Here is a 60,948-nt window from a genome sequence, read left to right on the forward strand (position 1 = left end):
AGTAGTCCATAATCACGAAGCGTTTTCATTTCAGAACATTTTTATCTATGATTTGTTATTCCCAACGACTCGCTTTAGCAGGACTTTTACTTGCTAACCAAAGTGTCCATATTAACGAGGTATGAGTGTACAAGGCAGTGTGTAATATTCCTTTATTCAAACAGGTACCAGAAGGCCCGCATGAAGACACGCAACAGTATCGAAAGGTCTTTTGGAGTGTGGAAGCGCCGCTTCCCTTGCCTGGACATGGGGCTGCAGCACAAGCCAGAAAAAGCGGTCTGCATCATAACAGCCTGCGCAGCACTCCACAACTTTGGCTGCTTGATAAAGGAGCCGCAACCTCCTAATGGCAGAGCTGCAGTGAACCCCACCACAACTACAGCGGCAAGGCGACCGCTCACATGCCACCTGTTAATGACCTTTTTGACAGCACAACAGGGATGCAAGCATGGCAGCTTCTCATCCAGAAGAGCTTCACTTAGGTAAGAAACACAGAATTCTCCACACTGTTCCATGCATTTGGAGTCAAGCATGCTTGCAAATTGCAGGTACATGTACTGCCCACACCCTGCATTTAATTTTGCAAGGAGAAAGCCTTCAGATTTCTTCTCAGCTTGTACCACTTTACAAAGCTCTTTTCCTTGTTAGTGCTACTGAATTTGTTGAGAAAGCGTCTGTTTTTCTCATGCCATTCTTCAAGACTGCTGCATTGCCCTTGCAGGAGGAGAATACAATCAAGCTGCTTCTACAGAAGGGCAACTTCTCCAAATGGGCGACCCGTTCTATGGGAGCTCCATCATTAATGGCCACTGCTGGAATGACTTCCGCCCCATTTCTGCATCTTTCTGCAGCAGGATTGAGGACACTGTTGGCGCTCACACTGCAGAAATATGTGCTGCTATAATTATCTGCTTGTGTGGCTGTCATGGCTGATCTTCTGTGGCTGCCATTTTAAAGGACTATAGACACAAAAGTTTTCCTTTCATGTTTTCTTCTTTCAAATGATGCGTTACGTATATACATGGATCACCTCATGGTATTCACATAATACTGCTAATTTATTTATAATAGAATTTCTTGAGGCTGCTTCAGCTTATCAACCAAAAGATGGCCTTAGCCTATTGTTGACCTTTAGGTCACGAGAGACAGGAAAAAAATTGGCATTACAACTGCCGATATGTCTTTTGTTGTCACTCCAGTTCTTGAAGCAGGCTGGCGAGTATTGTAGAGACTTTTAAAACTACGCATCAGTGTTTATATTGCAGGTTTTTTTGTGCCTCACGTGGCCTAAGGCCAACTATACGTCACAGCCATCGTTCGTTTGATGAAACCAAAAGAGCATGAAAGAACAAATTCAATTCTAAATTATTTCACAGTTGTAGGCAAATGCCACACGCTGTTCAATGTATTTTTTAATGTCTAACACATCATTTAAAGAAGGAAACGTGCAACTTAAACTAAGTTTGTTTATTTTCTGCGCGGGTTTTCACATCCCAAAGCGGTTAGAGCTGGGGGGATGCCGTAGCAGAGGGCTCCATAATATCGGCCATCTAAGGTTCTTTAACGTGCACTGACATCGCACACTACACAGGACTCTAACATTTCACTTCCACTGAAATTTGACCTTCGCAGCTGGGATTTAACCGGCGCCTTTTGGGTCAGTAGCTGAGCACTGTAACCACTGAGCCACCGCGGCGGCAAACTCAAATTGCGTGTCTATAACCTTTAATGTTCTCACTATCGTTATGCTTGGGCACTTTGTGGGAAAGACTCAAGGTGCGGACCCGTTCATTCTTGAACAGGAAAGTAACTGTGTACTTCGAGTTAGGCTGTAGATTTTGTTACATAGCCGGTGCTATCTTCAGTGCTCCAGCGTACGTAAGGCGGTGGAGTTGTTCTGTTTTATGCCGAGTTGTCTCTCTTTGCATCTATTCGAACCCAGGCTCTATTTGGTAGCATGTCTCGAGTCTACAGGCTGAGGAAGGACTGAAGCTTAGAACTTTCGAAAACAAAAACAAACAGGTTGAATGGAATTTTTACGAAAACTTATTTACATACTGAAAAGGTTTCACGAGCAAAGGGCCAGGAATGAAAGTTCATAGTGACGAGTGACTGGAGCATCCTTTTTGCCAAGGCTCGGAGCATCTTGGCTCACACAACATTACTGTTTGATCCCCTGAGGTCCAGCCCATCCCTCAGGCTGTAGGCAGTGAAACGCAGGGCACATCCCTCTCAGGATGGAAGCAAAACAAAACAGCACAACGCTACAGCAGAAGAAACGAAGCAGGGTCTTCTGTCAAAGACGCAATAGCCTGAAATATCTGTTGGCAGTGCAGTTTATTACATCAAGGTAGATGTTATCATGTTGATCACGGTCAGACTGGTGAAAATTGGCACACTGATAGGGCTGACAGATGCCACTTTGATGCGATTCACAGATTTTAACCAATGCTTCAATTAGTGAAATGTATTATATCCTGTGTAATGTGGGGACTCGCACAGGTAGTGTGGAGGGCCACAGTCCTTGTTCCAGCAGTGCTTCTCAGCAGGCCGGCGTTCGCAAGCGCTCACCAGAGCTTGTTGGAGCTTCGTCAACTTTGTCTTCTGTCTTCTTCCTCTCCTTCATCGGCGCTAGCCGCTGGGGCAGCACACCCAACTCTCTTTCTTACAAAACCCCCGGGATGAAAAGGCGCCATATTGGCGGCCTAAGGGCACGAGACGATGGCTGGGTCGTAGTACGGCTTCAGGCGGTCTAAGTGCACAATTTCACGGCCGCGGTGGCGACGATCAGACGAAGGCGTGATGGGCTCCACGAGATAGTTAACTGGCGATGTCTGCTGCGCAACGCGATAGGGGCCCTGTTATTTGCTCAGCAGTTTTGTAGACTGTCCTGGGCTGGAGGAGGGCACCCAAAGCCAAACCAAGGATTCAGGAATATAGGGCGGCGGCAGACCATGAGAAGCGGCGCGGGAGCTTTTCTGACGGTGCTGGTCGTGAGAAGTAAAAGAATGGGTGAGTTGACGGCATTCTTCGGCATGCGCAGCGGCCTGAGAAACGGTTGTAAATTCGGACGAATCGGGGCAGTAAGGAAGTACGGTGTCCATGATGGAGGAAGGCTCGCGTCCGTACAGAAAAAAATACGGGGAAAAACCAGTAGTGGCTTGCGTTGCAGAGTTAGGCATATGTAACGAAAGGTAGAACACGGTCCTAGTCTGAGTGATCGGCAGAAATGTACTTGGCCATCATGTCGCCGAGGGTCCGGTTAAACCGCTCGGTCATGCCGTTTGTCTGCGGATGGCACGAAGACGTCGTGCGGTGAACGATATGACACTCCCGGACAAGAAGACGCGACACCGGTCGCTGAGCAATTCCTGAGGTGCACCGTGACGAAGAATAATGTGCTGAAGTATGAAACCGGCTACGTCAGAGGCCGTCGCAGCTGGCAACGGGGCAGTTTCGGCATAGCGCGTGAGGTGATCAATGGCGACGATGATCCAGCGGTGCCCTGGGGCAGTGCTGGGAAGAGGGCCATAAAGGTCCATTCCAACGCGGTCGAATGGCCGGGCCGGACACGGTAACGGTTGCAGAGGAGCAGGTGAGTGCGGTGGTGGGTTCTTGCGCCGCTGACATTCCAGACAAGAGCGTATGTACTGGCGGACAAAACGGTACATACCCCGCCAATAATACCGAAGGCGCAGGCGGGTAAAAGTTTTCAGCACACCGGCATGAGCACATTGCGGGTCGTCGTGATAACTGGCACAAATGGCGGAGCGGAGATGCCTGGGGATCACGAACAGCCATTTGCGACATCGGGGAGGTAGTTCCGACGGTACAGCAGCTGGTCACGCACGACAAAGTGATGAGCTTGACGACGGAGCGCTGGAGAAGGGAGGCGGGCTGATCGGTTGTCTAAGAAATCCAGAAGAGAAGTAATCCAAGGATCTTTGCGCTGCTCAGAAGCCATATCAATAGTGTCAAGAGAAGGTGTGAGGCCGGAAATAGATGGCGAGTCAGGCTCAGAGGTCACAGGGGAGCGCGAGAGAGCGTCGGCGTTGGAGTGTTTACGACCGGAACGATAAATGACTCGAATGTCGTAATCTTGTAAACGCAGAGCCCAACGAGCGAGGCGGCCAGATGGTTCTCTGAGTGACGACAGCCAACAAAGGGCATGGTGATCTGTAATTACATTGAACGGGCGCCCATATAAATAAGGACGAAATTTTGTGATCGCCCAAATAATCGCCAAACATAATCGCCAAGAGAGTTGGGGTTTGCTGCCCCAGAGGCTAGCGCCGATGAAGGAGAGGAAGAAGACGAAGAAGACGGCACCGCGGGCAGGATGGCCGAGCTGGAGTCGCTGATGAAGAAAGCCCAGGAAGAGGTTCTCCGGGCGGTGCGTGCCGAAGTGGTCGAAGGCAACCTCAGCAAGGCGGTCACTCTCTACGCGCTGGCTGGCGGGATCTACCTGGAAGCACTGCGAGAGGTACGGGTCCGCTGCACCAGCTGCATGAGTCGGCTGCGGGAGCTGAAGGACTACGCGACGCCTTGTCGCCCCGCTCCTGCCATCGAGGAGGGCGCTGAAGGTGCAACTGCTGCCAAGCCGGACGAGTCCGATTCGGGATCAGAGGAGGACGAGGAAGAGGCGGCCCTGTTCAAGCGCCCAGATTATGAGATGATCTGTCCCTTGGAAGGAGTGCTCGTCCTCGGAAAGTCCTCTTACAGCCCTTGCAGCGATATTGGCCTTGTGGGGCTGGTGCCTAAGGTCCTCCGTCAGGCGGGCCTGGCTCCCTGCCGGACGCGCCGAAGATCACGCTCGCCCAAGCGCCGGCCCGTGCGAAAGGTGCTGCTGTACGGCCCGTCGGCAACAGGCAAGACGTGCCTGGTGAGCGCGATCGTGGCGCGCAGCTCCGGGGCCACGGTCTACTACGTGTCCACGCCCATGCTGCTCAGCAGGTGTCGCCTGCGTGGCGACGTCGTGCTGGTGCACTTGCTGTTCGACGACGCCCTGCGCCGGGCCCCGTGCGTGCTCTTCTTCGACGACCTGGACGCCCTCTGCGGCCTCTCGAAGTCCCCGAGGGACCAGGAGGGGCTTCGCGCGCTCAAGTGTGCCTGGCTGGAGCGCGTGACTCTGCTGCCGCCGGCCAAGGGGGTCTCGGGCCCCGCTGTGCTCGTGATGGGCGTGGTCAACAACCCGTGGCTTTTGGACGACGACGTGCGCACCCAGTTCGAACTCGTCCTGTACTCGCCTCTGCCGCACGAGGCCGACCGGCTGCGCCTGCTCAGGCAGCTAGTGTGAAACCCCAACTCTCTTTCTTAAAGCTGTTATGATTATTATTATTGTTCTCTTTGTTGTTTACCTTTTGTACCCTTCTTGATTGTATTCCTTTGTCGGTTGAATGCCGTGCTAATTTTATTCACCGGTTTTTTCTCAATAATGAAGGGTTTCGTGACTTCTGTGCTTTCTCATTGCATCTCATTTATTGTTTTTCATTCACTTTATTCTTATGTTTTGCACTCACTGATGGCCCTAATTAGTTGTCACACGCTGTATGCTATGTCTTGTAGAGATCTCTTAGACCTAGACAGCTGAGCTAGCAGGTTTTATCCAGGAAGTCGCATTGCGTGCAAGTTCACACTATTCTTGCTGTAGCCAGTATCTAGCTTGAAATTGATGCTTTCACCATGCATTTCAAGGTGCGATTGATGTCGAGGTGGTTGCATACCAGGAAAAATATTTCAGCTCATCCTGCTGTCAAGAATTTTCAAGGAACACAATTAACTTTTCTAGGACCTCCTACCTCATTGGCTTTGCTTTAACATGCATTAAATACTGCTGGGATTTGCTGCAGGTGTAACAGTCATGATCGTAGGGCACGGCAGGTGTGCAATTTGTGCGTTTTTTAACAGTGCGAAATATTGTTGCTTTGGCTGCGAGAACTGTGCTGCATCTTTAATACTATAACATTATGGTCCCAAATCAAGGTGCATTTTTCTCATTTTTGGTCGGTGACGACACAAAAGGGTCTGCCATACAGGTATGGGCGGAACTTACCGGCGGCCCTGACTACTGCCAAACATTCTTTTTCAGTTCAACTCAGCGCGTGACAGTGCGCGGCTGGCGTGGGAAATTACTTCATCGACACCGTCTTGCCGCTGGTCTACAACGGCGGCAAGACCGATGTTACTCGCATCCGTATGTATCTCCGTGTCGGCATCTTCATCAAAATGCGCCAGGATTTGCGGAGAATGGAGTTGGCGTCGTAACTCGTCGAATTCGTTGTCCCAGGAAATTGATGCGTCAGCCCGGGCTAGGAGCGTCAGAGGGTTGGAGATGTGGGCGAAGTTTTGAAAGAAGCGACGGTAGTAGGAGTACAGGCCCAGGAAACGTCTGACTTGTTTTTTGTGGGCGGGTGCCGGAAAGGCAGCAACGGCAGCAAGCTTCTCTGGGTCAGCTCGGATTCCGTCAGCAGTAATGACGTGCCCGAGAAACTTCCATTCGGTGAAATCAAAGTGACATTTTTGTGGTTTGAGGGAGAGATTGGCGGATCGAACGGTTTCAAGGACAGTTCTGAGGCGGTGAAGATGTTCCGCGAACGTTGCGGAAAAAATGATGACATCATCAATATAAGCAAAACATGTCTGCCACTTCAGACCTATGAGGACGGTGCCCATCATTCTTTTGATCCTGGCAGGAGCTCAGCAGAGCCCAAATGGCAGCACGCGAAATTCGTAGAGCCCGTCCGGTGTTATGAAGGAGATTTTCTCACGGTCCTTCTCGCCCACTTCTACCTGGCAATAACCACTCCTGAGGCAGACCAAAGAGAAGTACTTGGCTTGGCGAAGTCGGACGAGGAAGTCGTCGATACGCGGCAGCGGATACACGTCATTCTTGGTCACACTCGCCGCATTTGTTTTTTCAGTCCCGAACTACTTGCTGACAGCTCTCGGCTTCCGCTCTGACAGGAAACAGCCTCATGTTCACATGACCTACTTGCCATAGGCTGCTTTCGAACTCGGCGCCAGTGCCGGGCTCTCTCTTGGTTACCGTACAAGGACGCTGTCATCTGCTAGCAGACGACGCAAGCCACGGCCACCACGACGCCGATGCAACGCCGTGCGCTCGATCATGATACTGAGTCGATTTAAAAAAATTATGGCTGAGGCTTAGCTAAGGTTAAGCCTAGTCAGATGCGAAGCATATTGGTGGCTAGGCTTGATAATACATGGCTTTCCTTGGTTGCATACTTGGTCATTTTAATACAACCACTAGAAGCCTTCGTCGTGGGGGAAGACAACGGCATGGCTACAGCGGAACGCCGACTAACCCCGAGACGCGCGTTGGGTGAGTGCCTGGATTGCCACGGAAGCCGCGTCTGCCTGCCCGGTGGAGCGAGCGTTTCACCTACACCGAGTGTGAACGCGCGTTCGAAATGCGCGGGAATGCCGCTTGAGGACATTCCGGCGTCTGTGCGATGGCATCGTCACGACGACGTCACGGTGTCACGTGGCGTGACGGCTAGGGGTTCCACGGCGACGGCGCGAGGTGGAAGCCGCCTCTCTAAAATGATGTCACGTGGTGTGACGTCACGGCGTCACGTGGTGTGACGTCACGGTGTCACGTGGTGTTACGTGGTGTGACGTCACGGTGTCACGTGGTGTGACGTCACGGTGTTACGTGGTGTGACGTCTAGGGGTCCCACGCCGACGGCGTGAGTGGTAGCTCTAGAAATATGCTTCGCATAAAACTGTACTGTCAGCTTAGCGTAGGTACATTACAGAACTCAGCTTCGGAGGTATGCTCGCCGCTACTTCTTGCGGCGAAGTTCGCACAAAGTAGTCCAACTCGTTGCGGATAGGCAGATAGACGAAAGCCTTCGCAAAAATGTTGACGACAAGCTCTATAGCTAGTCCAGTATACGAGTGGTTCACCTGCGATGCTTTCAGGTAAGCGTACAGAGAGCATGTCGCAAAACAAGCGAACAAGAACCTCTTGACGACACGAGCAAACAGTACGTGCTCTCAGCTCCGAACGCGCGTCCGTGTGCGGTGGATTTCAAGAAAATAAACGAAGATCCAAGAACAAAAACTCTTAGGATGACTCAAAGAGCAGCTACGGAGTCATGTGAAGGTTTAACGCATGATATCGTCCTCCAGGAACACGAGAAGTACGCAAAATGCACACGGAGTCTAACACAATATGGCTGCCAGCGCAGCGCGCAGCTGTCGTCTGCTGCCTTTCCCGCAGCCGCAAGTAGCCCACGGACTCCCATTGGTGAAAAACGAACGCGTTACTATGGCGATGCAGGCAGGTGGGCGGAGCTTTGGGGCTTCCCGAGCAAAACAAATCCCGGACTTGAGTCCGCAAGTAGTCCCGGACAGTGCGGGACTGAAAAACAAATGCAGCCACTGTTAACACGTTCGCTCTTAGCCCCTTATCAAAGTTTTGATCTCTGTGCGTCGTGGCCCACCGGTGGGTCACCTGACGCTACCCTCGGGTGCGGCGTGACGCACCGGTGGGGCACACTACTGAACATATTCTTCCACCTGCTGAAAGATGGCTCTACTGGCATTTTCGGTGGTCATAGCTTGTGCGGGCTACTTGAAACATGTATGCTAGCTCAGAAAGTCATCGCGTGGTTCACTTGGCCCGTGCATTTCCAGTAAGTTGCTTTACCTGGGGCCGTATTTTAAAATATCCGTTGTACACTTTCCGCTCCGTTTCGCGTGACATAAGGGTGAAGGAATCAATCATCAGAAGAAAGCAGCAGTCGACCAATCACAGAAATGAAAGGAAGGCGCACACACGCGTTGACGATAGCCTTCGCCATTCGTTGCGTGCTCCGGTTCAATATTGGCTGCAAGGTGCATCCAATAGTGAGGTCCCGTTCCCAATGAGCCAATAGTCAAGTCGCTTCGCACGGACGTTTGAACGGCATGGCTAAGCAATCGAGCAATAATGCCCTGACGTAGAGGACCAAATGGATCATAAAAACAAAATGGATAATGGATCCTTGTAGCGTACGGCAACTGGAAAATTTATCGACTCATTTATTACCGCTACACTGCTCGCTTCATCCCCAGTGAACGCTACTGAAACACGTTCTCAAGGATGTCCTTGAAAAACGGCGCCTTTTCTATCTACAAAATTTCTGCTTTATGTATCTAGAGCGCGGTCAAGAGTTTCGGTCGTTGTGGTACGAACGAGTGCCTCTGGCTCTCGCGCCTTCGATTCTTCCTTCTTTTCCTGGGCATGCACAAGTTTCCACAATAAAGAGTTTGCGTTTTGAAGCCGTTGACTGCTACGTTTACTAACCCACCGGCCAGCTCCCCTTTGTGAGGCAACGCCTCGTAACCCTGCGTTTCAGCAGTCACTAAGCACCAAGACTCAAGAACAAGACCTCAAACTCGACATTTTATTGAAGTACTTCCAGAATAATTTTCCGAAAAAAAAACAGTTCAAATCACAGGATCTGCAACTGAACGTCTTACGTGCCACCAGCTCACGATGTCTAAAGCGTAGCCTATGTTCAGGAGTTCTGCTCGTATTTTGGGCTGCCGTGTGTCCCGGCGGATCCGCTTCCAACGCACTTTGGTTCCAACGATCCGCTTTGGTTTTCTGTACCTCCGTCGAATTTTTGACAGTCCATCACAATTTTGGAATGTTCGTAAAGAATGGAAAGCACAAGGATGAGGACCACGAGGCTTGGCACTGAGAGTGAGCCAAGTTATTGCGAATAGGACAGGCTAATTCTTCAGCTGACCTCTTGCACACATTGTTAGCGCTTTTCAAATGTACGTTGCGCATGTGGAAAGCGGCCGAACAAAAGGCTGGAGCTGGTAGCTGGTAGCTGGAACATTTTCTGCGCCCTTTCCTGATAGCCGTCAGCTTTATCATCAGAAGCATTGCAAGCGCCAATGACAATAAATACAGGCGCGCTTTATATCTCTACCGCCATCTGTGATATGATAGCAGAAACGCATTTTCATGCACTTGTGGAAGCATATCGTCGCCGCAATGCAAGAAACGCCTCGTTGTTTCCTCCAGCACGGCTGGACTGCGTTGCGTGACCCACCGGTGGTCCACGACGCAGTGAACGCGTTAAGCTCCCCGTAGTCGACGCAGAATCGCACTCTTCCGTCTTTCTTCTTCACGATGACGACAGGAGACGACCGCGGACTGCTTGACGGTTGGATGACGCCGTCTGGGCGCACTTCTGTGACCTGTGTTTGGATAGCGTCTTGCTCACGAGGTGACATATGATAGAGCTGCTGATTGATCGGCCGAGCTCCTTCATGCGTGATTATACGGTGTTTAACTATCGCCGTTTGTCGCACTTTAGACGACGTCGTGACACACGCACCGAACTCCAGCAAGAGGTCCTGGAGTTGCCTTTTTTGAGCGGGTGGAAGGCCTGGATTTATGGCGACGTCGTTTACCGCTACTTCGTCAGCTCCAGCTGTGCCCTCTTCGCAAGCAAAGCATTTGGCCACTTCCTGAACATGGCCGGCATAAGCGATGGCTGTGCCCGGAACAGATGTCGATGCTCATTGCAGAAGTTGGTTACAAGGACCTCTCTTCAACTGTTATGAATGCAGCCAAGGCATCGTGTAACCGCAATCCCCTTAGTGAGTACGAGGGAGACATTCCCAAGCAGCACAACACTATTGGTCGAACGTCGGGCAATTGTTGGCGAAAATTGGCAAGAACATCTGTCCTACACTGACATTTGGGCCGAGCGCTACCACTTTGACACATTGGCCCTACTTTCATGCCAGTTTAGGGCCAACGTACGTGCGACCGGTCGGCAAACGCAGGCCCCTAATATTGGCCCGCTGTCTTGTGCTATCTGTGTTAGGCTCCACAACCCGGAGTCCCCGATGTCGCTCGTCACAGTTAAATGTAGCGAGAATGCTGGCACGTGGTGGCAACGTAACGTTATCGTCGGCGATTCGCAGGGCGGACCGAGAACCCTGGTGCCATGCTTTTCTGCAGCCATTGTGGTAAAAAACGACGCCAAGCGATTCGGGAGGTCTATTATAGCATCGTGCTTGCGAAGAAACTCGATGCCAATGATGACATTGCGAGAGCATTCGCGCAGAACGAGAAAAGTGGTGACGATTGTGCAGCCTCGAACCGTAACCCGGGCCGCACACATACCGAGTGCTGCGACAACGTGTCCGCCGGCCGTACGTATATCGGGGCCTTCCCACGGTGTCGTCACTTTTTTCAGGGCCGTCGCAAGCCGTCCGCTAAGGATGGAGTAATCTGCGCCCGTAGCGACCAACGCGCTGACCAACTTCGTGTCGAAGAGAACAGGGATGTCCAAGGAGATCGTGCCTACAGCGCGGCCTGTCGATGGCTGTTGGGAGTGACTCAATCGGTGCGGGGCGGCGAAAGCATGCAGGCGACTGGGATTTCGGCGCCGGGGCGATCCAAGCGGCGCGTTGGGGAAAACTGTTCGGCGATGCGGCGTTTGACGTCGAGAGGATTGGGTCGGTGCGGCGGCGGAAGGTGGTTGGCGTTTGGGGTTGCGGCATCGCGGAGTTTCGAGGGGCGCGTCGGGACAAACTGTTTGGCGATGCGGCGTTTGACATCGAGACGATTCGGATGGTGCGGCGGTGGAAGCTTTGTGGCGGATCGGCATTCGGCTTTCGGCGGCCTCGCCTCCAAAGGTCGCCGGAGCTAGTTTTCCCGACGACGGCTCGAGGAACCACGTTGTGCTGAGGCAGAACGGGACCAGAAGGCGAAGAAGAGCGTGGAGAAGGCGATCGCGACTCGCGGCGGGAAGGAGACGGTGAACTACGCTGGCGGGTGACATACTCTGGGATGTCCTCAGGGAGCTATCCAGGTCGTGGACAGGGGCTGTCGTGAGCAAATCCGCGCAGTCCCATTTCACGATACAGGCTCCGCCGGTAGGGATGGCCGGCCTCACCACAGTGGTAGCAGAGCGGTCGTTGATCCGGTGCGCGCCAGAGATCAGTCTTCCGCGGTGTGTCACGACCTGAGGAGCCGCGCAGATAGGCGTCGGGAGAACCCAAGACTAAGAACCTTTTAATTAGTTGTTGTTGTTGTTGATAAACCTTTATTTTCCATCAGAATGGAGGCCCCCTACTCCCTACCTCCGGCCCGCAGGCCGAGGGGCAGGGGCCGGGACCTCCGCGACTAGAGACAGGCAAGGAGCTTCTGGCTCCTCGCGGCAGCTATCTCCAGATGGACCGCTTTCTTCTACACGACGGGGTCCTTGCTTTTTAGAAGGGTTTCCCAGGCCTCTCTATTGTCTATTTTCTCTCGGAACCCTGGAGAATCCGCACATTCCGAAATCACATGGTCGAGGGTCCCCCTCTCCCCGCACTTCCTACACTTATCAAAATCCTCATCTTTTAAGACATGCGATGCCCACACTGGGTGTACGAAATTTTTAGCCTGTAGTCTCCTCCAAGCCGTAGCCTCTGTGTTAGCGAGCTCTTTGTCCGGGGGAGGAAAGAGTCTCCTGTTTAGTTTGTAATTTTCCACTATTTCTGTGTAATTTATCAGTCTCTCGTCCAGTTCCTTGTTATTGGGCGGTCCTGCCGCGGCTCGGAAGTAGAGATCTCAAGCCAGGGCGTTTGCCGCCTCGTGCTTTACATAGGACTGCATATTCAGAGCGACGGATACAACGGGGAAACCATGAAGAAGCTCGAGGGATATCCGGCGCAAGCCATAGGGATATTTAGAAGAATAGCACTCAAAGGACGAGGGCTAAGAGAAAAAAGCTTGATCAAGTTGGTGCAAGCATACGTTATCAGCCGGATAAGCTATGCTACACCCTACTTGAAGATCCGCGCCTCAGAACGGGATAAACTAGACACGATCATACGGGGATGCTACAAACGGGCTCTAGGCCTGCCCATAAGCACCTCCACTGAGAGACTCCTAGACATGGGTATTCACAATACATGGAGAGAGATTGCTGAAGCCACGAGAACGGCGCAGCGAGACAGATTAAGCCAATCAAACACAGGAAGGGCGATTCTAAGCATGGTAGGACTCCAGACGGAAAAGGGTATTCTAGTAAAGCGGGACATCCCAAGGGACATCAGAGAAAAGATCAGGGTAGATCCTTTACCCAGAAACATGCACCCTACATTTCACAAAGAAAGGAGGGGAAAGAGAGCTGAGGCGCTCACCAAACGCTTCGGCGAAATGAATGAGAAAGCAGTGGCCTACACGGAGGCGGCTAGCGGGAAACTGGGAGCAGCGGTGGCAACGGTCGCTAGTGGCCGGGGTACAGCTGTCTCTTCCGCAACCATAAGCAGTCGAAATCCAGAGTAGGCTGAAGAAGTTGCAATAGCGCTCGCTTGCGTGGGAACGGAGGCACAATACATAATTAGAGACAGCAAGACTGCTATCCAAAATTATGACCGAGGCAGAATAACACAGGAAGCACTGCGAATCCCAGAGGGACGCAGAATAAATAGAAATATCAGTCTAGTTTGGACACCAGCTCACGAGGCAGTTCCTTTTAATTAGACAGCCAGGTCCCACGTCAAAGAGCCAGCGTGCTTCGTGAGCCAAACGTCACTTCGTCGTCGTTCTCGCCGTGCTGAGGCCGCGCGGCACTTTGGGCGCGGGGAAATATGCACTAAATGCAAGCAAATGCTGAACATTGCGCTGTTTATCACATATGCATCCGAAGACCTGATAACTTCAGCCTCGTGGCGACATCTGATGTTTAGAACGAGAACCATTTTTCTCAACAAACCGATGTTCATTTTTAGGTATAGGGCGGCAGAAATAAAAAAAGGTGAAGCAAATTAATTGCTCATTGAGTTTTGCGCCAGTTAACATGAGAAAAAACGAAAGCCCGTCACCCCATTTATTACCAGCGAACTTATAAAAAAACCAAGTGACAACGATGAATTCACCTCCAAGCAAGGGGTCCTGCTTCGAAACGCGCCGCGATTTCGGAAAAGCTGTTTTAGCGTACACATGAGTCGCGCACGCTAAACTCAGGAAACTGCGTGCATAAAGCCGGCGTACATTATGACCCGATTTGGAATCGCGCTTGGCACATGCGCACTTTAAAGCACGCTATCAATTATGACGATATGCCCATTTTATGAAGGTGCTACACTACACAGCGTCAGAACGTCGCCTCTGCACTCATCACAGTCTTGGTAGGGCTGTAAGGAATAATTGAGGTGGAATATAGACCTAGGATGCAAGTGAAGGAGGCAGCTATAAATAATCCTCAAATGAGGTCCTTTAGCCAATGGCGACGGCCAATTGTCATGCCGTCGCTGTTAATCCTATTTCCAGGAGCCACTCCCCAGTCGTCTGCGATTTCATGCTGTACTCGCGGAGAAATTTAGACTAGGCAAAAAAGGAAGGAGGCGGTCCTTTGTGGTCTCGTGAGGAGTAGGCTCCTCAGCAACAGCGACCCTGCACCCTCTATCCAACTGCCCCTTCACCCCGAGCCCTAACTGTGAATAAAACCTACTCCCTACGTCACGGGGACAAAGGACCTTCTCCACCCTTTTTAACCTAGCCTCTACTGCATTGCAACCGCGATGTCATGAGAACCGGTCGATTTATCGACGCCGACTGGCTGGAGGGCCACCTTTGAAGTGAATTTGCTGCTGCTACGTTCTAGACTGTTGCTAAGACTCATCGACAAAACAGATGGAATCGCGGATTCTGGGCACGAACGGATCGCCATGTGGCCCGGTGTCACTCGCTCCGCCTCGTCAGCAGGTAGCAGCCTGCATGTAAACGGCGGACTGCGAAGGAAAAATCCGGACGCGATGGACTGGAACGTTCTCAAAACCACTGTCCTCCTCGTCCTCCTTGTGCTGTCGTCCCAGAAGCAAGGCAGGTACCGCCACTGAGAACTGCACCGGCAGAAAGGAAATGGGCAGGCAACGACACCGCACCAACCCCCCCCCCCCCCCCTGCCCCTAGTAAAAATATGAACAAAATTACCTACCCATGGAGACGAAATTCTAGAGGCCCGTATACTGTGTGGTGTCAGTGCACGTTAAAGAACCCCAGGTGGTCGACATTTCCGGAGCTATTCACTACGGCGCCTCTCATTGCCTGAGTCGCTTTGGGACGTTAAACCCCATAAACTAAACCAAAGCGAACAAAATTCTCAATAATTGGTATTATTAGTGGCAGCGAGACCGCTCCGGGTTAGGGGTGCACAATAGAAAGTAGAGGAAAAAACCATGCGCTTTTTTATGGCTTGCGGAGCCTGCGCCATCCGCAGATGAGGCGGAGCGAGTGACGCCGTGTCACGCGTCGCTCCGTCCACTCCTTGAATCTGCGATTCCGCGCGTCGTGCGGGTTGCATCTTCACGCGCAGACTGCGCTGGTAGTCCCTCCAGCTAGCGCCCTCTTATGGAGTGGTCCAATTTATTCTGCGGCCAACAATACATTCGGGCAAATATTTAATTGGCATAGTTTCTGCATCCCGAATTGCACCCTTTAAAAGGTTCTGTCAGCTAAACCACTGCCATATTAATGCTACAATTTGACGCGTGCGGTGACATTTCGTGGTCCACTTTTTTACACATTATGCGTGAGGGGAGTAGTTGCCTGTATCGATCAAAAATATTATAATTCCGCATTTTCTGCACCTAGGAGGAGCCGAACCTAGCGGCACATAAAGCAATGGTTATCGCTCATCTAGATTCCTCCTCTGGGCAAACTACCTCTCCTCCCATCTTGACAAGTAGTTTACTCAGAGTAAGTGCAATTGCGCCACCAGAAGCATTGCTACGTACCGCCCTTGTTTTGGTTTCTCGTAGCCGCAGGCGATGGAAACTAATCATTTTGTTTTAAACAGGCCATTACTTTATTCAAGCATAATATGAAAAAAAAATGGACCACCAGCAGCATGAATGTGCCAGTCGTTTAGCCGAAAGGAGCATTTTACAAGGTGCAGTTCGGGATGGAAAAATTACGCCAGGTGAAGATTTGGCCGGGTGTACAGCACCCAGTGACTTGGTGCACGTGCTCTTTTGACGCACGGATTTGGTTCAACAAACCTGGAGGGCCGAATTTGTTTCCGCCGCAGTGACGACAGGTATCGTTTCTGAAAACCTATAAAGTGATGTAGCTACTAACGCCTATAGAAAAAACATGTGGCGTCCTGTAGTAGTATCCAAGATGTGCAGAGTTAAATTTCAACTTATCAGCCTCCTTATAAAAGATTTCACTTTTTTGCCACCTGCGATTTCTCACACCCATGAAGACACAATTAATTAAATTAAAAAATAGTACCTACAGAATTGGCGGACAGTTTTCGCTGAAACACACAGCACAGCTTGTATATACAGCGTACTGTCCCCAGTCCAAAAATAAATCGACTAGTCAGCGAGAACAAAAGACCACCTCTTCAGGCCTTAATCTCCGCAAATGTTTGGGGCTTTCTGATGGCGTGCTTGTGCTGCAGAAATCATCATATGCTGTGATTTCTTTATTTGCTTTCGAAAACACACACGGTTTCGAAAAGCGTGCCTCTTTGGCGAGCGCAAAACAACGCCTCAGTGCATGCCACTTCTGGCGCACATATAACACCACCTCCTCTCTCTCTTGCGTGGGCTGGATTAGTGCGCAGCAGCGAGCACCGCAGCTCGGGCGGGACAGAAGTCACGTGTCAGCTGCGCCGAGTGATGTGAGCCGGAGGTGATGTTTTTCGCTGGCCACAAAGGTGCGCTTTAAGAAAGGGCACGCCTTTTAAGGCGAGAGTCTTTAATGCCTCACCATTGTCGACAAAAGGTTGTCAGCAGAGGTGCCACGCTTTTTCTAGTCAGACGAGGAAAGAAATGTTTGTGCAGGATGGGATTTGAACCACCATCCTTCCGTTCCGCCACCGAGCGTCCCACTGGCTGCGCCACTTCCTGCCAACGCATATGTAGTTCTCCTTGTCTAGGACGCTGGAGAGTGTTTGCAGAATGACGTCGAATCAGACGGATGCCTCCCTAACGCCCTCCAGTGTCTCCAGCATTTAAGAATTATAAACAGTTCAATCAATCACTTTATTTCAGCTTTTTTTTACAAAAACTGAGGGCGGCAAGAAAAAAGCAGTCATTACGACCGCTTGACAAGCCTCGCCACCCCTACTAAGAGGCAGTTTGGTAGCGACTATGATGGTTACTTCATACACTGGTAACAACGCAAGGTACAGGGAAAGACAAGGCATGTAAATATATGCATAAAAGGAAACATTTTTTTTTAAATACGTGCATAGAAAGAAACTTTTTGTTTTTAAATACATGCATGAAAGGAAGCTTTGTTTTTATTTTGCATGGAGAAGTAGTATTTCCGCACAACAGAATAAAGGTTTTACACAACATTTACGGTTCAATGCAATAGAATTCTATACATGGGTACGCATACTGTGGGACCTAGCTTGCAAACACATTTCGAATAGCCGAGACAGACATGCTGAGCAACGTTTCGTAAAAGGGCATGTTTAAGTATTTGGGAAGAATGTATTTTAGTGTGGAAAAGCCATAGTTTGTTCTGCATTGTGGTAATGAATAGATGATATGCTTTGTGAATCCATACTGACAGTTGGCTATTACACAGTGCTTCTGTAGGAAATTGTAGTAACGTCGATGCATTATTCGCTCTAGCCCCTTGGAGAAAAAAGGTAGTACAGATATTGGCCTGTAATTTCCTAGAACGTTTTTATCCCCTTTTTTATAAATAACCACAACTTTGGCCACCTGCATGGCAACGGGAAAACGTCCTGTGCGACGCGCGGTATTGTAAATATGTGTAAGGCATGGCACGATCAAAGGTAGTACGTATTTTACAGGTAAACTTTGAATATTACTTGGGTCAAGACTTGTCGAGTTCTTTAAACTTTTGCACACCGAGTAAACCTCAGCTTCGTCGGTTGGTTCAAGAAACATCGATTCGTTTAGCCTGTTGCCCAAAAATCTAGACATACCTGGATTGTACTGACTGCTTCCAACTTCAGTGAAATATTGGTTGAAGGCATTTGCACGGGACGGCCCAGCGATTTCCTTGCCATGCATAACTAGGCTCGCGAGGTCCTGATGTTGGTTATTTCGATTTAGCAGAATATTTAGGCGTCTCCACTTTTCTTTCGGGCGGTCTGAGGGATGCGCATTAAACAAGTTATTATAGTAGGCAGTCCTGGATGATTTAATTTCGCTATTTAAGCGGTTCCTTAGCGACTTATAAGTGGCTAACACATCGGGGGCTCTACTTTTTATGAAAGTCGCGAAGAGCTTGTGTTTCTTTTTTACCAGTCGTACCAAGCGAGCAGTCATCCATGGCTTTCGTGCTTTTTTTGAAGGTTTTATCTGAACGATGGGGAAACACTCAATATAAATTGGGAGAAAGAGCTGAAGGAGCTCACTGTATGATTCATCGGGTGTTGTGTGCTGGAAAACAGGATTCCAGTTCACAAGTGAAATACTGTTCCTGAAATGGTCAAGGCGGCTTTGGGAAAGTAGCTGTCGACGGACTTTCAAGGCTGTCTTTGCGGAAGGTTCTTTTTGAAGACGGACGAAGATAGGAAGATGGTCGCTAATGTCTATCGCAATACGACCGGCAAATGACGCATCCTCGCGATTGGTGGTTAGTAAATCCAAAGAAGAAGAAGAATGTGAGGTAACACGTGTAGGTCCGCGGATTTCATTTTGGAAGCCAGCTGTTTGTATGGTGACTAACATGCGCTCTTGCACTGAACTGCCTGTGCTCATATCTATGTTGAAATCGCCCCCGATGCACGCCAAGAAGTTTTCAGAAAGAAAAGATAACTCGTGTTCGAAGCTGCCAAAAAAATTGCTATATTACCATGTGGGGGACGATAAACAACGCAAAAAGCTTGACCGCCACACCTAACTGTCAGCATTTCTATGTCATCGTTACTTAAGCAGTGATCAGATAAAATGTCACAGGGATAGTTTTCTTTGATCAACATTGCTACGCCTCCGCCCCGCTTCGTAGTACGATTAAGAAAAAATGATCTGTACCCGGGAAGATGGATGACGTCAACGTCTGAGCGATACCATGTTTCCGTCAATTGAATGACATCGAAGGGACAGGTTAAGCTGCATAAAAAGTATGTTAGTTGGTCAGCTTTATTTACGGCCGATTGCATATTCAAATGTATGATTTGGCAGCATTTGTCTTTGTTTTGGGAAAAATATGCGTTGAGCTGTGAAGGTGTGAAAAGTGGCGATTCCTCCATTGGCAATGTTAGAAGAGCCATTTCCACGTGTGCTGCTTTACGGCGTCCCTAATTCATCTTCGATAAGTCTGCTTGTGAGTAAATGTGAACTACCGAAGAATCGTCAGTTTGGCGGGCTAGAATAGTGCCGTTCCTCGTCCACACATGTTTCCACGAGACCTCCTTCTTTCTCGCAATCGCAGCGCCTAGAAGCCTTTTGTTGTCTGGTGTAAGGTGTTCATTTACATAAATCGGTGGTGAAGTTGGCAAAGAACAATCTACACTGATGTCCTCATTTGTCAGACGTACTTTTTTCACCTTTTCCAGCACTGCGTCCCTTTTTACATGGGATTTAAACTGAACAACAATGTTTGAATTATTAGGGTCACGAGTGGGCACTCGGTGGCAACACGCTACGTCCGACTCAGTGATAGGTTCATGAATAGCATCTCCAAGGTTTGTAACAAGATTAAGAACATTTTCCTCGTCTTGCTTCAGGACACCTTTAATTTCAATGTTCGACCTTCGTGAATATTGTTCTGCATGATTAAGCTTCCTTTCAAGCTCCTTTGTCTGCTTTTCTAGAGCAGCACACGCCACGCTCAATTCGTTGGTTACTTGCTCCAACTTCGCGTTCTTTTCCTTTTCATTTTTTAGTTCCTTTTTTAGGTCCTCAATTTCAGCATGCGCGTGGTCAATGCTCTTAATCATCTCAGTTTGCTCATTGCGAACTATTAGGATTCATTGCGCAGGTTTCGTTCGACAGATTCTCGTGAAGCTTTCAGTTCCTGCTTTTTATCTCTTCTTTCAACTTTGACAGGTCGGCTCGCATTTCGTCCTTTACTTTTGCCGCATCTTTTGACATTTTCAGAACAACAGGGCACACACCAGTTGGCAGCAGCGGCGACGGACAAGAAATGCAAAATTTCGATGTCTAAATGCCAAGCACTAACCTGCGGAACCGGGCAAACGGAGCGTTAGGCGTTGTTTTCCGTGCGTCGTCGCTACTGCCAAGTGATGAGGGTAGCCAGCGATAGCGGTTTTATAGCCGGGTCGCGGTACGTCACTGCTTCTGGTGATAGCAGACGCCCCTCGTCGGTGACGATTACGTCCCCTGGTGCCGGTTGTCCGGTAAAGGGCAGCGCGTCCAAGCGGAGGGAATGCTCGGTCGGCTAGAAACTGTCGATGCAAAGGGGCGGGAACGACCTGCGGAACCGGGCAAACGGAGCGTTAGGCGTTGTTTTCCGTGCGTCGTCACACGGAAAACAACTAACATCTCAACCACACATCAGTGACACAAGCAGCAACATCGCGCTAAAGCCTTTCGGCTCACCGCCCTTTAGGTCAACAAAGTGTCCCCCTGAATTTTTGGATCGAGATTGCCAAAATTTGTTGAGTCACAGCGCCGAGGGTAATCGCGCTTACGAAATCATAAACCCTGATACGGCTGTTGCAAGCCGCCCACTCCAATTGTCCAATTTCAACCAAGCGCCTAACTGTAACATAAAAATTTAACAATCAGAATTTATTTAACCATTTCACTGATTAACGTATGTCTCGTGTTTTCGGATGTCCGCCAACACTGGTATTACTTTGTCACTTAAAGCCATCTTTTTACATTAAAATGTCATTCTTAAAAATAGCAGTGGGCTTCTCTGAAACATCGGGTATAAGGTGTTAATATCTGCTTTTTTGCAATAGTTGATTAGTGCCCATGTTGACGGTACATTTAATCGACAATCAAATTTATACGAAACGCAGTTTCTACTGAAAATCGGGAATAATGAAAACACTTTTTGAAGTCTTACAAGCAATTTGCCAGAAAGACTTCGGCTGCTGTCACGTGTCGTGCATGTCTCCAAGTGATAGAGGCTGATGTCTAGAGTGAAGCCAAGAATTGTTGCAATTCACTTGCTGGTGAAGAACTCAATACCGATTGCAGAGACCAAATGACATGACACGGGTGAAGCGGCATCGTAAAACCACCGTGACCGTTTCTGGAAATTTGTTGGCAATGTTTGTTAGTGGATGCTACACGAAGGCAGTTCCAGTCACACATTGGTGGTCGACAGCAGACTGTGCACCGGTTTCTTAAAGCCACCACTGAGCCATGTATAGATTACCTCGGCCAAATGGGCATGAAAGATGTACGAAGATGACAGAAAAATTTGAATGGCAGACAGACGTTTTTATTTAGGTTATTCCAACGCACGTTGTAGCTGAACTTTGATGAGGACGTCCCGAAGTTTTCGGGTTCTTCTTTGCGCTACGATTTTTTAATCCGAAAACGTCATCGGAACAAAATAGTTAATGAAAGTGTGAACACGGTCGCACATTTTCTTCATACGAGAGCAAATGTTCTCTTTCTTAAACTAAAGGGAAATATATTTGCCAAATATGAGTGTTGCCATGAACGTACATAACGATTTCTCAGCGTTATGCCCGATAGTTCTCTATCACAGCTTTCTTCATGCTCTGTGTTAGGGGCATTTATGCTTTCAGAAACGTGCACACATGTCTTATGACAAGAGTCCAGATTTGTCGGTTAAAAAAAAGACTCATTTGTTTTTTTTTAAGTAACAGTCTGAAGAAAAATGTCAGTAATTACCTTTCTCGGTAATACGAATAGAGAATGACGCTCGGTGGGGACATAAGACCATAAGTTAGATGTGGAAGCTTGGGACTTCCATGTATGCTAAAATAGCCACACTAAACACCTTGTAAGCAAACCCATTGGGCTAATTACTTTTGGCAAATGTTTTATTTTTTCTTCGGTGCGGAGAACGGACTAGACCACGCTATGAGACAAGCAATGCAGGACGAGTCTGCTAATAACATGTCCTATTTCTTTGAGTTTTTGCCGTGCAACTTTACGTAGGCTTCTTTTAGCGAGCTTCGGAGATCTTTGCCGGTGGCTGAGCGAGGGATGTTTTCCATGAACTCCACACCAGCGTACAAGTGCTTGTGGGCAGCGAGACGGCCTGAAATGAGAAAAACGTTGGGTTATTTTACGCTCGGTACTCGTCCGCAGTTCACCACCACAGAAGCCGTCAGCACTAGACAGCAAGTCATAGCCTTCTCTTTTAGAGCAAAGTGGTAGCAGTATTCTTGAAAGGCATGTTATTGGAGAGGTGTTTTTTTAGTAGCTTCTGCGAGTCAAGCGTCATCGTAGGGATAAATTTCAACTTCCTGGGTGTCCTTAGCATGCAGCTTACGGCTGTTATAATATTTTGCTGTGATTAATTCCGCAACTTGTTTTGCAGTTCAATTATTCGTTTTTATTTTTACAGAGTGCTACTTGTTTTTACAAGTTATAGCATTTTTTTCACGCATGCGCACAACTCGACCACGAACACCTTGTTTACAAACAAGCTGCCCTTCGGTCACATGTAGAGATGCTAATAAATAGCAATGAGAATAACAGTGCCACAATGCGAGGAGCGGAGGGCGAGTCAGGAATCAATGCATCGTGTGTTTTTAAACAAGGGCCTGGAAATTAGGCTGTCATAAATTTTTTCGAAAGAACTTCGGAATTCCGAATCAGTTATACTCTGGTGCACAACACATCTAAGAAAGGCAGATAGTTGAGCGGTTATAAAGCTGGATTTCCATTCCTGGTATGTCTTTAATTTACAGCGAGTGTTCATAGAGAAGGTGGTCTACAACAGTATAGCTAAGCGCGCCAGTTGGTGATACATTATGCAAAAAACAGTGCGAACAAACAGGGACGGAAGGAAGAAAACACAGTAACAAGCGCTGACTCTCAACTAAAGTTTAATCATAGGAAGCACGCTTATAAAAGGAAACAGAAAACGAAAAACAACAAAACCAGAACGCACGTGCTACCAAGTGATGCACAGATATGCAACCTCACAGTCACGCAGGAGCAGGAATGGTTTGCCGAAACACAATCTTGCTTTCTTTGCCATATTATACGCCTCGATGATTTCCCTGGTCAACTTGTCGGGGTGTTTGTACAAAATGTCAGTAGAATGCAAGGACGGAAAACAGGATTGACACTCCCGGCAATGACCAACTAGATTAGTGGAGCGATTAGAATGTAATGAATTGAGATGTTCTCCGAGTCGTGTGTTAATACAACGTCCCGTTTGCCCAATGTATATCTGACCACAGGTCATTTTGTTTTATTTCACACAATTCTTCAAAATAGCTCGAGTTTAAAGAGAGAAAAAATATCACTTATCGGCAATATTTTCGCCACAATCACAACACTTCACCTGCTCTGGTATTTAGAGGTGTCAGTGTGTGAGGCAAAGCTCCTCACGGTGTCAAATGGACTGCTCAACACGACGCACTTGCATCGCAACAGATCGTAGCTGATGATGATATCTTAGTTTTTTTTCGCATAAGGATCAGTTCTTGTGAACACAGACTGGCCGCATTAGAGGGATGTTGCGACAGATGCTTTGAAACGCAACAGCCCAGATGGCGTACCACACAGGGCTCATTTTAATAAAGCAATCAAACTTCCATTGTTATCTTATACACAGACCACTAGCCGATTCGCTCTGCTACCCGAACTACTAATTTTTCGTCCACGGTAGAGCAGCGCCCAGCAGAAGCCCAAACAGATCCGCCTCAGATTCGGAAGGTGCTTGGTTCGACCTCCAGAGTCGCCGGGTGCCCACCGGTTTTCTAATGGCTACAAATTTCCCCCGAACTGGTGCTGGGCTTTTCTAGGGTGAACTTCTTGGGTAAAGGGTCCTGGACCTAACCATCGATAATATTCAGAGTGCAAAGCGTACCATGTTACGCTATTGAAAGAAAGAATCCAATATGACCAGTGCTTTTGGCTCCATAGAAGGAGGGTCTTTACTCATTCGTGCGCAAGTAAAGGGGGAAATCAAGGGAGAGAGAGAGAAAGCAGCAGGCAGCCTGTTTTGCACATCGTTTCCGACAGAAGGGTGTAGTTGAAGCGCGCAAACAAGTCCATAAATTCAGAATGGAAATAAGCAAAAAATAGTGCCAACTACAAAGACCATTAATCTTCTGCGGGAGGCGGGAAAGATAGAGAAAGAAAAATATTGAGAGTACTGTTACCACTGGTTAACGCGAGATTCAGCGACTGCTGTTAAGGTATTGGTATTTGATGCGGCAGAGTATCAGAGCGACCTTACACCTGTGTAGTCTAGGGTTTGCTCTTTAGTTTTTCACATATCATCGTTTTTCGTCTAGGTCTCCTCTGCATACCACCGTTCTAGAAGCGCGGCGCCGCCGATGGTCTCCACGTTTGGCGTCGCTTTTCGCAGTGGCTTCACAGAGGGCCGGTGCTGCATTCCGCTCCTCTCACCATACCGTTTCTCTTCCTTGCATCGTAACCTAGTTGTCGGTGGTTGCCGTGATACGCCTTCCTACACTTTCGCCATATCCTCCCCCTCTCTCCATACCCTCCTCCCGCGGCAGTCCTCCTTCTCATTCCCGTATTACTCCTTTTCGGTTGGCTCCCATGCCAACTACTTACCAGGCGCACATTCTCACTCACTCTCTCGCCATATCCTCTTCCTTTTACGGTAACCACCTTCCAGACGGTTACTGCTGAAGCTAACCTCTGGTGACGCCTTCCTATGCTCTCGCCATAAAGCCTCCTTCCAATAGTATACCTCTTGTTGTCCTTCCAGGGTAACTACCACCCGGATGGTTTCTGTGACAACCGCCGACTTGTTGCGCATTCTTACCCTCTCGCCATTCCCTTCGCCTCCCACGGTAACCACCCTACAGATGGTTCCTGTGGTTCCACCTGTTAAGCATATTCAACACAAGTGATACCTTCCTCCTGGCATGGTAACCACCCTCCAAATGGTTCTCATAGCAACGCACCCGCCGGTTACGCGGACAACTACGACAGGCAACGACATACTACTACGGGGTGAAACCTAAGAACGGGCACTTAACAGCTGTCGCTGTAAAATTGGCTGCCTGGTTTGGATTTGTGTAGTCTCTACATTCTAGCGCGGGGGTCTCAGGTCCCTTGATAATACTGGTGGGGGGCCCGGACCACCTGAGACCCACCCACATAACGAGGCTATCACATGTACTGCCGTACTTCTCTCTAACTTGCTTGAACCGTCACCGCTTCCGGGGGTTGTCAAAATCGCCCATCAAGAATCTCAACCACTTCCGCCGCTTCTCGCCGTCCCCTCATTCACGTCTACGCCAGAAGATGGGGCTATAGTGCGTCGCAGAATGTCCTTGACCTAAAAAAGGCTTTACCCATCGGAGGGTGAGTAGCTCGTAAAACGCCAGCTGGTTTTGATAGGTTGGCAGTGAGTTTAAAGAGCTCTTTCGACAGGTGTCGATGCAGTCTGCTAAGGGGCGGCTACTCCAGTCATCCACTGAATCTTTTTATCACGTAACTCTCTAAAACTCTTGGAACACCAGAGGCGTTGTAAACTCATTGTAGTAAATCGAGTTTTACACAAGTAACTGAATTAACGCGCATTCTTTCACGGCTATAGTTAAGCCCAGAACTGCCCAAAGACGGGCATGTGCGAGTGTAAGTAACATGTCTACGAGAGGGCTTAAACAAATAACTGCAGGACTCCAGCGCTGGCTATGATGTCAGAGGATATGCCATGGAGACGCAAGGGCTGAGAATTTCATGTGATGAGCAAAAGATCGCGTGATTGGATTCCAGATGAGGCGTCCCCACCACATTCAGTTGACGATAAAGATACCAGGTGGTAAAAACAACTCCGGAGCTGTCCTTTAACGCGTGTCTGATAGTTCACATGAAGCTTCAGGATGTGAAACTGCATCACTACACCAGGCACTATCATGACTGGTGATATGTGAGTTCTTGAAAGAGACAGGTGCAGCAAAGGCTGAGGATCGCGTTCATTATAGAAACGTCCAGGATAGTAACCCGTCCTGAACGCGGATTAATATTAGTGCGACTAAGTTCACGCGAGCTGCGGTCGCCAAAGTGAAATAAAACAAAGTGAAGTATAGTCATTCCTGTAGTGGCATCAGCATCTGATTAGAGAGGCTGTTTTGTGAAACGGCAATGCCCTCCAGTAGCTTGTCCCCAAACCAATTTGAATATCAAAGAAATTTTCGGACTCTTGAAAACAAGTATGGAATATGCTTTTCTATTGTACCGCGATAATGTTTTGTAAACAAACATTTTTCATGAACATTTACGCACGCATAAAACCACTTGCGTTTGCGCTGCTGGTTTTTGAAAGTCAGCGGGAAAATATTGTCTGTAAACCAGGCTACACGTCGGGCTCGTCGGTTAATCGTACAAAAAGCAAAAGAGGGGTGTGACAGCACCCGAAAAAAAAAATGTGGTGGTATTAAGTGCCGCCTTCCATCGAAAGTAGTCCGAAACCCATCCATCACTGGTCAGAGCTTTGGCAGAGCCGAGGGAAGGTAGGTGGGAACACTATGTTTAACTGCTATATATAGAGCCTCAAGTTCAGCAAATATCACTAGTTGTCCGACTGTATCCCGCGATGTTACGCGTACAGTTGGGTTTTACGGCTCAGCTTCATCGCGTACTTTTTTTCATGACAATGGCGCTTCTGCATTGCTGGTTAGCAACAGCAATCAGCAATGCCACCACCGTTCAGCGCGACCATTCATACCGGCCACGAGCTCCTGCAGTCTCTGGGCCTCCCTCAGCTCTTCGAGGCTTCCCGGTTGGTGCAGTCGCCGAGGCACCACAAAAGCTCGCGCCGCCTCTCCGTACTGGGGATGTGGCACTCCAACGACGACTACGTGGCGCACTTCAGGGTCGGAGCAGAGCAGCTCTTCAAACTCGGCCGGGGCCACCTGCTGGTCCATGCACTTGATGAGCTCCTTCAGTCGGCCACACACGTAGAAGCGGCCGTCGGGAGTGTAGTAGCCTAAGTCTCCTGCAACGCAACGAAAGAGAACAGCAGTGAAAAATCCTCGTGGCCCTCCTTTCGCATTCTGTACATCATGCTATTTGATTTCACACCTCGTACGTAACATCACTTGAAAAGAAAAGATTTATTTGAGCAGAGCAGTTACAGCATCTGCTGCAGGGGCAGAGGCTAAAGGCTGTGGTGCCTGACGAGGCCTCTGTCCCTCTGCAGTCGACGGAAGTGCAATACAAATTTGAACATAAGAAGAAAACAAGTCACATAATTAAAACGAATGTGGGTAAATTATGTCATTATAATCACAACGTTAACAGAGTATGATAAGTACAAAAATATGCAAGGATATTATACAGAGATTTTGTTCAGTATACAATACATTGAAGGACACTTATAAGAAAAAATAAAGTGAAAAACCATGGTACAAGAGAAGGATACAACCTGTGTATGCATGTCATAAGTACTCGTCACTCCCCGTACAAAACACCTGATATTATTAGGATATTATTATAAATCTTTGTGGACGCCACTAAGGTAGCGCTATGTAATTGCTTCTTAGGCAACTATAAGTTGTGGCCCTGCTTAGTTGTCCACATACAATAAGCCTCCCTTAAGAAGAGTTTAAAAAACTAAACTGATTTCACAGCCATGTGTTTATTCAGTGGTGTGATAAACGCTCCTGATTCGCATAATTTATTTGCTGCAGGTGCACTTCATACTTAACTCTGAAGAGAGAGCTTCCACAAGAAGCGACAAAGGATGACTTCAGTAAGATTTCATTCCGCACACAGTGATTACATGCCCAGCTGCCTGACTCCTTTTACAGCGGTAGCTGTTAATGCGAAGGCCCTCGGTAATCCCGTAGTCGGCGTAAGCATTCGTGTCCGCGGAGGAGGACGAGGGGAGTGGGATGAAGAGGAAGCAGGTGAGGGACAGGAAGAAGCGTGTGAGGAGGAGAGCACAGGTCTTTACCTCAAGCCTCATGCTGCCTTCGTAGTTGAGTGTTGGAGAGCGCGATCACGACAAACATCCACAAGGCGTCTCGAAACGCCTCTCAGAATAAACATCTCGAAATATTTTAAGCCTTCCCTCGTAAATTTCGTTCGCACTTCGCTAACCGGAAGCTAGGTAACGTCCTGACTGTGGGGGCCGTGTTTCAATTCCGGTAAAACGCTAAAGACACCCATGTGTTGTGCGATGTCAGTGTACGTTCAAAACCCGCAGGTCGTCGATATTAATCCGGTGTCCTCCACTACAGTGTCTCTTCCTTCTTTAACTCCCTCTGTCATCCCGACCCCACTGAGCGGCCGAGGTTCTCGCTCTAAGTGAGAAGTTACTGCGTCCTTCCTTTCTGCACTACCGATGATGTGCGTTTTATTTCTTCCTTGTGCGTACTTCATTGACGGCGGCGTAACAGACAAGCCATTGGTCGTCTACAACTCTTCACGAAACTTCACTCCCGAGAGCGATTCAACTCATTCGACAAAACCGCGCTACACCACCGGTGAACAGCCTGCGCGGTAAAACTGTGCCTAACGTGCTTTTAGAAAATAGCTCTGGGAAGACCTTTTAAAGATCGCAGTGCATTTTGAAGTGCACTACAGAAAAGAAAGGGGGAGCAAAGCCTAGGATTTTGTGGCCCCTCATCTCGCCTGACGGCCGTGCAGTGATTCGTCATGAAGGCCAGACTTTGACGCAGGCGAAATGCAGCGCAAAATAACCCGTGATACCACAGCTAGGCTGCTCTGAGCGGGGCAGCAAAAATAATTCCCAGTGCTTCCTTGTGGCTGTGGATTTTGCAGTAATAGCAAATACAGCGTTCTCTACCGAATTACAGTTACCAGTCTTTTCCCTTCTGCATGACGACGGTAAAAACTAAGGGTGACAGCTGATCCTTGATTCCTTTTGTGAATGTTCATATTATGCAGCGTACTATGTGGCTGGCAAACTCAACTGCACAATGAAGAGAACAGGTAAGGAATAAAGCAATCTTTCAATTACCAAAATAAAATGGAGGATGCCTAGTGCGTCCGTCGATCACCACAATGAAAGTTGACAAGGCAGTGTCTTCTGTTGGGACGCTTTGCCTTACTGTGAAGGCTCACTGCATCAATTATGGGATGGCCCCAGAATGACTTGAGGTCAGGCAGAAATGAGCGACAGGCTGCTATGTGCCTGTTTTTCTTCTTTTGTAGAAACCGCACTATACGAAAAATCGGACGATAATTGCCTCAACTGCCAGAAAATTAAACACCTATTTAGTTACTAAAGTTAAAATTAAATAAAATCCATACAGTATTTGCATCAAACATGGTTCCACCCCTTTAGCTATCATCTTTATAACGCCGTCCTGAATAGAAAATAAAAAGTGTGCCCCACCGGTGCGAACGAAGCCGTTCTCGTAGGCTTCAGCCGTCGCCTTCGGGTTATTCAGGTAAGCCTTGAAGGCCCCTGGGCTCTTCACACATATTTCTCCATGCTCGTAGGGACCCAGAGTTTTCCGAGTGTTCTGCTGCACCACCTGAGCACAGCACGGCAACATCAAGAATGTCAGAAGTGCTGATATATTTTTGAAAGCTTCTAAGAATACGAATAGAAAATGAAGGCGGGAAAGCGGCTCTCCCTAGAGTACGACTTTGGCGGGCGTCACTAGTTTTGTATGCATCAATGGAGGACTTGCAAGCATAAGCTGTTTCTCGTTTTTGTTTTATTTTACGCCTTGCTTTTGTTGAATTATTTCACGCCACTGCGATGACCGATACTAAAGAAAACGTCTACTCTAGGTTGTGATTTCATTGGGCACTAAATTAGCGTAATGCAGCTGGGTGTCTCACTTGTAGGCTTATCACTGTTCCCACGGCCATAGATTAGATAGTGTTATGACATATGTACCTCTTTCTTTGAAAGCACGCATGCATTAGATGGACGGATTTTGGTAGGCCGCTTAAGTTTGTCAAAGTTCCATAGAGGCAAAGGATACAATGTAAGCCGTTATTTTCACGTCTCAAAGCGACCCATGCAGCTGAAGCCACATCAACAGCAACGTCAGCATTGCATAGGGAAAAGAATGTTCTGATATTGGTTAATTTTCCTCCCTTCGGACATGTGCTACCGTTAAAAGCAATAAAGAATAAGTGTTGATGCAGCCGCGAAGAGAACACAGCATGACAGCAGACGCTGTGCGCTGCTTGCACGTGTGTCAAGATTGCGGGCAATTTTCGTCGACCCTGTCATACGGGTAGAAAATAGCCGCAGGAACTTCCGCCTTCTAATTGTTCTTCAATATGTAGCCAATTGATTCAGCGCTAATAGGTGTGCTGTAAATAAAAAAATAATAGCGGTTGATAATATTTTTCTGAACGCTTAACTTGCCAAAGTCAATACGGGATCTGAGACGTGAGCACTTAATTTAAGATATATCAAGGCTTGCTCTATAATCTAGGGTTTGAGTAGTAAATTAAGAAACGGGCTTAACCCTTTCAGGCGCCATTTCCAATTTCAGTTCAAAACAAGCATCACTTCATTAATGCTGCGATTGGGTGTGTTGGTGAGCTCAGGGAAAGAGCTCGCATATTTGCGCATGGGCAAACGCTAGTCCCTGGATCGGACATTGTTGCAAGCTCCGATCGGAGTTGTTGCAAGTTCAGTGCTCACACTTGTCTACTCTCTGTTCGCGTTCCCCTTTTTTTGCGATGCTTTATATTATTTCTAAATATTATTTGCAATAAATAACATATCCAGGCCTCAAGAAAAGCAATGCCTGAGTTTTCGAATGAGCACCAGTGGTTAATTTTTACAACTGTTTGCGAGACGAAGGATGCTAAATTCGCCTAAAACGCAGAAATTTGTACTAGTCAGACGACGCTCTGCAAAAAAGGTTTGAGTTCGCAATGGGCCGAATTGTGTGGAAAGCTCAAGAAAGGGCTATAAACCCACGCGGTATAAAAATAAAGGTGAAACATTGCTTTCCGAAAAACAAGGCAAGAAAAAGCAAGAAAGTCAAGAAAAAAAAGTATCATTGCCATTCTTATTCTTATTGAGCTCCCTACAAATGTACCTGTTTAGGCCGTTCGACATTCTGGACATATTCGCCAGTTTATTCTGGAAAATTTTATACCTTCATGAACAATAAATTGCACGGTTTCTCATGGCAGTAGCAATTGTTCGTTTTTTTTCCTTCTCTAATTGAAACGCTGGAAAATCTAATATTTTAGAATAGCCTTCTTTCGGAGGCGCTCGCCTTCTTGTTGACAAGATGGCGCTCATTTTATTGCGGAATTGCACCTGCTGTGAACGGGCGAACGCTGACGTAGTCTAGCCCTCGCGGTTTCCGACCTTTGGTTTGAAAATAAAATAACTGAATAAAGCTTTCCGCTGTGAAATGACGGTGTTTGCAGTTGTTTTCGTTACACTGCAGTTTACTACTGAAATATAAAAAGCTTCCTATCTGGAAAAGCAATAAATAAGCTTTTACAATTTTTTACCGTTTTCTTCTCTTGGCTTGCAATAAGTGGGAGTCTGGAAATATTTCCATCGAAGATTATTGTACAGGCAATAGCATTCGTATATAGGAATTTTTTACCTCCCGAATGTCTTCCACTTTTTGTAAGAAGTTTAGTGAGAGAAGTAAGAATAGAAAAAGAGAATCGAAGACACAACAGAATGGAAAGCTGGGCTAGTTGTAGGTTGTTCATGATGAAAATTTCTGGGCGCGAACAAACAAAGGACAGCGAAGAAACCAAACCACGGGAAAAGGCGCTTGTCCCGTGGTTTCTTCGCTGTCCTTTGTTTGTTCACGCCCAGAAATTTTCATCATGAACAATCGAAGGCACAGCTCAAAAAATACATTCACACTCATCACCTTACCTCTTCGTCGCAATCTCAACACAATTTATAAAAAATGTGTTGCCTTTCACAGCTACGGGTATATTTTTGATATGACATAACTTTGTTCATGATATTGCGACAACATATTTCTGATGCTGCTATATGAAATGAAGTGAATGGTTGGATTGGTAAATGCGTACCTGTTCATGGGCGACAGCAATGCGCATATTAATGTCTATTATTCGCTTGGGGACTTTTTTTTTCCTAAAAAACCCTTCCGCAGGGTACTTTTTTTCTGGGGGCATATCTTCCGGGGACATTTTTTACTACGCCCAGGTATACAGAGATCTTATCGAACAGCACAAGCGCGAAACCACGGCAAATGTGTTTTCCACTAAGCGCTCCAAGATTAGCTAGAAGAGCTCTCCCCCCAGAAGACGGATCACGTAGGCTGATCCTGAGAAGAATCTTCCTTCTTTCCTTAGGCAACATTTTTGTTACACCCATTCTCAACAAGTCCAAAAACAGGACGAGTACTTCATTCTTGTTTGTCCTGCGTACATGGGACAACTTCCGCACCTAGTAACAACAGCGCAAACACATTTGTCTCTTCACTCCGCTGTTTCTCCCACTACGTCCGTTAGGTTTAAAAACGAAAACCGCATTGCACAAAATTGCGAGCTCTAGAATTTGCCATTTTCCAGATATTTCAATTATCAGTCGTGATTTTGTGTTGGGCATGCGGCTTTAGGGAGGAAAGCATAGAGTGGAGTCTATTCTTGATGTTTTATTTTTCTACAAAGAATACTCACTTTCATTTCCACAAAAGGCCCCGGATTTCCAACACTCCTGACGTCATTCATTGCTGGCGTCGAATATGCAACGCAAGCGCCCAGCTCTGTCATACCATACACTGAATTACGAGAGAAAAAATACACAAGCACGTATTTATTACACCGGTCATGGCAATAATTTTTCTCGCATTCAATCAGTTCAAAAAATATACAAAGCAACAACTAGCTTGCGAGCTGACTCCAGCGTCCTAGAAATTCATTTTCGGAGCAGTTGCATTCCGGTGCTCACCTTGGATTTCAATACAATAACAATTTGTAAAAGCACCAGAACGGCAATTAGTGAAGAACACAGAAGAGACTCATTGATTATTCGTAGGGCAATATTGCTAACGAGTGCGAAGAGGTGACTTGACTGCAAAGAGTAACCACGCAGGTTCCCGATTTATTCTATCGTTTTCTCCCCCACGCACCCCTAAAGAGAGAAAGCTGCTGAAGGTACTTTTTCTAAAGACTTGAGTTTTTTTTCATGAGAAGCATTCCACGAAGTCAACGGTCATCTTAATGCACCCTTGGGCAGTTTCAGGGCGCACATGTGCAAAGATGCTGTAGCTCATTAAAGTGCGAGAATGTGCTAGAATGTATCGGTACTTTCAGCGTTTCTGAACAATTTCCCAGCCGATTATCAAGCCCGTTTACTTTACCGAAAACTGAGTGAACTCTGAACTCAGTTGTAAGCTGAGTTAAGTTGAACTAAACTTGATTCTCACGGCTGGTCAGTCATATTTAGAGAATTAAGTAACTGACCTTAGCACCACTGCCAAGTGGACCTCACTTTAATGGGCGCTCGCAGGAAAGCCTGTGTGTCGCGGGAAAATGCTGGCCACGTTTCTGTTGATTCAGTCTTTTCTTAGGGAATGATCTTTAGCTGAATTCAATCACCTAAGCACATTGGTGCGTCGTACTGCGATGATGCGTTAGTTTTGTTACCTGTTATTGAGGCCTGGCATGGATATGCTAGCAGAGCCTGTTGTAGAAAATGGCTCGTCATAGATTGCTTGCCTTAGAGGAGTGTTTAGTTTTAACCACACAAAAAGAGAGCATACAGTGATCATCCTGTAGGCATGAGAACGCGACCCCGCAGCGAACGTCTGCAGGGAACATGTGGAACGCATATACGTCTGGCTATCTTCATCACAGTCATGGTTCCTCTAAATCTAGGTCTGGAGTCAACATTTTGCAATAGACCCTTCTCGCTGTCTCCCTCTTCCTAATCCAGAATAGTTGCTAGTGTTCTCTACTCAACACCACCGTTCCTATAAGACTGCACGAATCACAAAAAGAAAGCGCTCTTAAAGGCGTCGCTGTGAACAGCGTTATCTCTGTGATCAGCCACGCGACGTTCTAACCTGCTCGTCACTAGACAGACTTGTCGCAGACTGGTTTCGAGCCTGCCTCCGCGGCATCCCATGCCAAAAAAACGTTGAGCACTCCTAACCGCGGAATACTTCAGAGATTCTGCAGCAAGAGCCACACGCAGAGGTAAAAGGGTGAGTGTTTGTTTCTTTTATAAAAACTGCTACGAAGCGAACTGTTTCTACGTCGCACAGAAATCCCTCTTGCGAATATGCACAAGCAGCTGTCCTTGAGCACTTTGCAAGCCAAGGCCCCTTTTCTGTGATGATAGCTTTCACACAGCGCTACTTGCGCCACCATTCATTGCCGGTCGGAAGCTGACGGAGCAGCCTTTTCATCGGCTCAGAGCGTAAAACGAGGCGCACCTGGTGCGCTTGACTAGAACTGGGGGCACTGCGCTATGGTACACGGGCAACAGAAGAGGGTTATGGACGGGTCGTGCTGAGTGCGCATTCCATTCCTGCCTTGGTAATATGTTATGGTGCTACATTTCATACCACAGGTGAAATTTACAAAATCAAATATTCTTGACTGAATAATAAATTGACAATGACAGGGATGAGTTAACATACCTTGTATGACGCCCTTCAAGCCGAGCTTCATTATGATTCTCGGCAGTACAGACGAGTTCACGGAGTTCCCACCTGTTATGAGCTTTTTGACGCTAGTTGTGTCCACATGGTTCAGCAATGGATGTTCCTCAAATTTCGCGAAAAATACAGGGTACAGCGGAAGCATTGTAGGCTGTGAACAGAGAAAAAGGTTGCGTTTTACAACCTGGCTGTTCTTACAGTGCTAGAATGCCTATTTTCTGACTTTCTGTAAGCGATCTCAAGTTCGTCCAGCGAACAGGCCGCGTTACTGGAAATAAAACCTTGTGGTTCTGTGAACGTTAGGAGGAAACTGCAAGCTTTGTTGTTTGCGTGGGGTTGCCCCAGAACTGTACAGATAAGTGTACGACGCCATTTTCTTCGGATCGGCGCGCTGGCAGGGTTCGATTAACGAAATGACACCATATATGCTGCTTACATCACTAGGTGCTGACCACTGCAGCCGAGCGCCGGGAAATAGCCTGCGCGATTACATCACACTTGCTTGCGCTGAAGTCTGCTTACCGTTGCGAACTAAATGCGCAATGAAGAGGCAAATATGAAGAGATGAAGAGTGTACCAAGTAATCACTAATTATGCGCGTTTGCCTGCAACAAGCCACCAGTTTTTTCATATCTAAACGAACAACTCCATGCATTAAAATTATTTGATTCCCCGCGGACATGCACGAATCAAAAGTTTACAAAGCTGCAGACCGCCGCAAACACCGCAGACTAACGCTACCTTTAAAATGCCTTATTCACCACTCCATACTGTGTTGTTTTCTAGCCGTTCTGGAAGTAGACAACTAAATTTTATTTGGTCGACATTTGCCATAACGCAAACATATTTATATAAATATCAACGTATATATAAACATATAGCATATAAATATATTGTATGTTTCCTACGCTCAGCGTGACTGGGACGTCAGTTTACATTTCGTCACGTTCATCTAAAACTCCTCAAGCCACGATAACGCGGATACTCCCCCTTCTATCTGCTCCTTGCCCGCGACTCTTAGCTGCCATTCGACAGCTTACTGTCTCCTGACGAATATACAGCAGTTATGCTTGTGTTGCCACTACCTGCACTGATGACACCCACCATTTTGCTCGGTACAGGCTCCGTGCTTCTCAGTTCGCTAAAAAACACCGTTACGACTTGAGTCACCGTGACTCCGCTACCCCCTCAGGCTCTCCGCCCAATGTGTGGGCCTGGGTGAGAAGCTACTGTCCCGTTACGTTAGTCCTTACCTCACCTGGGGGCAAATGGTCAACTTGACCAACAGAATTCCACCCCTGCACCACATGTCTCCTGGCGGGGGCAGTTACGATATTCAGTCGCAAGACGACGAGGACATTTTTCTCGTGCGGTGCTCTGGATGATGACGACATCGCGTCTGCTTCTGGTGCGAGCTTGTCTGTGTTCACGACTACGCTCTGTTGCAGCTGCCGCTCAGATAAATCACCGTAAGAATATTTAAGTAAGAAAAAGTTTAGTCGATCGCTAAAAACACTACTTCAATCCATTTCTCAGTCGAAAAATATACTCGCATTGTCTAAAAGTTAGCTCCGTGCTTCTTCAAATACTCAGTGCAGAGTAAGCCTCTCCCTGTTCCTAAGTATTGGAGTGTGGCGTTCATTTGAAACTAATTTGAAAAGAGCAGCTGTGGCTTCTTGCAGTTCTCAACTTGTGAAAGGTGTAAAAGACCTATGTTCACTCTATTGTCGGATACAACTTAAGTCTGCAGTGAAGCTCCGCCCGCATTCAGCCTCCGCGCTTAGAATTCTTCCACGACGAAAAAGTAGACCGCTACCTAAACGTCTCTTATTGCGTAAACACGAAGCTTACCACAACAAAAAAGTTGTGAGCTCTAGAATTTTGATACGTGTATTGTTATATAGTCAAACATTAAAAATCTGATTTCGTTTACAGTTGCGTTTGGCCAACGTAGTAATGCAGGACGCCGCGGACCGAGGCACAGTGCTACCAACTGCAGTTTAAGTTGTATCCTACTATAGTAGAAGATCACCAAAGGTCTGCGCTAAGACATTCTGCACCTGGTTCAAGTTTGGCCGATATGAAGAAGAAATGGAACCGCTACTTGAGACTAGGGCAGAGAAATAATCGGTACAAGAAGCGGTAACAAGCACATGTGCTCCAACCACACGCTGAAAAGTGGTTTCCATAAGGTTGGCTCTTAGAAAAATTACATCTAGCAGCGAATTGACTCCCGTAGGGATGGTAACTACATGGGCGATTCATAGGTAAAGTGATATAGCTATCAATTCTCCTGCTATTGAAACAGCAGTCAGATCAAAACATCGAGAGCCAGTCAATACCAAGCTCATTGAAATTGCTCAGTCAAAAGAGGTTGGGTATTGCAAGGCTGCGTATGAACTGGCCTCCAGAGTGCCCGACTTTTTGGTTGGTTGGTTGGCCTCAAGTAGAATGGCACATACCCACTACGGGGGAGTGGCTGAAGGTGTCTTCCAAAAGATTTCTTCTTCACTGACACGAAGCAAAGTCGTCACGTGAGCATTTTATCCCCCGCAATGATTTTTCTTCTTCACTTAGAGTAGCGCTCGTGCCCCCTTCCTGCAGCTTGCGTGCCGAAACAATATTGTGGAGCCCTCACAGGAAATCACAAGAATTGTAGGTATTTTAACAGGCTTCCGAACCAGTCTAGGTCCAGACAAATTGAAAACGTCTGCCGCTCGAGTCACGTCAAAACGGAGAGCGGACAGTGCCCTTCTGAGATATACAAAGAGTGAATTCATATTTAATTAACAACCGCTGCATGTAATGACTGGAGTATACTTTTCCCCGTTAAACCAAGGTAAGTAAAAGCGCGACACCTTGTGGATTTACCTTGAACATCTCAATCCCGCAGCTTCACAAGCTGCTTCACCTTTGAGAGGCTTGCCGTGATCTTTGACGGCAAAGTTTGGGAGTGCTTAACTCTTTCAATGCTTTACGTCGTGCGAGAGAGCGCTCAAAGCGCGTGAAATGACATCACATAAAGTATATCATTTTGAATAGGTATATTGTCACGTAGGTAAGTAGCCTCGCTGGAGGATCAATAACGAAGTCGAAAGACTTGAGCACCGCAGCGGTCAGCAAGAACGGTCGAGGAGGGAGAGCACGAGCCGCACCTTCTTCCTCCGAAATCCTCCTCTTCCTCTGCCGCGAAAAGTCCTTTTTAGCGCTGGTGGCATTAGCCCCCCCGTGTGGTTGCATTAGCACACACGGCACAAAGCCAATGCGTCCTAGCGTGGCAAGTTTTGAGGCGGATCCCGTGTACCACCACGGAGCGCTTGCGTCGTTGGGGTTCGGGCGTCTCGTGAGGAACAACCTCGTATTTGAGCTCGCCGACACGACGGAGGACTCTATAGGGACCGAAATAACGGCGCAGGAGATTTTCGCTCATTCCACGGCGTCGGATCAGTTACCAAACCCAGACAAAGTCGCCTGCCAGAAACTCGGCATCTCGTCGGCGCAGGCTGTAGCAGCGAGCATCCCGGTCCTCCTGCCCTCGGATACGCACCCAGGCAAGCTGGCGAGCATCTTCGGCGCGTTGGAGAAAAGTGGTAATGTCGTCACTTACGGGGTCGTCTTGGAGAAGCATGGCGTCAAGCGTTGTCGTTACCGTGCGTCCGTAAACTAGAGAGAATGGTGTCATGTTAGTGGTTTTTTGGACAGCGGTATTGTAAGCGAACGTGACATAATGTAAGACGTCTTCCCATTTTCTGTGCTCTACGCCCACGTACAGCCGACCAAATCTTTAGCTGGCGTGCGTGACCGACCGTGTTTTCCGTGATCCTGTGCCTTATGACGGAGCAAACTTGCGAAAATATCAAATTTTAGGACAGGCTCACTAAGCCCGTGCTCAGTATTGAGCTTTCCGCAAGTTTGCGTCATCCAAAAGCGAAGGAGCACAGAAAAAGCGGCAGTCACGCAGGCCAGCTAAAGATTTGGCCGGCTGTACATCGACAGCATGTCAACAAGTGTCTTGTTGAGGCGTTCTGTTAGACTAATCCGTTTGTCTGGGGGTGGTAGGCGGTCACCCTGCGGTGCTGAGTGCAAGTCAGAGTGCAACTCAGCTGAAAAGACAGGGCCTCGATCTGTAATCAAAACCTCTGGTGCGCCGTCCCGCAAGACAATTTGATGAACGAAGAATTTGGCGGTCTCAATGGCAGTGCCACTGGGGAGAGCTGCCGCTTCCGCGTAGCGCGACAAGTAGTCAGTAGCTACTACGATTATTCTGCATCCAGAGGTGGATGTAGGGAAAGGACCAAGCAAGTCCATACTAATTTGATGGAATGAACTAGACAGGCGTGGAATGGGCTTGAAAAACCCAGCATACTTGAGAGGTGGTACCTTGCGTCGCTGGAAGTCCCGGCAAGTTCGTACATCACGGCACGGTACGTCACGGTTGCGGATAGACAAGGCCAAAAGTGCCTTTCCTGAATTCTGGCGAGGGTTCGAGTGACGCCGAGGTGGCCTGAAGAGGGTTCGTCGTGAGAGGCGTGCAAAATTTCGTCGCGTAGGCTTGCTGCCACAAGTAGTGTACTGGCGACTGTTCGGGGCAAAATTCTTCTTGACAAGAACGCCGTCGCGGTGGCAGAGAGAAGACAAAGCGCGGCTGGAGGCCTCAGGGAGCGTGGCGCGTGTACCTTGATGGAAGTCAAGTACGGCTCGAATATCCAGGTTAGTGCGCTATTGGTCGGCGAAGTCGTTGGGACTGAGGGCGTTCACAAAGGCGTCGTCGTCAATATGGTCTTCCGGATCTGGGCACACGGGAGCACGGGAAAGGCAGTCGGCGTCTGAATGTTTACGACCGGACTTCTACGTAACAGTAATATCATATTCCTGAAGGACCCCGCCGCGGTGGCTCAGTAGTTACGGCGCTCGGCTGCTGACCAGAAAGACGCGGGTTCGATCCCGGCCGCGACGGCTGAACTTCAATGGAGGCGAAATTCTAGAGGCGCGTGTAATGTGCGATGTCAGTGCACGTTAAAGAGCCCCAGGTGGTCGAAGTTTCCGGGCCTCTTCACTACGGCGTCCCTCATAGCCTGAGTTGCTTTGGGACGTTAAACCCCAATAAACCAAACCATATTCCTGAAGGCGCAGGCTCCATCTTGCGAGGCGCGCTGACGGATCCCGTAGGCAGGCTATCCAACAAAGCGCGTGATGGTCTGTGACGAATTTGAGAGGTCGCCCGTAGAGGTACGGACGGAGCGTCGAAATAGCCCATACGATTTCTTTGTCAGTGGCAGAGTAGTTGGCCTCCGTCTTGGACAAAGCCCGACTTGTGTAGGCGATCACAGCTTGTTGGGCCTTCAGCAGCTGAACCAGAATAGCACCCAAACTAACATTTCTCGCATTGGTGTGCACCTTTGTGTTGGCATTTTCGTGAAAATGTGAAAGTACGGGTGGTGTCTGAAGGCGACATTGGAGTTCTGAAAAGCCTGCTCCTGCGGGGTGCCCCATGTGGACGGCACATCAGCCTTGGTCAAGCAGGTAAGGGGTGCGGCAATTTTCGAGAAGTTTTTGACGAACCGGCGGTAATAAGCACGTAAGCCGAGGAAGCGACGAACATCTTTCAGGTCACGCGGCGCCGGGAAATTCGCAATGGCAACGCTTTTCTCTGGATGCGGAATGACGCCGTCTCGGTTTACTGCGTGGCTTAAGAACTGCAGCTCCTCGTAAGGCCACAGGACTTTATAGCCTGCAGGACCACGTCGAGGCGACGAAGGTGCTTCATAAAATTTGGGGCGAAGACAATCACGTCGTCCACGTACACAAGACAACTGTGCCATTTCAGATCGGCAAGAACGGTGTCCATGAGTCCTTGAAACGTGGCTGGTGCGGAGCAAAGACCGAAAGGCATGACCTGGAACTCGTATAATTCATCTAGAGTGATGAAAGCCGTCTTCTTGCGGTCCCTCTCGTCGACCTCCATTTGCCAGTACCCCGACTTCAGGTCCATGAAAGCGAAATATTTGGCGTCGCAGAGGCGATCTTTTTTTCGTGACGTTGTTTAGGCGACGGTAGTCGACGCAAAACCGCAATGGCCCGTCTTTTTTCTTTACAAGGACCACAGGGGCTGTCCCAGTGCCCCGACATGGGCGGATGACGTCGGTATCCAGCATTTCCAGCAATGACACCAGCGCTAAAGAGGACTTTTCTATTGCTGCCGCCTCACTGACGAAGTTTGCGACGGTCGCCGGAGGACTTCGCATTAGGACAGTGAACAGCTGTTCCTTGACACCCCTTATTAAGGAACTCAATTTGTTATCTTCCGACATGCTCGGGTCCGCGCGACGGAAAAGCTGTTTCATCTTTTCAACATACATGGTCACGCTCTCATTTGGATGCTGGATGCGGTTCTGGAGAAGTAGTTCAGCTTTGTTTTTACAAAATGCACTTGGAAAAGTGAGCAGTAATTCCGTCTCGAATGTGTCCCATGTGCGGAGGCCGGATTCATGATTCTCAAACCGTGTCCTAGAAGACTCTTGGAGCGCGAAGTACACATTGCGCAGCTAAGTAGTGTCCAACGCATTGAAAACGGCCACTCGGTCGAACTGCTCTAGCCAGTCCTCGAAATCTTCATGTGTAAAGCCGTGAGAACGAGGTGGGCCCCGCGGGTGGTGGAGCAGAACTGGCGCTGTTGATGTTGGTGGATTGATTGTGTCAACGCCGACGCTTCTTATTACCTTGCGGTCAGGGAGAAGTCCGAATTCGGGAGGCAGGCCTTTCAGTCGTCGACTGGCCTTGTGAACTGGTGTGTCCACCGTTGGCTTGCGTCCTGGGCTTGACTCCCGGCATGTAGGGGGCGTCCGGTACGTGGAAGGCGTACCCAGCGCCCTCCACCAGATGTCACATAGGTAAGTAGCCTTGCTGGAGGGTCAATAACGAAGGCCGAAGACTTGAGCACAGCAGCGGTCAGCAAAATGATCATGATGATGATGTCCTCAGGCTTAATGTGGTCAGAAAGAACGGCCGAGGAGAGAGAGCACTTCTTCTTCTCCTCGACATTAAAATGGCACATACCCACCCGAGGGGATTGTCCAAGGTACGGTGATGAATGCCAAGCAGGTATATGTGCGGGAGAAAATAAAAACTAAGTAGAATAGTGGAATGATTGAAATTATAAAATATAGCACAAGCCGCACAATTCACACCGTAAAACCGCGCGCTTACACGGGACGAAGAAAGAAGACACGCACAAACACGGAGTTGAACTTACTACTGCAAGGTTTATTGCATTGCTCGCAATAAATACCAGAAAGGAATACAAAAAACAAAAAAACAAAAACAAAGGAAGGCGAGGAAGATATCCTCCTGTCGCATCATGTCGTCAATGGTTATTCAAGATATTGAATCTCTTTTCTTATCAGTGCCATCGGTGGAGTGCTAACGCATGACGCGCTTTTCCTATCTATGATGAATGCTTCATATAGTTCACGTTTGTGTTGATGATTATACTGCCTCGAAATCTGGCTTCGTCCAAGGTTAGGCGTGCAATCACAGGCAGATACGTGTTTGCCAGCGTGCTGCCGTATCCCGTGCGGATGTTGTTGGCGTGCTCTAGTAGACGGTCGTTGATGCAGCGTCCACTTTGGCCCACATAAGATGCGCCGCATGACAGCGGTATCTCGTAGATTACCTCCGTGTCACAGGTGGTGAACATTTTTTCATGTTTCTTACTGCACCGCGCTGGTTTAGGGGCATCTTCGTTCACCATTCTGCAAAGCATACTGAGCTTCCTGGGTACGGTTAGGATCAAATTCACTTCTTCCTCCGAAATCCTCCACTTCCTCTGCCTCAAAAAGCCCTCTTTAGCACTGGTGGCAATATTGATTATGTTTTGAGCTGCGATCACCTCTTTAAAGGTATCATTATTACCATCATCCGATTATTTAAAACGATGGCAGGCAGGGACCCTTTCCGGCAAAGATTCTATATCCCTGTCTGACGCCAATCACGAGCAAACTAACCCAAGAAACGACTTAAACTCCTCAGTGCACCAGGCTCACAGCCAGGTACGCTTGGGTATAATTAAGTGAGGGAAAATTCCGTTACTTAAATATCACTGTTACTCAACTTTTATATCAATATCATCATTGAATGCGGGATCTTTCCTCGCAAAAATACCATTGCGGACTATGAGGAGAGACGCAATACAAGGGTTCCTGATTAATTACGTCATTCTGGTTTTTCTCCTTGAATGATAATATAATATGAGCACACACAAGGGCGTTTTTAAATTCCTCCTGTGTCAAAAGGAAGCAACTATGGCCTGCACTGAAACAGGGACCTTAAGCTAACATCGTGCTATGCAATCAGTAACAAGCCAAAATAAATGCTACGCCACGTATGGAAAGAAAAAATAACATGAAAGGTTACCGTTTAGCGTGCGTCAGCGTGCTACAAACCCAAAGCTAAGAAACAAGTGTGGCTTACTCACACCAGTCTCATGCGCTAGGTCGCTGCTGACGCAACTGTGTACGTTTCGTTTATTTGTCATACTTTTGAAGAAGTATTTTGGTGGAGCACATAATAATGAATAATAATTTCTAGTAACAAAAACCACTACTGTGTGCTTCCTTTGGTTTACATAACAATTGTTTTTTACTATATGTATCATACGTATATCAAAACGAGCCACTCATTTAAAGCCATGTCTGCTAATCTCCCGCACTCTCGGACAAAAATTTTGAATATTGCAAAATGGTAAGATAGTCTTGTGGAAATATTGAGGGTAATGGTCCAATCTTTTGATATCTAGGAGAATCATTCTTTTCAAGTGTTTCCATCAATCGCATCAAACAGTTATGACTGCCATAGAAAACCAATGACGAATGCTTTTGATGATACCAAAAACGTTAATAGAAAAAAATTCAGGAGTACCGTCAGGTGATCTGCGGATATATTAACTGTTGTAGTTAAATCTTACGATATATGAATATCTGCGTTCATCCAAGGTTTCCCGCTAAATGCTTCCGTCCAAAATTGTTGGATATGTGAATAGCTTAACGAGGGCCTCAGTTCTGACAGCCTTGATGTCTTAGGCCGAGTAAGATGGTCCTCGCAAAGCTGCCGCACTCACCATTAGATAACGTTCCACGTAGCGCTTGCGGTATTACAACGCTTCCCACGTCCGTCGCTATGGTATAGGGTGGTGCTGGTGAGGACACCTCCAGTTCAAGCTCTACGCAACACAAATACATTCGAAAGTAGGATGATGGACAGCCGTCTATCGTCATTTCATAGAGCACCGCACGGGCATGTGGACTTCTTGGGTTCGGATCCCACCGGTGGCATGTCGCGGTCTTTTCGTCTACTTTTTAATTGTTATCTTCTAGGTAAAATGATCACACTGCTCACTTCTCATTTCTAAACACCACAAAGAAATAAAGAAATGAAAGCACACTCCCCAAAACTTTCGTTGGTTACAGGGACTGTTGGCTTCCTTCAGTACGTTTCCTTGCGAGACCTTAACATTTGATCTTGTCTGTGCACGCCGCTCTTTACTGATTTTTGTTAGTTTGTAGAAGACCCCCTGGCTATCATAGACTCATAACTTGTGACTGGGATTGCTCCGTAAAACTGAGTTTTTTTTTAACCCCACTTATTTTATAGTTACACAACGTGATATTCGTGACAAGAGGGAAGAGGAGGAGGCTAAAATCATGTTGGCGTTATGAATTTCCAAATGAGTTTACAGTCATTAATGAGATTATTAAATATTGATATACCCTGTGCCTTTCGATGGCCACCAAAATAAAGCCGATGTCCCACGTATCCAGCGTGACCAGTTTGCAGCCATGGGCGAGACTACTGAAGATAAGCCAGAAGCCGGCGATGTGCATCACTGGCCCTGTGGTAATGAGTGTGTCGTCTTTGTCAAACACAGACGGGCCAAGAAGCCTGAAAGCAAGCATTGCAGAAGCTTATTACCATACTTTGTTTGAGTTACGTGTTCACATTTATAGTCTCTTGGAAGTTAACACTTCAATATATTTATCACAACGTCTGTCAGTGTCATTAGCAATGGTCTGTCAATATATGACTTTCAAAAATGATGCTTTCTATAATATCGGAGTAATAAGAGTAATTGGGATTAACAAGTGAAAAGGCACGTTCAGGATTAACGGCAAAGTAAGGACTATTTATTTTTACGCGATACATAGAGCTGTAAATAGTTGTTACTTAGCGCTTTCTCTTGTCTTTATGCTTTTTATGCTGTGTATGATCAAGCTTTGGTGCACCGAAGCCATTCCTTTGGCCGGCGTCACCCAGCCTTAACTCCTGAACTCGATCTGTTCGCCCAGTGGAGGATTTATTCCATAGTGCTGCTTGAACCAGTCTATACAGCTGTTACTTCTGTCGTAATCGTTGAAGCTCAGCTAAATTTTAATTAAAATGCATATCTTTAAAACAAATGCTTCTCTATGGAAAGTCTCAGTAAAAGTTGGACGCCTCATTAAAATGGATAGCTTGGGTAAGCAAATGAAAGCCCGAATTTTCAGACCTGTAGAAACGATTGAGCAGCTTGCAAATCAAACTCTCCGGTGACCTTTCGAACCATGATAAACCAGTGTACGGTAGCGAAGGCGCTCGTATATCAGTGATCGCCCGAACAGGTCCGAATTCAGACCTTGATTTGCTGGTTTCATTTGTAGCTTCCAATACCATGCCAATAAAAAAAATAAAAATCCGCTATGCTCCTTGCTTTCGGTGACTGTTGGCCTCCGTCATGTATGACAATTTGTAGGAAGTTAGACTACAAGGAGGCCGTGGCTACATGCTGCGATCAGGAATGACTAGGATGCTTCAGGGAAGTAGTCGAGGGTTCGACTTCATAGCGTCTGGTCAGGAATCATGGCTTGATGAGACTCACTGGTCACTGACTATGGTCAAACACAAATGACGTTTCGGGAGCGCTACGGCTCCCTTGTTCACAGTGAGCAACTGGCTGGACGTCCCGGACGTCCGGACAGCGGGGACGTCCAGCCCGTTCCACATTGTGAACAAGGGAGCCGTAGCGCTCCCGAAATGTCATTTGTGTTTGACCATGGTCAGTGACCAGTGAATCTCATCATGCTTCAGGGAAGTATTATTCCAGCACAAAAAAAAACAAACAAAATTAGCTTGAGCGTCTCTATTATTCCTCTTTAACTTTCCGTATACAAAGTGTCAAAAGTTTACAGGCCAAGAAGGTTAGCTGCTAAGCTCTGTAATGAGGCTCTTTTATCATCCGTGAAAGTCATAACTATCAGAGTTGGGAGGACAACGGTTCCTCTCACCTTCAAGAGATTTGGAACTCTGGGGATGCAAAAATAGCCACACGTTGTGTCCCAGAAGCAAACACCACTGCTCTGAACTGTGGCAAAGGGTGTACACGAGGACCAACACTGTGGCTGTTTTGCGGAGTCTTTTCACCGTCTCGTGCGCCGTACAAAACCTAGAGGCGTTAGGTTGGAACCGGGACGGAACCCACGGGTCTGTGGTATCATCTCGAGGCCATCTTTGAAAAATGTTGCAAAACCTTTTCTCTAACTGTATGAAAGTCGTGCGGCAAACTCCTTGATAAAAGGTCACAAACAGTGGCGATGAATTGCCGAAAACTCGGTCTCCTCCTTGTAAAGGTGCATGTTCAGTGCTGCTATGCTTACCCATACATTACCACTTGTGCGATAACACTGCGGTGCGTGAGCTGCACGCCTTTAGGCAGTCCCGTGGTGCCACTTGAGTATATTATCGCCAACACCGAGTCTGGGCCGACATTCACATGCGGTTCAGGGTCGTCGAGAGGAGATTCCTTTAGTTGCGACAGAGTGGCTGCTCCTCCGGAAGCTCCGGTGATAGCGACGAACACCTGGACAGAATATAGATGTGCGCACCAAAGCTGCGGCAGTCGCAGTGAAGCATAACAGTACATATAAACCACAGGTGACGCACTTAACATTTCTGTGGTTCACGTGTGTTAATAACATACGGGATTCGTGTATCATCCTCACTGGGTATTCTTATTGTGCGCCGAGAAACGTATTTCGCACCGATATTACGCCATGAACTCGAGTGAAACCAAATGTGCGCACCTTTTTTTTGGGGGGGGGGTGGAAGGGTCGGCCTTACTAGCTGTAACAAATATTTATTTTCAATGTCAAAATTTTCTGCTGCAGTGAGCGCAGAAAGGCAACTGCATGGGGTTGTAAACATCGCCAAAATCACTTTTATCCTCCGCATATCACTAACTGGTGGCGTATTTTTTTATTTTAAAATGGCTGTGCGCAGTACTGTACACTCAAAAATAGGTGCACATTGGCTCCATGCCCATGCGGCTCCGCTCAGGGCTTTTGGCAGTGCGTTACACATACAAAGCTACAAGCATTGATTTCAAAATTCGCATTTTAGCTGGATCGTTACAATGGATTCAGTGTGCCAAATGTGAGTGAACCGAACACCTTGATTTTTCCAAACGATTGGGGTTTTTGGGACACCTTCCGCCACCTACTGCGCGCAGCTCTATTAAGCGGAGAGGCTGAAGGTGGAAGCTGAGAGAAAAGGAGAATCTGCAGCGCCGGCTTGCTCGCTCGCCTCCGCTGTAGTAGTCAGAGGGGGAGAGAAAGCACGATGGACGTTCGGCGGGGAAAGCGAGGCTATGGAACTTTTCCAGAGATCACGTTCGTACTGCAGTCGCGTACAGCATTAAGTGGCGGGTAGGTGTAAGGGGGCAGGAGGGTCACACAACGCCTAAATTCAATTCTCTGGGACACACCGAGCTCCCACGGAGCGTCGTGCTACAGAGTGTCAGCGACAGAGCCGGGCGTGTGTTGCATGGCCGAGCTGTGTACAAAACGCCTCACTCGAAGCAGTGCAAAATTCTAGACTCTAGCTGTACTCGTGCAGCCCAGCTATTGCTGCGCCTAGTGCATCATGCAACATAGCGCAAACTTTAGCACTTTTTTGCGCCTTCTGCGCGGAAAGTGCATTGATAACGAGAACGATGTTAGGCTAGCCCATTGCTACTTCTGGTTTGGTTTGGTTTATGGGGTTTAACGTCCCAAAGCGACTCAGGCTATGAGATACGCCGTAGTGAAGGGCTCCGGAAATTTCGAACACGTGGGGTTCTTTAACGTGCACTGACATCGCACAGTACACGGGCCTCTAGAATTTCTTCTCCAAAGAAATTCAACCGCCGCGGCCGGGATTGAACCCACGTCTTTCATGTCAGCAGTCGAGCACGATAACCACTGAGCCACCGCGGCGGCATCATTGCTACTTCTGTACTGGAGATGTGTGCTCGAGGACTGCAGAGGAAATTGTCGGAAGGATCGCATATGCCTCCTGCCTCCTGCACTGCATGCGCGCAAGATTCGTGGAAACGGCGCTGCTCCCAGTTCCGCGGGGATGGCGGCCAGACAGGTGTGAACGAAGTTGTGAAAAATTCTTCCTTTCCTGAAGGAGTACCAGGGAGCATGTGACACCGAAAAGAAATAATGTGAACAGGACCGAGCTCCACAGCAGGCGACGGATTCCGTGTGTCACTTTAAAGCAGGGCCTTCGCCTTTAACCTTTAATGCGCTAAATGAAAGAAGAGCACTGGAGTTGTCAGCTGAGAATTCCCAGCACCATTTAGAACCGTTATTTCAAAATGTGGTGGAGGATACAAACAGGTGCATGGACAGAGAAAAAAGAGAATTATGGGTTATATAATCTGCCCAAATAGTTACCTCAACTGAAGAAACTTCTGTGCAAGCCTGTTCAGTTTTTTTCGATGTCGTCGCCGTCACAAAAAACAAACTTTGGTTGGACATCTTCAAACTGGTACCGAGACTCTCCTGAAAAAATAAATAAATAAAAACTAAACAATGCAAAACCGGTGCAATAATATTAAGATGACTCAATAAGCTCGTTCTTTCAAGTTTGGATCTATTTGTACACAGTTTAAACACGAAATCTTAGGAGGATAAAAAGCTCCCATACTACAGGTTGTTAAGGTGTTAAGGCAGACAGGTTGTTAAGGTGGTTTAAGAGGTGACTGTGATAAAGCTTCGCCCTATGGCCACCACTAACCTTCGGTGAGATTGGTCTTGATCAAAGCGACGGTGCCCCCAGCAAAGAGAGTGCCGCATATGGCGACTAGGAGCTCATTGCTGGTGGCGGCCTGGAAAGCGACCACATCTCCCGGGCGCAGGCCGAGTCTCCGAAGCCCCGCCGCAACCCTGCGGCATGTATCCAGTAGTTCGCCGAAGGTGTACCGAGAGCCAGACTTGGCATCAACCTGTGAGAGAGCATATGACGGCAAATCAACATAGAGCGGCAGGAGCATGACACCTTGCATTGGGAAAATTCCCACGCTTTTTGGTCTCTTCCGACGCTAAGTGAAACTGTTCTACATCTCTTCTCCGAACTCTGAGATCTTTACTACTGAGCCTCGTCAGTTATTCATACCTTAACAGCATTTTCACTGGCTCAGATGAAAACTCGGGTATTTACTACGACCACTGAGCTGACCCATCTGCAACGGAGGAAGTGTACACATATATCGAGCTGGAAAAAAGCGCGATCAGAAATGCCTTGCTTTGTTTCATCGAGCTCTTCGCCTCCTAGACTACAGCTCATCTTCGCCCATTCTTCGTGCAAACTGCTCGAGACTGGAACAGCCTGCCAATCGACTCCGTGCACCACTCCGATCCAATGCACTTCAAAGCTGCCATCCAATCTCCCATTAGTGACACATTCAGCCCATCCCTCATGTAATACCCCATTCCTGGAGCATTTGAGGTATTGATAATAAATAAATAAATAAATAAATAAATAAATTTAGCGCTGAAAAGTTCTAGGTAAATTTCTTTTCAGGGGTGGGGCTACAGGTATGAAGTGCAAGTGATATATCATTAAATAAACACTTGCGAGTTTTGAACCCAGTACTTGATTTTAAAATTACAAATATGCTTAAATCTCACCAACATTTCAAGAATTTCCATCACTGTTGTCATGAACAAAGGCGGCTTTCACTTGTGTGTCCTAGCTTAATTGTGTACCCTCAGGGGCTGTATTCAAGGCCAAAAGTAATCACACTTCATGGTTTACTTCAAAGCTGTATAGTTGAACCCTTACAGCTTGCCTAAGGGCGAAAAGGTCTTGGAAGGTATGCAAAAATGATCTCCTAATCTTACAGAAATTTGGAGCTTGAAAGGTGGCAGAAACCAACCTCGCAGCAATTACTGTTGGCAAAGATTGCACTAGTTAAAGGACGTGACGCTAGTCACTCAGGGTCGACAATTTAAAAAGTTTGCTGCTCGGAGCCGCTTCTGAGGCTCAGTGTCGTCTACAACATACAACAGAAACAACAAAAAGCACAACTGTCATACAATCATGTGGGGCTGCATGCTTCTGAGGCTCAGTGTCGTTTACAACATAGAGTAGAAACAACAAAAAGCACAACTGTCATAAAATCATGCGAGGCTGCATGCTTCTGACGCTCAGTGTCGTTTACAACATACAACAGAAACAACAAAAAGCACAACTGTCATACAATCATGCGGGACTGCATAATCGCGCTAATGATTTCGCGAACCGGCTTATGCTCATCACCTTTTGATTTGTTCTTTTTAAAGCTGAGACATTTGGCAATACTTCAAGCTACGATAGTCCTCAGTAAAGACAAATATGGTATTCACACCTCCATGAATACAGTACTTAAACCTCCCATTACAGATGTAGAGACACTGTTATTTGTAACTTTTCTGGACTCTGAGCCTTGGTTGCTGTGTGTGTTGTCACTCATCGATAAACAACAGGGGCATATACTCGGTTGACGCGTGGGGATAGGTGCAGCTCTTTCTCTCGTACGCTTTCATTATCAGAAGCGCACAATATTTGCTTTTCTGGAACAAGTCGGATCAAAACGCACCGCTTCTACATTTTCAGGTGTAAGACAGAACATTCATTTAGCTTACGGCAAAAGTTGCGTTTATCTGCTATGAATGCCGAGGAGGGTGTTATTCATTCGCGCTGCATCTAGTTAAGCGCAGATGAATAGGCTGTGCAAGTGAAGATTTACGGCAAGCCAGATTGTAATTCGTCGAAAATGCGTTCACGTTCCTTTGTTGCGGACGCGCTTTGCAACATAAGTGTTCTTTTGTTCTCCTTTCGACTTCTTCCATTCAGATTGGCAAGGTGGGTGGAGTTGGGTGCCGCACAACAAAATAAAACTAGATATGCTGACAGGTTATTCAAACGAGAGACCGCCTTCTCACAGTACTATTTCTCTTGCAGGGAAGCTTTTACTGAACTGTTTGCAGCGAATAGGCAACGCTGTATGCCGCCGCAGTGGCTCAGTGGTTATGGTGCTCGACTCCTGACCCAAAAGACGCGGATTCGATCCCGGGCGCGGCGGCTAGAATTTCTTTGGAGAGAAATTCTAGAGGCCCGTGTACTGTGCGATGTCAGTGCACGTTAAAGAACCCCAGGTGGTCGAAATTTTCGGAGCCCTTAACTACGGCGTCTCTCATAGCCTGAGTCGCTTTGGGACGTTAAACCCCATAAACCAACCAAACCAACCAGCAGCGCTTTATAATGTTCAAGGTGGAAAAAATGTTTTAAGAGCCGTTTTTGGGTAAAACTTGTTCACAAGCGACAAAACTAAAGCTGGCCTAGCGCTGTGATTTCAAGTTCTTGGCTTACCACTCGCAGCAGTTTGATGGTTCTGTATGCCAACTTATCAAAATTTCTATCAAACACATCCTTATCCAGTCCTGAAAAGATACAACAGCACGCAACGACCCTAAAACGAATACATTTCGTTTAATAGATATCGCCAGATATGCAGAAAACAGCCGTCCGTTTCTCTTATCGGCGTGCCAGCTAACATTAATGTTTGACGACGTAAAGTTTTATATTATTCTTGGTAGGCTGCCAGTGTAATTAATCGCTGTCTGAAAACGACGCCCGTTCTGCCAGCCTCATATGTTAGAGGGCAATAGCGATCCAGACGTCGTTGTCTAGCCCCAGCTGCCGCCACGTGTGCGACCCCGTTGCGCTCGTTTGGTTCAAAACGAGACAACAAAATTGAAGTTCTGCGCTCGGTACAAGCTATGCAACAAAGGCCCATTTCTAACGCGCGATGACCTGCGGAGGCAAACTTGCAATAATAGAGAAACCTGTCGTTGGGTGGGTGATATATTGAACCAAAGTGCGAGAGCTGCAAGGCGTAGCGGCCACAGGGTCCCAGCCGAAATGACCTCACCGCCAGTGGTGATTTTCCGCTCTTTGCACGGTTGAGGAGCTTGAAAAACAGCGTTTCGCAAAAAAAAAAAACGCAAAGTTATGCGACCGGCCATAGTTCCAGCTCTTTCGCAAGTCCTAAACTCACTTCTTTATTTACTTATTTACAATACACTGCTAGCCTTACCCGCAGGCTGTTGCAGGAAAGGAACTAAAATATGCCTACAGCCTGGTTCCTCTAGACGAAATAAAGCAAAGAAAATCCTTGGTTGCAATACACGTAGTGGTAAGTAAAGAATATGTAGAGAGACAATCCTATATACAGGATTGTCTCTCTACATATTCTTTACTTACCACTAGGTGTATTGCAACCAAGGGTTTTCTTTGCTTTTTTTCGTCTAGAGGAACCAGGCTGTACGCATATTTTAGTTCCTTTCCTGCAACAGCCTACGGGGAAGGCTAGCAGTGTATTGCAAATAAGTAAATAAAGAAGTGAGTTTAGGACTTGCGAAAGAGCTGGAACTATGGCCGGTCGCATAACTTTGCGTTTTTTTTCTTTTTTTTTCCTATATACAGGCCGCCTATATACAGACATTCCTATATACAGACAATCCTATATACAGGCCGCCGCGGTGGCTCAGCGGTTATGGTGCTCGGCTGCTGCCCCAAAAGACGCGGGTTCGATCCCGTCCGCGGCGGCTAGAATTTCTTTGGAGGAGAAATTCTAGAGGCCCGTGTACTGTGCGATGTCAGTGCACGTTAAAGAACCCCAGGTGGTCGAAATTTCCGGAGCCCTCCAGTACGGCGTCTCTCATAGCCTCAGTCGCTTTGGGACGTTAAACCCCATAAACCAAACCAATCCTATATACAGAAAAAGTAGCAAAAAGTAAACAAGTCCAAAATACGGCACGTACACTCAACCAAGGTTTCACAAGGCGTCCAAGAAAAAAGATGTAAAGTGCAATTGAGAATATTATTCGGTAGAAGTGTCCAGTCTCGGACGGTTTCAGGAGAGTGGAAATCTGAGTGCGTCAGTTCGAAAAATGTATACCCGCAAGTTGGGTATAGTTTGGCTTATGGTGGTTTAATGTACCAAAGTGACTCATGCTACGAGGGACGCCGTAGTGGAGGGCTCCGGAAATTTGGACCACCTGTGGTTCTTGAACGTGCACTGGCATCCTACAGGCCACGGGCCTTTAGCATTTCGCCTCAATCAACAATGCCACCGCTGCGCCCGTAGTCGAACCCCGCATCTCTCGGGTGAGCAGCCGCGCACCATGACCACTGAGCCACAGCGGCGGCTATTCCCACAAGTGCTTGCCATGTTTTGCTCTTGAATTCACGGCGTTTGGGGATGTCATGTAATTATGTTCATCTACCTTGAATGCGTTGCGGAAAACTAGAAAAAGAAATGTAATACTTAAGTAACTGGCACAATTTTGAATCGATGGAAGACCCGCTTTGTGCAAACGTTGTGTCGGGGAATCGCTACGACGGTAACGGACTGTTGTATACGAACCTTATCGCTTCCCGCTGAACGCTCTCCCGTTTGAGATTAGAGTGGTTATGAGTTATTGGTGTTTAACGTCCCAAAGCGACTCAGGCTATTAAGGACGCCTTAGGGAAGGGCTCCCGAAATTTCGACCACCTGCGGTTCTTTAACGGGCACTAACATTGCACAGGACACGGGCATCTATAATTTCGCCTCCATCGAAATTCGACACCCGTGGACGGCATCGAACCCGCGTCTTTCGGGTCAGCAGCCGACATCCATGACCACTGAGCCAAGGTGGCGGTGGAACAGAATAGTTAGTAGGTGCAAACCAACAAACGATATTGCCGCGAATGTTTGTAGTGCTTCCGGCACGCCGCTTTATCCCTTTGTTTGTGATGCAAAACACCACTAGATTTATCTCGATTGATCGAATCCAGGCGGAGCGGATCTACGTTGTTCCAGAGTGTCCCAGTAACTTTCCAACCTTTATCTAGAAAGTTTGCTATCAGCTTTAAAAAGAGCATGGCCGAGAGCGGCGGGCATTCTGTTCGACGACCACCGAGCACGCTTGTTGCTACGCCGCCGCCGAGTGATTCAGTTCTTTTCGGGCGCAAATCAGCCCAAATAAAAAGTTTTGTTTAGAAGCGATTCTCGCTGTTTTCCTGTCCACCGGACTGCAGTGACCACTACGTGACATCTGGTGGCGGTGCTGCGCTGCTATCCAGCTGTGCCCCTCACGATGGCACCTTGAGCACAGCAAACGCCTGCCGTGCTTCGCCAGCCCCGTCAGCCACCGACTTTCCTAGGAGAACCACATGAAGATGTGGAAGACTCGCTGGACTTGTACGACCGTGGGGCAGCGCTGAACACCTGGGACGACAGCGCTAAGCTTCGAAATGTTTATTTTGCATTGGATGGCACTGCGAGAACGTGGTTTGAAAACCACGAATCTTCCCTCACGACCTGGGCTACCTTCAAGAAGCAGCTAGTGGGTACGTTTGCCAGCGTCGTACGTAAGGAAAGAGCAGAGGTCCTGCTGCAGACAAGAATTCAACTCCCAAACGAGGCCGTGACTACGTATATGGAAGATATGAAACGCCTTTTCAGGCTCGCCAACCCCGACATGCTTGAAGAAAAGGAGCTGTGCTCATGATGCGTGGCGTGAAGGAGCAACTTTTCGCCGGCCTGATCCAGGATCCTCCACAAACCGTCGCCGTGTTTGAAGCTGAAACTTCAACCATCGAAAAGACCCTGGACGCCCGGACCCGGCACTACAACCGACCACTTGAAGTTGGTTTGGTTGGTTTATGAGGTTTAACGTCCCAAAGCGACTAAGGTTATGAGAGACGCCTTAGTGGGGGGCTCCGGAAATTTCGACCACCTGGGGTTCTTTAACGTGTACTGACATCGCACAGTACACGGGCCTCTAGAATTTCTCCTCCAAAGAAATTCAACCGCCGCGGCCGGGATCGAACCCGCGTCTTTTGGGTCAGCAGCCGAGCACCATAACCACTGAGCCACCGCGGCGGCCCACTTGAAGTGCTGCCGACAAGCCCCCCACAAGATACCCCTGCAAGCGAGTACAAACTTTGAGATCTAATACGCGAAATTGTTCGCAAAAAACTTCGTCGACTGCTGCCATCCCTAACACAGCCGATACAGGAGGCTCAGGTGGCGGCCTCGCTCACGGACATTATCCGTGAAGAAGTGCATAATGCACTTGGCTCCCCTTCACCAAAGACACCAACGGAAGCTACACCTATGACCTACGCCGCAGCACTACGCAGTCCTCCGCCTCGACGAGAGCCCCCAAGCCGTCTTCGACGGGCACCAGCTCTACAACAACGAAGTCCCCTAGCTTCCGCCCGCCCACCTTATGAGCGAAGCACGGAACAAGGAAGTGCGACCAGTGGAGGACTCCCGACAGCCGCCCATTATGTTTGCATTGGGGCCCACACTCCTCCACTGTCCCTACAGACGCATCGGGCTGCGAGGTTTCGCCATCGACGCCCCTGGACCGCTTCCCGGCCAGCGACCACGGGAAATCGACGACTACCTGCGTAGAGGGGAGCACGCGTCTTCAAGCCGTCTTTCCCACTCCCCGTCGCCATCCACCACACGATTTCCATCACCGGGCCGAAGCTAGGCCGCGGCTGTCCGGAGAAGGTCCCCTAGCCCTCGTAGGGGAAACTAAATAAAGCAACCTGTGGAGGTTAGGTTGCTTGCCGAGGAAACGACGAAGATTCTCTAGCGACCACGCCATATGAAGATGTTGCACCCACTACGTCGACGCCGTATACAACGACAACCGCGACCACGACGCGAAGCACCTTCAAAACGACGCCGCCATCAAGAAAAGCTTCCACCAAACACCCCACCCACGATTCACATACCCGCCGAAGCCGTAACCCGACGCCGAGGACGACGTGCAACTCCAGAGCCAGGACATCCGACTTATAAGTGGTTATCGACGGCCGGAAAGTCACCGCTCTAGTCGACACAGGAGCTGATTATTCGGTGATGAGCGGACCATTTGCTGCGCAGCTGATACAAGTAATGACCGCTTGGGACGGCCCTCAAATTCGCACCACAGGGGGCCACCTCATTACGCCATCAGGACGATGCACAGTGCGAGTGACCCTCAAGGGACATACCTATCCCGCGACCTTCGTAGTGCTACGCCAATGTTCCCGCGAAGTGATCTTGGGCATGGATTTCCTCAATGAGCATAAGGCGATCATCGACCTGCGATACAAGCTGATCACACTTTCCTCGGACAAGGCCATCCCGTCGATGAGAACTCCAGAACATCGCGTTGCACTTAGTGTCCAGGAGGAACAAGTGAGTGTCCCACCCCGCTCAAGCGTCATCGTCACCGTAGGCGCCACGGAAGCGAATAACACAGAGGCCATTATCGATGGGACCATGCAGTTGCTTCTCGACCAAGGAATTGGCATCGCAAGAGGCATCGCACATTTCCGCAAAAGACAAGCTGAAGTACTTCTAATTTCAGCGAAGAATACCGCCACGTTAACAGAGGAACGACGATTGCTTTCCTCGATGAAATATCCGACATACGAGACTCATTCGGCCTCTCCAATTCATCCGTGGAAGATTCGCCTAACAAAGAGAATTCGCCCACTTTCGACATAAACCCAGCCCTGCCCCGGACCAGACAAGACCAGATCCGCAATCTCCTTCGAAGCTACAGCGAGTGCTTCTCGTCATCGCCGAAAGTCCGACAAACGCCAATTCGCAAACATCGCATTACAACGACCAGCACGCCCGACCTCTGCGTCAAAGCCCCTACCGAGTGTCGCCGCGAGAACGACAAGCCATCCAGAACCACGTGGAAGAAATGCTGCGCGATGACGTTATTCAGCCTTCAAAGAGCCCCTGGGTGGCACCAGTTGTTCTAGTAAGAACGAAAGACGGTGCACTTCGATTCTGCGTTCATTACCGCCGCTTGAACAACACCACAAAGAAGGACGTCTACCCCCTCCCCCGCATCGACGACACACTGGACCGGCTCTGCAACGCTAAGTATTTCTCATCGATGGACCTAAAGAGCGGCTACTGGCAAATAGATGTCTACAAGAGAGATCCCAAGAAGACCGCATTCATCACTCCAGATGGCCTCTTTGAGTTAAAGGTGGTGCCGTTTGGTCTCTATTCCGCACCAGCGACATCTCAGCGAGTGATGGATATAGTGCTGGCAGGCCTGAAGTGGCTGATTTGTCTGGTATATTTAGATGACGTCGTTGTTTTCGCCTCGAACTTTGAGGAGCACCTGAAAACGCTTCGAACAATACTAGACGCAATCAAGTCGCCCGGGCTAACCTTGAAAGCAGAGAAGTGCAACTTTGCCTATGAAGAGCTGCTGTTTCTAGGCCACGTTGTTAGCAAGGAGGGAGTACGCCAGAGCCGCAAAAAACAGCTGCTATCGCAATGTTTCCACCACCGGCCGATAAGAAAGCTGTGCGCAGATTCCTCGCACTGTGCGCGTATTATCGACGTTTCTTAAAGAACGTTTCGCGCATCGCCGAGCCACTGACCCGCCTGACAAAGACAGATGTGCCATATAAGTGGGAAGCGCCGCAAGCAGACGCCTTCAAGGAACTTCACCGCCGTTTCAGTCCCCACCGATCCTCGCGGACTTTGATGAAAGCGCTGACACTGAAATTCATACCGACGCAAGTAGTGTGGGCCTAGGTGCTGTCGTCGTTCAGAAAACTGACGGGGTGGAGAAGGTCACCGCATACGCTAGCCGTTCTCTGTCCAAAGCCAAGGCTAATTATTCGACACCTGAGAAGGAGTGACTTGCCATCATCTGGGCTACGTCGAAATTCCGCCCCTACCTGTACGCACGACAATTGAAGGTGGTCAGCGATCACTATGCGATCTGCTTGCTTGCCAGTTTGAAGGACCCCTCCGGCCGCCTCTTTCGATGGAGCCCGCGCCTCCAGGAGTCTGACGTCACCGTCGTTTACAAGACTGGACGCAAGCACTCTGACGCCGACTGCCTGGCACGAGCCCCTATAGATGCACCGCCGCCAGACGACGATGAGGACGCTTTCCTGGGACCCATCAGGTCCAGCTCTTTTGCAGAACAGCAACACTCCGATCCCGACCTAAAATGCCTCATCGAGTACTTGGAAGGCAAGGTTTCCTCACCGCCGCCTCGTTCAAAAGAGGATTATCCTCTTTCTGTTTACAGAATGATGTCCTCGTGAAGAAGAACTTTGCAGCGAACAAAATAGCCTACCTCCTTGTTGTACCTGCAAGTCTGCTCGGAGAAGTTCTTCAGGCTTCACACAACGAGCCGACAGCTGGACATCTCGGGTTTTCTCGCACCCTCCGCCGCATTCAAGACAAATATTACTGGCCCCGACTGTCTGCCGATGTCGCACATACTATGTGAAAACCTGCCGAGATTCCCAGTGTCGAAAGACTCCTCCAACCCGACCAGCAGGATTTCTTAATCCCATTGAACCCCCCTCAAGGCACTTTCAGCAGATTGGCATGCACTTGCTTGGCCCTTTCCTGAAGTAAACATCTGGAAATAAGTGGATCATTTTAGCGACTGACTAACTAACCCGCTACGCCGAGGCAAAAGCCCTACCGAAAGGAACAGCAGCAGAAGTCGCCAAATTTTTCGTGGAGTGCATTCTTCTGCGACACGGCACCCTCGATGTGCTCATCACGGACGGAGGAACAGCACTCACGGCGGAACGGACACAAGCCATCCTGCGTTACAGCCAAACCAGCCACCGGAGGACAACTGCATCAACATAGCATAGTGGGCGAGTTGGTATTGCATATTTAAAGAACGAAACAGCGCAACTAAAACGAAGGAGCAAGACAAAGAGAGACACGAACATGCGCTGACTTACAACTGACTGTTTTAATCGGATAATCACATATAAATAATCTCTAATCGCTGCGTCACAGCCTCACGTCGTCATCGCAAACTACTAACATAAAAAGAACGGAAAACCATTGGCGAACAGTAAGCACCTACAGGCTCCCACGGTTTTCCAACAGATATATCTCGCGCTTAGACAAGGCCATCGAAGTGCTGCACACACTAGAGTCAACTTCTGTGCAGATATGATACGCCTCTACTACTTCCCGTACTAGTTGCTCTCTATGGCGATACAGCACAGCAGTGTTGTCAAAGTACGGAGTGCATAGGCAGGATTTGCAATGTGCAGCCAGTTTTGATGACCCGGAGCCACTCAAAGAATTAGCGTGTTCCAAAAGGCGTTCGTTGAGGCACCTGCCTGTTTGACCCACATAGAAATGGCCACACGAGAACGGAATCCTGTAGACGACTCCAACTCTGCACTGCACAAACTGAGTGGAATGACGGATTCCGCACCCTTCTGTAGCGTTGCCGTTTTCTTTCTTGCGTTTCACGGACGCCGGAACCTTGCTCAGCTTATTAGGCGCTGAAAACAGGACCTTGCCCCCAAACTTCGCCGCTATCTTCTTCCATCTGTGAGACAGCCGATAGCGGATAGCGGCGAAGATTGGGGGCGAAGCTTGGGGGGCGAAGATAGCAGCGAAGTTTGGGGGCAAGGTCCTGTTTTCAGCGCCTAATAAGCTGAGCAAGGTTCCGGCGTCCGTGAAACGCAAGAAAGAAAACGGCAACGCCACAGAAGGGTGCGGAATCCGTCATGCCACTCAGTTTGTGCAGTGCAGAGTTGGAGTCGTCTACAGGATTCCGTTCTCGTGTGGCCATTTCTACGTGGGTCAAACAGGCAGGTGGCTCAACGAACGCCTTTTGGAACACGCTAATTCTTTGCGCGGCTCCGGGTTGTCAAAACTTGCTGCGCATTGCAAATCCTGCCTATGCACTCCGTACTTTGACAACACTGTTGTGCTGTATCGCCATAAAGAGCAACTAGTACGACAAGTAGTAGAGGCGTATCATATCTCTACAGAAGTTGACTCATGTGTGAGCAGCACTTCGATGGCCTTGTCTAAGCGCGAGATATATCTGTTGGAAAAGTGTTGGAGCCTGTAGGTGCTTACTTTTCGCCAATGGTTTTCCGTTCTTTTTATGTTAGTAGATTGCGATGACGACGTGAGGCTGTGACGCAGCGATTAGAGAATATTTATATGTGGTTTTCCGATAAAAACAGTCAGTTGTAAGTCAGCGCGTGTTCGTGTCTCTCTTTTTCTTGGTCCTTCGTTTTAGTTGCGCTGTTTCGTTCTTTAAAGACAACTGCATACCATCCACAGACCAACGAACTGACAGAGCGCCTGAGCAAAACTATCGCCGATATGCTCGCCATGTATGTCGATAGGGAACACAAAACCTGGGACGTTATCCTGCCTTACATCGTATTGGAATACAACACCGCAGTGCAGGAGTCCACCCAGATGACTCCTTTTAGGCTCGTCCATGGCACGGAGGTCACGACCACGCTAGACGCCATGCTGCCCAATGATACCGAAGAAGATAATGTCGACGTCGACGCCTACCTTCAACGAGCAGAAGAAGCCCGAAGACTTGCCAGATTACGGATCAAAGACCAGCAGCGGACTGATGCCAGACGCTACAACGTACGAAGACGCAACGCGGAATACAAGCCAGAAGACCGAGTCTGGGTTTGGACGCCCATTCGCCGCCGCGGATTGAGCGAAAAACTTTTGCGCCGCTATTTCGGCTCGTACAAGGTCCTTCGACGGCCAGGTGAACTGGACTACGAAGTCGTCCCTGACGGCATTACTGCATCCCATCGACGCCGCGTACGACCAGAAGTTGTCCATGTCGTCCGCCCAAACCCGTATTATGCGCGCTAAAGCACGGTGTGTTTACACCCTTGGTGTTTATTTTTACACAATCCGTTTTAGTTAGTTATGGCCGCATTGCGTACTAAGCATCAAGTTGGTGCTTCTTTGAGATGGGAGTAATGCCGCGAATGTTTGTAGTGTTTGTTCATTCTTCAAAGCTGCCGGCACGCCGCTTTATCGATTTGTTTGTGATGCAAGACGCGCCTAGATTTATCTCGATTG

The 60,948-nt window shown here is 48.3% G+C and overlaps 2 protein-coding genes across 2 annotated transcripts; one reads left to right on the plus strand and one right to left on the minus strand.

The window, feature by feature from the left end:
• The first annotated feature begins 4,339 nt into the window (after window positions 1-4,339).
• Window positions 4,340-5,296, plus strand: LOC149357987 (vacuolar protein sorting-associated protein 4B-like). Its single transcript, XM_089576702.1, has one exon. The coding sequence runs from the start codon at window positions 4,340-4,342 to the stop codon at window positions 5,294-5,296; it is 957 nt and encodes a 318-aa protein (XP_089432828.1).
• Window positions 5,297-22,034: 16,738 nt separating this feature from the next.
• LOC149357988 (uncharacterized) lies at window positions 22,035-60,702 on the minus strand. Its single transcript, XM_089576703.1, has 12 exons — window positions 60,607-60,702; window positions 55,195-55,480; window positions 54,171-54,226; window positions 48,774-48,981; window positions 48,498-48,538; window positions 46,370-46,572; window positions 44,450-44,621; window positions 34,665-34,836; window positions 32,698-32,798; window positions 29,438-29,579; window positions 26,801-27,070; window positions 22,035-22,174 (listed from the first exon to the last, which is right to left on the minus strand). Exons 1-12 carry the CDS (start codon window positions 60,700-60,702, stop codon window positions 22,035-22,037), a joined length of 1,887 nt encoding a protein of 628 aa, XP_089432829.1.
• Window positions 60,703-60,948: the final 246 nt, after the last annotated feature.

This window comes from Amblyomma mixtum, chromosome 3, assembly GCF_055824585.1.
Source record: "Amblyomma mixtum isolate Tamu chromosome 3, ASM5582458v1, whole genome shotgun sequence".
Taxonomy (NCBI): Eukaryota; Metazoa; Arthropoda; class Arachnida; order Ixodida; family Ixodidae; genus Amblyomma; species Amblyomma mixtum.

Bases quoted from the DNA above. Each gene is read 5' to 3' on its own strand.
- LOC149357987 (XM_089576702.1), top strand. From the start codon at position 4,340: ATGGCCGAGCTGGAGTCGCTGATGAAGAAAGCCCAGGAAGAGGTTCTC.
- LOC149357988 (XM_089576703.1), bottom strand. From the start codon at position 60,702: ATGGACAACTTCTGGTCGTACGCGGCGTCGATGGGATGCAGTAATGCC. The intron at 54,227-55,194 runs GTAGGTCATAGG...TGGTTCTCCTAG, and splicing joins GGACTGCGTAGTGCTGCGGC to GAAAGTCGGTGGCTGACGGG. The intron at 27,071-29,437 runs GTGGGGCACACT...GTTGCGTTGCAG, and splicing joins GAACGGCTTCGTTCGCACCG to GAGACTTAGGCTACTACACT.